The sequence below is a fragment of the Primulina tabacum genome, chromosome 4 (genome assembly GCF_025594145.1).
Source record: "Primulina tabacum isolate GXHZ01 chromosome 4, ASM2559414v2, whole genome shotgun sequence".
Lineage (NCBI taxonomy): Eukaryota > Viridiplantae > Streptophyta > Magnoliopsida > Lamiales > Gesneriaceae > Primulina > Primulina tabacum.
The window spans coordinates 42,275,919-42,348,007 of record NC_134553.1 but is presented as its reverse complement, the minus strand read 5'-3'; the positions used below and the strand labels follow the sequence as shown (position 1 = coordinate 42,348,007).

General features: G+C 35.7%; 2 protein-coding genes across 4 annotated transcripts; one reads left to right on the top strand and one right to left on the bottom strand.

The window, feature by feature from the left end:
• The first annotated feature begins 42,617 nt into the window (after positions 1-42,617).
• LOC142543298 (putative inactive DNA (cytosine-5)-methyltransferase DRM3) lies at positions 42,618-53,959 on the top strand. 3 transcript variants are annotated; one of them, XM_075650477.1, is made up of 11 exons: positions 42,618-42,761; positions 43,237-43,307; positions 43,396-43,524; positions 44,140-44,236; positions 44,452-44,498; positions 45,050-45,148; positions 46,755-46,854; positions 46,948-47,060; positions 50,690-50,792; positions 52,284-52,363; positions 52,458-53,959. In XM_075650477.1, the coding sequence occupies exons 2-11, from the start codon at positions 43,305-43,307 to the stop codon at positions 53,838-53,840; spliced, it is 2,154 nt and encodes a 717-aa protein (XP_075506592.1). In that variant the 5' UTR covers positions 42,618-42,761; positions 43,237-43,304; the 3' UTR covers positions 53,841-53,959. The 3 variants fall into 3 exon arrangements, with proteins under 3 accessions (XP_075506592.1, XP_075506591.1, XP_075506593.1); XM_075650476.1 differs by lacking the exon at positions 42,618-42,761 and adding an exon at positions 42,763-42,908; XM_075650478.1 differs by lacking the exons at positions 42,618-42,761; positions 43,237-43,307; positions 43,396-43,524; positions 44,140-44,236; positions 44,452-44,498 and adding an exon at positions 44,516-44,740.
• An 878-nt stretch (positions 53,960-54,837) lies between these two features.
• On the bottom strand, positions 54,838-56,838 carry LOC142543297 (uncharacterized). The gene has a single exon (XM_075650475.1). It carries the CDS (start codon positions 56,683-56,685, stop codon positions 54,919-54,921), a length of 1,767 nt encoding a protein of 588 aa, XP_075506590.1. The 5' UTR covers positions 56,686-56,838; the 3' UTR covers positions 54,838-54,918.
• Between the last annotated feature and the right edge of the window lie 15,251 nt (positions 56,839-72,089).

Below are 72,089 nucleotides of genomic sequence, written 5' to 3'. Positions count from 1 at the left end.
AATTTCAAAGCAAGCCTTGGAACAATTGCTGAAACAAAACAGAGCTTCCTACTCTCATTTGAAAGTTGACCCGCCAGTGAAGATGTCACAAACCAAAAATTCATTGTCAACTTCTAAATCAAAGTATAGAAAGCAACATTTTATCTGCCACTACTGTCATAAGCCAGGTCACATCAAACCTTTTTGTTTTAAGCTGAGAAATGACTATATGAACTGGCATGCAAATCGGGTGTTGCCCACCATGTTGTCCAACACCAGGCGCAACACAACTGTCAAGAAACCTTCCATAAAGAAAGTTTGGGTACCAAAAGCTGTTATTCATTGCAATGTCATTTATACGTCTTTTAAAACTAACATTGCAGGTATATGGTACTTTGATAGTGGGTGCTCATGCCACATGGCCGGATCAAAAGAACACCTCACGGATTATGCTGAAGTAAAAAGTGGGCATGTAACCTATGGAGGTGGTGCCAAAGGAAGAATTGTAGGCAAATGAACTCTTAATGTTGACGGGCTTCCTGAGCTTCACAACGTTCTACATGTTGAAGGAATTAACTCGAGTTTAACAAGCATAAGTCAACTTTGTGATGATGATTTACATGTTAGGTTCAATAAAAATAATTATGAAGTTTTTAATGTTGACAATGTTTGTGTAATGTCAGGTGCTCGATCTGTTGACAATTGCTATCAATTGGGAGAATGTGATGATAGTCGTAGTGCCAAGGTGAGTAATTTGGACCTATGACATCAAAAATTGGGACATGTAAGCTTCAAGACCTTGAAGAATCTTTGTAAGTTTGATATTGTAAGAGGTATGCCCAATTTAAGTTTAGGTAATACATATGTCTGTGGACCGTGTCAGAAAGGTAAACAAACCCGTGTTGCACATCCGGTGTTGCAACATTGTGGGACAACACGGTGCCTTGAACTCTTGCACATGGATCTAATGGGTCCGATGGATGTTGAGAGCTTGAGTGGTAAGAAATATTCGTTTATTTGTGTTGATGATTTTTCACGTTTTACTTGGGTAAGTTTCCTTAGAGAAAAATCTGATACATTTGATGCTTTTAAGAAATTGCATTCTAGGATAACAAATTTGTATGATATGAGGGTGGTCAAAATAAGAACCGATCATGGTAAGGAGTTTGAAAATTTTCATTTTATTTATTGTGCGATAAGAAAGGTATCACTCATGAATATTCATCTCTGAAGACCTCTCAACAAAACGGCATAGCTGAAAGGAAAAATTGAACCCTCCAAGAAATGGCTCGGGTCATGCTAAGTTCCAAGAATGTGTCAAAACGTTTTTGGGCCGAAGCCTTAAATACAGCATGTCACATTTCCAACCGTGTATATTTAATGAGTGGTTCTACAATGACCTCATATGAGATTATCATGAGAAGAAGACCAAACCTTAAATATGTTCATATTTTTGGATGTGTAGGTGATGTGTTGAATGATAGAGATCTAGCTAAATTTGATTCTAAAAGTGATAAATGTCTGTTTCTTGGATGCTCTACTAATAGTCGTGCTTATCGTGTATTTAATCTAAGAACCAGGACTACAATGGAATCAATTAACGTTGTGTTTGATGATCTTGCAGATCTGGCAGTTAAAACACCAGAGGATGATGTAGAAGAATTGCTGGATATAAGTGAGCCACTAACCAGAAACAGTGTTGAGTCTGGTGTTGAGACCAGTGAGGCAACCAAGCACAACACCGCCTCTGAACCGAACAGAAACTGTGGATAATGATAACGATGATGATGATGATGATGATGATGATGATGTGGTAATCAATGGTGGAAAAAAAATTCTCAGCAAAATTCAGAAGAATCACCCATCATCACAAATCATTGGTAAAGTACATGAAGATGTGCAAACTAGGAAAAAGGAGAAGGTTGACTACCGAAAGATGGTTGGACTAATCTGCATGAGCTCCGAATTCTCCCAGGTAAGTCACTCGTGTTTTGTGTCTCAAATTGAACCCAATAATATTAATGATGCACTAAAAGATGAATTCCGGGTCCATGCAATGCATGAAGAACTTGAACAATTTGTGCACAATGATGTATGATGGATTTTCAAGAATAAAACAGATGAATCTGATAACATAGAACGGAACAAGGCTCAGTTGGTAGCTCAAGGGTATACACAGGTTGAGAGGGTGGATTTTGATGAAACCTTCGCTCCTGTAGCCCAAATTGAGTCAGTCCGACTGTTGCTTGCCATAGCATGTCATATGCGCATCAAATTGTATCAAATGGATGTTAAAAGTGCATTTTTAAATGTAATTTTGAATGAGGAAGCATATGTAAGTCAACCAAAAGGATTTGAAGATCCACATCATATGGACCATATCTACAAGCTGAAGAAGGCTCTATATGGACTGAAACAGGCTCCACGAGCATGGTATGGTAGGTTGGCTGATTACTTGAACGACTTGGGCTTTAAACGAGGTGATGCTGATAAAACCCTCTTTATTCAAAAATTGAAGCATGATATTCTTATTTGTCAAGTTTTTGTAGATGATATTATCTTCGGTTCTTCATCACAAAAACTTGTTGATAACTTTGTTGAGTACATGTCTTTGCAATTTGAGATGAGCATGGTAGGAAAGTTGAATTTCTTTCTTGGATTACAAGTTAAACAATTACATGATGGTATATTTCTGTGTTAATCCAAGTATGCTAAGAATCTGATTAAAAATTTCTCTAATGATAATTCTAAGCATATGAAAACTTCTATGGGGTCAAGTGAAAAACTGTCTAAAGATGATGTTGCCGACGGTGTGAACAACACCATGTACCGCACATCATCGAAAGCCTTTTGTACTTAACTGCTACTCGCCCCGATATCATGTTCAGCGTGTGTTTGTGTGCTAGGTACCAAGAAAATCCAAAAATATCACACCTGAAAGCTGCGAAACATATACTTAGATATATTGCAGGTACACTAGAATTAGGATTGCGGTACACACAAGAGACAAATACAAATTTGGTAGGTTTTTCTGATGCTAACTGGGCCGGAGACCTAGATGATAGGAAGAACACTTCGGGTGGGTATTTCTACCTAGGGAATAACCTTGTGTCTTGGTACAGTAAGAAGCAAAAATGTTTGTCCCCGTCCACAGCTGAGTCTGAGTATGTAGCAGCTGCTAGTTGCTGCTCACAACTTGTTTGGATGGATCAAATGATTGAAGATTATGATTTTTACAGTGACATCATGATGGTATATTGTGACAAGTCCAGTGCTATAAACATTTCTAAGAATCATGTTCAACACTCTCGAACAAAACACAGACATAAGACATCACTTTATTCGAAATTTGGTTGAGAAATGCATAATTCGACTGAAATTTGTTAGGACTGAGAATCAACTGACTGATATATTCACGAAATTTTTGGACTTTGAGAGATTTTCCAATCTTCGGAAGTCTCTCAGCATGTGCGTAAAATAATCACACACACATGTTGTCATTGGTGTTGTCAACACCGGTGACAACACATTCATGCATGTCTATTTTATAGGATGCTAGACATATTGCATATTTACACTCATCCTGTTTTGTGTAAAGTCTGAAAAATGAATGCAATTTCTGAAAGGTACCTCTGAGTGTTCATACTTCCAATCAAAATATTGAAGAGTGAATTATGCTCAATCCAAGCCATCGAGTAGTTGAGGATACTCATGGAAATCGTGATCTTGTCTAATGTGACAAAGTGACTTGGAGAATGTGAGCATAAGGAGAAAAATAGAAAAGAGATAAATAATAAAAAAAAATTGTTTAGAAGAAAATGGAAAAAGCTACCTAGAGAAGTCCATTGAGGATCGTTCTTCTAGTGTGAGATCTACCACTTCTAAGTAAAAACAGTAATGAAAAAAGCTACCTAGGGGAGTCCATTGAAGATTGTTCTTCTAGTGTGGGAGCTACCATTTCTAAATCAAAAGAAAATTTTATGGAAGTTTGACTAAAACTCAGTGGTGTTGTCAGGAGGTGTTGCCAACACCAAGTTCAGACACAACACAATTTATTCATTGCCTGACATTTTGATAACTCATCATATTGGAGACATATTTAAGACATGCATATTGATTTTTGTTTCGTGAATCCATCATGTGCAGTGACATATCAGTGTTGCCCTATGACGGTTGATGAAAACCTTAATTACCCAGATTTTGAATTTATGTGACTACTTGTGTCAGTGGGTTATAATCGACGTGGGTTTTCACTGGATATTCTTTTGAAATCGTCGTAACACGAGTTTGAATCAATTTTACTGTTTTATTTTGTGATAAAACCTGTAACTAGTGTTTTGGGTAAATTTCAAAAATATTACCTTCATCGTACGGATTTTTCAGAGCTGAAGGATTGAATCGGTATATTTTTTTGTTAGAGTAAGAGCATATATGCTTTGTTACAGTTGAATACCTGATAATTACTCTTGCTTGTTCTCATTTACTCTTGCAATCTTTCTTTGCTCTCGTGATTTCTTTGTGGGTTTTTGTGCATAAATCCTGATATACCTATATAATTTTCTCTCATATTCTACAGGTGGCTGAAGATACTGCTGATGTTGAATCTGATGTTGTCAACACCGCTGACGACATTGACTCTTTTGATTATGATGTGAGTCATTCTGTCTCCACCAAGTTCTACACTGAAGTTGCCTTAGTCCTATGGCTTCTCTATGTGAATAGAGAGAATTTATTGAAAAGAAAAACATTGACATGGAGGCGTATGACCAACAAAATTTGATGACTTAAGTTCTTCAAAGATCAAGGACTATTTGCTATGATTGTCAAGTTCTCCTCGAGTGTCATCAATATATTTCACAGAAGACATCAATTATGTCACTGATGTACTTCTTTTTCCTCCATAATCTTTGGGATACTGGAGTTATAGGTGTTTCTCAAAGAAGATGATGAGACTCTTTTTGATGCGAGTGAAACCCTCAAGATCGCTTCGCCTTATTTCAAGGGTAACAGGAAAATGTACCTACCTTGGTCATCTACTGGTGTTGCCACTGGTGTTGGCAACACGGCGTCCTCGTCCACTTCCACTCCCAATGGATTTGTCATGCTCTAGGCTTCTTACTTACAGAACCAAATTGAGTTTGATCTACAGCAGATTCAAAATGCCAAAGAACTCATTGTTTACTAAGAATAACTGGTGGCTGAGTATATGGCGTTTTTGGAAGTTGGCTTACATTCTCGCCAAAAAGGGGGAGTAGGAGGACCAAAAATGCAAAGGAATGATGCTGAAGCATCTGGAGTTGTTGAGACTTTGGGTTGCTCTTATATCTTTTTGCGTGATTATTGAATTTTTCTTTCGTATGTCATCTTATATTTTCAGGTGTTCTAACGATGGTGTTGACAACACTGTCAACAACACCAGTGTTCTAACATGTTTAATTCAGGGGAAGATGAACTTTGACTCAGGGAGAGATACACTCTAACGCAGGGGGAGCTTAAATGAATGTCGAAAGGACCAAGATTATCATTTTTGGATTTTTTGTCCAGAAAGACAAAAAGGGGGAGATTGAAAGGAATATTTTATTCCTTTATTATTTTGATAAACATCAACTTAAGATTTTGTCTTTCTAGATTATGAAATCTTGCTTGATTTATTTCTAGATGATAAGATCTTAGTAGATTGATTTGTAGATATTATAGGATTTGTTTTTAATATGATTTCTATCTCCAAGATATTTTATCCATGTTTAAAATAAATTTATCCCTAATGAAAATCTTATTTCTATATTTTCTAGGTCTCTTTTAGGGAATTATTTTTAGGTCAAGTGTTGGATATAAATATGGAGGGACTCACGGCCGCGGAGAGGGGGTTGCAGAGAGAGAGTTGGAGAGAAGAGAGTCTTTTTCGTGTTGAGCTTTTCGTGTGTGCCTTTTCGTGAGGCCTGAGAGAGGTCGGCTGAAGAGTTCTTACATAGAAGAAAAATATGAAAGCCGAGCCTATTTTGATGAGACGTTTTTTGTGTGATCGGGTGATCGCTTTACAGCGCATGAGAGCTGCTAGATTTTTTCTGAACACACACAGAGTTCAGATATTGAATATTTTCGTGTGAAGACTTTGTGTGATTGAGTCACTGACCTTCCGTGTTGCTGATTGGTGTTGGCAACACTCACGAACAACACTGACGCAGAGTGTTGATAAAAAAGTGTTCTTTTTTTTGTTTTAAGCAACTTCGGTTTATGTATATAGTTTTTATATGGTTTATTTTGATGCATGTTAATTCCTTGGAGTGTCAAGGAATTTAGTTTTGTTATACTCACTAGTATTGTTTTGGTGTAAACGATTTACATAATTTTTCTAGTGAATTTTTGGCCATGAGGCATTGCACAAGTATTCGTACTTGTGCATAATTTAAATCTGGTGTTTATTTGTTAAAGTTTACGTGTGTGTTAAATAAGCGATTTTCCGCTGCATATTGTGTGCTCGTGTTGACAACAGCAGAGCACAACACTAACTTCTGATGCACACAATATATTTATTTCATGTACATTTATGAGAAACATTCCTTTCAGACCTGAAATAACATAACATGTAATATATTAAATTTATGGTATGTAATTGAATAATAAAAAGATTGCCATTCAGATATATAGTTTGTCGCCGAGACATGATTTCCACACAATCGGGAAATCTGTCTGCTCCCGTCCATGGACTTCTGCGTCTTGAGAAGAGAAATAGAATAATGAATTTTAGAGGAAGGCGATGGGAGGTCAATTATAACCCGTCTTTTTCTTGACCCGAGGGTTTCGGGATTTTTTCTTCTCGATTAATCGAGAGAAGGATCGGAATATGATATCCTCCCAACTTTCATAAAGTTTATATAGTCAAGTGGCATTCAATCTAGACTTTTAAAAATCAATAAAAGTCTAGATGTATTTAAATTTTCAATAGACTTTTAATAACTTTATCGAATTCATTAACATACAAATATTAAAGCCTAAGGTATAACTACAAATTGTCAAAAATTATCTTTGGTTCAATCCAAACATTTAGATAGATTGTTAAAACTTCTAACTCATACACAAACTATTTTTTTCACTCTCATCTCACATCACGTCTCTTCTCTTCTCATCTATTTTTATCACTCTTTCTAATTTACAAATGTATATCTATATATATTTTCTTTTTTCTTTTCAGTTTTTTTTTTTATTTTTTGGATGATTGCTTATTAATAATTATTTATTTTAATATTATATGAAATTTTGTATTCTATAATTGATTTTGTGATATTTTTAATTAATTAATTATACACATGAATATAACATTTAATAATAATAATAAAAGATAATCCAAAAAAATAATGTCACTTAATTCTTAATAGTTGAATAGTCTTGATATAATTCATAAAAAAATTATGATATAATTGATAAAATAAATTTTCCTTTATTTTTTAAAAATTATATTTTATTTCTTTATTTTATTACATCTAATTTGGACATTCTAAAACATTTATAAAATTAGAATTATAAATTTTTTAATAAATTATTACATTAGATATAAAAAAAATAATAACATTTTATTGGCTCATAGAATTGAAAGTAATATACATTTTTTAATAAATAAAATTACAAATTTTTAATAACATTTTGAATAAAAATTTAATTTCATGAAATATCATATTTTTATTAAAAAAATATTCACACAATGATAAATAATATTATTTTCATATGAATATATTATCAATTCAAATACAATGTTTTTTTCATCATATTTTTTATCATTAAAATTCTTTGTTGGGCCAAATATATCTTCTTACTCTTTTGGAATCGGATTATCAGGTGGCATAAATATAGAGAAGGTGTAAATTGATTAATTGACAGCCTAATCTGTAACGTTCGAAAAACCAATCTATGTAAACTGCATGCATACAAATTCTGTTAATTGCTTAATTGTTTTATTTAATTGATTTTAAATGCTAGCATGATATTTATTATATGATTAAATGTATGATTGCATGATTAAATGATAATATGATATGATTACATGAAATTAAAGATTTTACCTGAATATTTGACAGGGAAAAAGAGACCAGGGACGACCAAGACAATAATATGTATTTTTATTTAATTAATGGCAAGGCTTCCTAATATGATTAAAAATGATTTAATTTTCCTACAAATGTTAGAGTTCGAATTATTTTACGAGTCGAGCTCGATTTTTTACCGGGAAGCCGGTCTTGGGCAAACAAGGAGTTTTAAAAGATCAAAAATATTGTTTTGTGGAAACTAATTTTTTAAACTTCAATTTATTATTTAATTAATTAGGTGTTATTGGGTCCAATTTAATTAATTTAAGTAGGCCCAATTACCTTTAATGTTGCAAGCCCAAAACCAAAGCTCAATAACATGTTAATTCAATTATAAATAAGTGTCTTAGGTCTTTTATCACCACAATTTCATCACCATCAGCAGCCGTAAAATCCACCTTGCACACTTCAATATTTTCGAAATTTAGGAGGAGAGAAAAGCTTGTGTTCTTCGTCGTCCGGTCGTCCAACGTCGCACTCTCGCCGAAGATTGTATATTCGAGCGTTACAAATGCAAAGACACGTTTTCTAAACCTTTTTAAATATCATATGAATCATAATATGTGTGTTTTAATTGATTATGCATGACAAATATGTGGCTTCGATTATTTTACAGTATGATAGGTATTTTTAACATTTTTACCATTTTACGCTCGTTTTAAAAGAATTGTTATGATCCGATGGACACGCTGCCAATACATGATAAAATATGATTTATTATGATCAAAACATGATAAATTGATAAAAGAAAACAAGCTGGAACCGTGGGTTTTATCGAGAAGGGCCGAGGGGTTTTTTGTTGTTGGGTTGCATAGGTTCAAGGGCTCGATTGTTTGCATGGGGTCATGGGGCTCATGCAGGGGCAGTGGTCGTCTCGGTCTAGGGCTGGGTTGGGTGCTAGGGCGGTTAGGGTTCGAGCTTTGGGCTAGGGAAGAGTCCACGTGAAGAGGGACTCTCCGCCACGCTCGTGTTTGTGCAGCAGCGGCCATGGGGGCTCGCTGCTGGAGCTGGGTGGCTCAAGTAGGTCCTATAGGGTCTAAGGTTGATGGGAAAGGGCTGGGCCAGGGGCTTGAGTTGCTGGGCTGGCTGCTGGCTCGAGAGATCGTGAGAGAACTCAAGGGCGCGCAGGTTTCTAGTGTGGGCTTGAGTTCCAGGGGTTGCGGCTCGGTTTGGGGCTGGGCTAGGTGGTCTATCAGGGTCCTAGGGGGATGGGCAGGGGTCGGACCAGGGGCTGGATCGGCTGGGTTGGTAGGTGGCTCGAGCAGAACGAGAGAAGAGTGAGTGAACTCCAAGCGCGCGGGCTGTTGTCTTCGGATCTGATGGCTCGTGCGTGGCTCATGGGCTGGGGGTGGCTCGGGTCTTGGACTGGTCTAGGGTCAGTAAGGGTCGAGAGGGGTCGATGGTTAACCAGCTGGAAGTGTCCTAGTTGGGTTAGGAGTCCTAGAAGTACATGGAGTCTCACGCACACACACATGCAGAATATGCAGCTTGGTTCCAGGAGAGTTTGAGCGAGCTAGGGTCTGGTTATTTGGGATGGGCTTGGTCAGGAGAGTGCCTAAGTGGGTTGGCTCAGGTTTTGATTGAGGTGGCTCGACCGTGGCTCGATTAATTTAGGAGATGGCTCGGTGTGTCCTTATAGGTGTCAAAAATGAAAATTAAAGAACTAATATTGGAACCATGGGTACACGGGTGTGGTTCATGCCTCACAAGGGTAGCATAAATAATAAAAATTATATGTTTAAAATTTGGGATCAAAATAACGAGTTTTGGATTTATCCGGGATTTAATCGTCGCATGAAATGTTAATTAAAGAATTAATTGAAATGCCTAGATTTTAGCGGAATAAAATTATAAAAAATTATATTTAAGCTTAAATAATTATTTAGAATATTTCCATGTCATTAAAAGTGATTAAAAGATAAATTCAAGAATTTTTGCGTCCAGGGGCAAAACGGTAATTTTACACTTAGGAAAATACGTAAACGCTTGGCAGCTTCCCGAAGGATCATAATGCTTGTTAAATGATATTTTATGATTTAAAATGATGATTTTGATGATAATATGTTTTTTATGATTTATGGTAAAGCTGTGTAATTTATACTGTTTAAAATGCTATCTTTGGAAAGTTATGTTATTTTATAATTTTAAAAGAAAATGAAAAATATTTTGAGGGATGTGAATTGACTGTGACAAAAGATATTATTTATGATATATGATTTTGTGGAGATATCGTGAGGGCCAAGGCCCAGAGGGACCCCGTTTACGGCCCAAGGCCCCAGAGGACCCCGTTTACGGGCCAAGGCCCCAGAGGACCCCGTGTATGAGAAAAGGTCCCAGATGGACCCCGACGATTGTATTTCCACGATGGATCCTAGTGCCCACCCCTATGGGCCATGTGGAGCTGAAGACTGATCATTTGACCGAGGATACAAGCTAGTCACTTTCAAGTATCAAACTTCACCCAAAATGATATACGATTGAAAGCTTATGATTAAAAATGATTTTATGATATATGATTCATTATGATGATTAAAGCTATTTTTAAAATGATTTATTGAAGGACCGAGTGTGCTAGTGCCTTAGAAGGCATTTCGAACACTATATTCTCCAATGAGCTGCAATAGCTCGTGTTCTAAGAATGTTAACACCGATGAATTAAATCGAGTTTGGTTTAAAACCAAGCGGAAGAAACTCGAAGTAATCCTTCATGAAGAAGACTGTTATATTAGAAAACAATTTAACTCGTGTAAACTAAATAACTGAAAAAAGGTAAATTAGTTTTTGCATTCATCAGTTCAGTTATGGTGACAGCTGAACCGACGGATACTCTAACTAATCCAAACAGTTTGAAAACAGCAGTTAATCAGTTAAATACTCAAAATGTGTTTATGGATATTTGGAGACTTCAACTGCTCCTATGTCATCCCTTCTATCTCCACGGGTCGGATCTACTAGAAGACTTTGATCTATACAACACTTTGTACAAACCCACTCAGCTAGGACTTACACTACTGCCTAATCTGAACTCCTAGCTATGACTGAAGGCAGCACCTTCCATCCAACACTTCTTTAACGTCTATGTGTCAAAGACTACATACACAAGTTTAACGTCTTTGTGCAAGACTGCATTTGAGTGATGGTGAGAGTGATTGTGTGTGAGAACTGAACAAGGATGTTCTCACATACTGAGGGAAATAAGCTTCTAATCTAATCTGATATGACTGTGAAGAATTCCCTCTGGGCTAATGAGCGTGCCCTTTTTCTCTCGTATTTTCGTTGAAGCTTCTTTTCTCTCAATATTTATTGAGTCTTCACTGATCTTCTCTTTATATAGGCAGGAAAGCTGGTCGTACAGTGAGACTCGACCATTGCATCTTGAATTCGTTTCTTGGACTTTGTGTCTCAACTTTTCGACTGACTTTCTGAAACGTTTTGTCTTTAATGCTCTGATGCAACGTCTATTTATTGTCCTTTGACTAGACAATTGCTTTTTACCTTTGTGTAAAGCTGGAATCCACTAGAAAGAGCTTGTCTTGATCTACAACTGAAAGATTCTGACTGATGCTTCGAACTAGTCAGCTGAACTGATCTTTAGTTAGGCTGGTGAAATCAGTTGACTCGTCAGTTGAACTAATTTCACTCTCGTTCAGTTGAACTGATCAGTTGAACACTCCTTCAGCTGGCCAGGCTTCTGAGGTTATCCTGTTGAACCACTTATCAACTGGACAATCAGCTGGACTGCTCAATTGATGTAATAGTTAGACTGATTCAGTTTGTGCAATCAGTTGAGTCTTCAGTTTGCGATGTAAACAGCTCGTGACTAATCCTAGCTTCTGCACACTAAGTTAGATTATTAGTAACACAAAATAACAAGTTTTGTTAACATCAAAATCAAGATTGTGAACTTGAAAAGTTCCAACATTTATTTATACCCAAAGATTATTTTAAATGATTTTTAAAGGATTTATTGATGCTTAAAGTTATTTTAAAACGATTTTACGATTTAAGATTTAATTATGATTAAATAATTTTAAATGGTTTATTTATGTTCATGAGATATTTTAAATAAAAGTATGATTTTTAATGCATGTGATTGTATATGTATTATTTGCTATCCATGTTAGAACGTGCTGAGTCTTTAGACTCATTAGGTTTGTATGATGCAGGATTTGATGATTTATGGGAGACGGTGACAATGGAGTGGATCGAGTGCAGCAGTACACACCCGAGGGCTTTTATGTTTCCGCACTAGCTTGATAAATTAATGATTTAAAGATTCTGTTAATGATTTTATTAGAGATATTTTTATACTTTATTTTTATTGTTAGTTGATCTTTTTAAAGGTCGATTTAGGAGTTTTTGTTAGTCGATGGTTTATGATTTATTTTATGCACTTGAGATTTCATATGTTAACTTATTATTGATTGTTAGAAATGCTAAGTTATTTATTTTAGAATTTCGAGTTTATGATTTATGATTAAAAAAAATACGAGGTCGTTTCAGTTGGTATCATAGCCAATATTTTTTAACAAAGGGTTGTGTACTGTCACTTCGAGAAACTCAAGAAGTCACGCCTCAAATATGTGAGTTTTTACTGCTTTATATTGATTAAAATTCTTTGAAATGTTTATATGATGCATGATGTAAATGTTAGTTGCATGCTGCATTCAAATGATTAATGCATGTTGGGTAGTGGAATTTATAAGAACTTAGAGAAGAATAGGATGCATGCAGTACTTGATTTGGATTTAGGAGTCGACTTGGGAAATTTTGGGTTAGAATTGCAATTTTCAAGAATTTGAGGACCAAATTGAAGAGTAATATTTAAGTTAGAGGTTAAGTTTGAGGTAGATAAGGGAATCTAAGCTTTGCAATCATCAAGTCAAGGAAAAATTTCGAGGAAGAAATTATATTTAAGGGGGAGGGGGGAATTGTAACGTCCGAAAAACTAACTAACCTACGTAAACCGTATACATGCAAATTATTTTAATTGCTTAATTGTTTTATTTAATTGATTTTAAATGCTAGCATGATATTTATTAAATGATTAAATGTGTGATTGTATGATTAAATGATAATATGACATGATTACATGAAATTAAGGATTTTACCCGAATATTCGATAATAAGCAGGGAAAAGGAGATCGTGGACGACCAAGACAAGAATATGTATTTTTATTTAATTAATGGCAAGGCTCCTAATATGATTAAAAATGATTTATTTTCCTAAAAATGTTGGAGTTCGAATTATTTTACGAGTCGAGCTTGATTTTTTCTCGGGAAGCCGGTCTTGGGCAAACAAGGAGTTTCAAAAGATCAAAAATATTATTTTATGGAAACTAATTTTATAAACTTTTATTATTTAATTAATTAGGTGTTATTGGGCACAATTTAATTAATTTAAGTAGGCTTAATTAGAGATGTAAACGAACCAAACCGTTTGTGAGCTATTCGAAGCTCGATTCGATAAAAGCTCGTTTGAGCTCGTTTAATGAGGCTCGTTAAGATAAACAAACAAAACTCAAGCTTTACAATATTCGGCTCGTTAGCTTGTGAACATGTTCGTTGGTAAGTTCATCAGTAATCTTTTAGATGAAAAAATAATAGTTTTGATATTTTATTTATTGATTATACATATTATTTATGAAATATATAGAAAAATCTATTAAATTTATTTATTATAATAAATTTACAAATTTTAATAAGAATAATATATTTTTCTTTAAATATATAATTTAATTTTTAATTAATTTAATGAAAATTTAAATGTATAATTCATATTTATTAAGCTTGTTTAGGCTCGATAAAGGCTTGAATAAGCTCGTGAGCCATGCATATATTCGTTAAATAAAGCTCGAGCTTGGCTCGATTATAAACGAATCAAGCTCAAACATTCAAGAGTTCGGTTCGGCTCGACTCGATTACATCCCTAGGCTCAATTATCCTTAAGCTTGCAAGCTCAAAACCAAAGTCCATTAACATGTTAATTCATTTATAAATAAGTGTCCTAGGTCTTTTATCACTACAATTTCATCACCATCAGCCGCCGTAAAATCCACCTTGCACACTTCAATATTTTCGAAATTTAGGAGGAGAGAAAAGCTTGTGTTCTTTGTCGTCCGGTCGTCCAACGTCGCACCCTCGCCGAAGTTCGTATATTCGAGAGTTATAAATGCAAAGGCGCATTTTCTAAACCCTTTTGAACATCATACGAATCATAATATATGTGTTTTAATTGATTATGCATGAAAAATATGTGGGTTCGATGATACGTATTTTAAACGTTTTTACGATTTTACACTCGTTTTAAAAGAATAGTTATGAACCCAACGGACACGCTGCCAATACATGATAAAATATGATTGATTATGATCAAAACATGATAAATTGATAAAAGAAAACAAGCTGGAACCATGGGTTTTATCAAGAAGGGCCGAGGGGTTTTTGTTGATGGGTTGCATAGGTTCAAGAGCTCGATTATTTGCATGGGGTCATGGGGCTCGTGCAGGGGCAGTGGTGGTCTCGGTCTGGGGCAGGGTTGGGTCCTAGGGCGGCTAGGGTTCGAGCTTTGGGCTGGGGAAGAGTCCACGTGAAGAGGGACTCTCCCCCACGCTCGTGTTTGTGCAGCAGCGGCCATGGGGGCTCACTGCTGGGGCTGTGTGGCTCAGGTAGGTCCTATAGGGTCTAAGGTTGATGGGCAAGGGCTGGGCCAGGGACTGGAGTGGCTGGGCTGGCCGCTGGCTCGAGAGATCGTGAGAGAACTCAAGGGCGCGCATGTTTCTGGTCCGGGCTTGAGTTCCAGGGGCTGCAGCTCGGTTTGGGGCTGGTCTAGGTGGTCCATCAGGGTCCTAGGGTGATGGGCAGGGGTTGGTCCAGGGGCTGGAGCGGCTGGGTTGGCAGGTGGCTCGAGCAGAACGAGACAAGCGTGAGTGAACTCCAAGCGCACATGCTGCTGTCTTCGTATCTGATGGCTCATGCGTGGCTCAGGGGCTCGGGCTAGGGGAGGCTCAAGTCTGGGACTGGTCTAGGGTCAGTAACGGTCGAGAGGTGTCGATGGTTAACCAGCTGGAAGTGTCCTAGTTGGGTTAGGAGTCCTAGAAGTACATGGAGTCTCACGCGCACACACATTCAGAATATGTAGCTTGGTTCCAGGAGAGTTTGAGCGAGCTAGGGTCTGGTTCTTTGGGCTGGGCTTGGTCAGGAGGGTGCCTAGGTGGGTTGGCTCGGGTTTGGATTGAGGTGGCTCGACCGTGGCTAGAGTAATTTAGGAGATGGCTCGGTGTGTCCTTACAGGTGTCAAAAACAAAAATTAAAGAACTAAAATTGGAATCATGGGTCCACGAGTGTGGTTCATGGCTCACAAATGTAGAATAAATAATAAAAATGCTATTTTTAAAATTTGGGATCAAAATAACGAGTTTTGGATTGCCGCACGAAATATCAATTAAAGAATTAATTGAAACGCCTAGATTTTAGCGGAATAAAATTATGAAAAATTATATTTAAACTTAAATAATTATTTAGAATATTCCCATGTCATTAAAAGTGAGAAAAAGATAAATTCGAGAATTTTTATGTCCAAGGGCAAAACAGTAATTTTACACATAGGAAAATACTGTAAACGCTTGACAGCGTCTCGAAGGAACATAATGCATTATAAATGATATTTTATGATTTAAATGCTAAATTATTATGATTGTTGATTATGTTAAGTTATTTTATTTAAATAGTATTTTCGAGTTTATGATTTATGATTAGTATAAAAAAAATCGAGGTCGTTTCATAATCAATAGTCTTGTAAAGGGTCTTTTCTTTTTAACATTAGAGTAGCAATGCTACTTGAACTTGGTGGTATTTTGAGCTTTTATGAAACCAAACTTCCAATTTTCCCGTATCAATTTTCTTTTTTTCTTTGTAAGCCTAAACTGCAGTTTGGGTTGTGGTGGTTGGTTTTCCTATTGAGTTGCTTTACATATTATAGATATGGAATTTTTTAGGTTATGATTCTTGACATTTATATTGGAACCAGTTTATTTTTTTGTCATATTAGTGTAGTATTAGTGTCTTTTATGAAATATCGTTAAATTGAGCATGTGACTTTCTTGAATTTCATTGGGTAAGTTAGTACTGATTAATCACGTTTGTAATCTCATTGTTTCTTCATTAAAATGGTGCTCAAGAAAAAGCTTTGGTTCAACAATTGATTTTATTTTATGTTTTCTTTGCTCTTTTTGAAGAAAAAGCACAGATTTTGTGCATTGTTACTAGAAGTATGAATATCTTATAGCTAACCATAAATGAATGAAATACAAATATTCAAAGTGAGTATATATCTTACCTACCATTAAGTAGTAATAGAAACAAATGTAAGAAAAATGGCTCATATCAAAAGAAGAATAAATGTGTAAGAAATGACAAAAACCTTAAGCCTGCATTTTTTGAGAAAATGGTATATACGCCTCATCAATTTTAAAAAATTGAGACATGTGTGTCCTCTTCTTTTGACTCTCGAGCTCATGATCAACTCATTGATGGTATGAGAAATACCTATAAATATCGTTGATTGAGTTTCCTAAGCATACATCTCATAAAAACAAAAATACATCATCTACAGAGAGTTTGAGTGCTTAGAAGACTTCAATCGGAGAAAAACAAATACTTACAAATTATTTGATGGCCGGAGGTAACGTTCGATTCGCTTCTGCATATTGTTTAACATGTTCATAGATGTGTAGAAACACGATTTTATTGAAAAACTCTAACATTTGCTATCAGCGCAATGATATCTCTGTCTTGAAAATATTTGTTTTTTCTGAAAAATCCGATATAAAGAACTTTTCGAAAAATTCATTACTAGAAGTTTGGGTAAGAAATAAGAAACTTGAAGCTCGAAGATCGGATAAAATTATATTAAGAAATTTATCCGAGAATTATTTCTGAGTATAATATGTTGGGGATCGATGTAGAGTTTAGGGGGGGGTGAATAAACTCTTTTCTTTTACGATAGTTTTTGCAAAGTGTGCTAGAATCCTGTTAGAGATTTTAGCTGTTCTTGTTCAAACGTAAATCCAGCAGATCACAAATATAAGTGCGAAAACGATCAGATGGAGTAAGGTGAAAACAGTAATAACAGTAGGCAGTAGACGAGTGGTTGTTTCTGGAAGTTCGAAGATAAAATCTTATACGTCTCCCCTTCTTCTGTTTCCAGAATGTATCACTAAAAGACTTTGGATTTTACAATACACACTTGTACACACCCACTTCAGCAGGACTTATCTTTTACCTACTGAAACTCTTAATAACTCAACACAATATAATTCAATACAGCAAGTTTCTAGAAAAGACTTTTTTCCAGATTACAAACTCTTCTTCGAAAATTAGCGTAAGGTGTTTTGCTTGAAGAGGTGAAGAAACAGCAGTACAAAATGATCTCCAAAGATCAGATGTAAGATATGAAGCGTGTGCTGCTTTTCTGCAAATTGAGCTTGAAGATAGCGATTGGTTTGCGGTTGCTCAAAGTAACGTTTGATAGATAATATGTTTCTTGATGAAATGATCAGCGTTTTTCTCTAAATGGGTTTGATCCATATATATAGATAACTTGAATCCAACGTCTATAATTAGATCGGCTTCTTTGACCTGTGATAGAAACAACTTTAATGCTTAAAAAGGTTCCTGCAAAAATACTACAAAACAATCAGTCTTGTTTCATACCAAAATAGGTAATGCGTATTAAATGACTTTGTTCAGCATTTAATGAAGCATTTAATACTCGTAATTGATAAAGTAACCGTAACATTTAAGATTGAAATAACCGAGTAAAAGCCGTTAAGTACTGTTCTAGTGAAGCCTAGTTCTGCTTATTACTGCTTCTGTTTTTCTAAGCCGTTGAGTACGAACTAAAGTACTGCTTAAAAGCGAATCGATAGCTTCTGCTTTGCATTGACTTCTGGTAATTGCTATTCCTACTGTTTTTTATTCTCATCACCACAACTAAATAAAGTCTATCAATTTCCCCCTTTGTGGTGATGCCAAAACCTAGAGGTTAGTAGCGATGAATAATAAAGCAAATAGCAATTAAAACTAGATGATTCAAAAGTAAATAAACAGTTGAACAATGTTCATAAAGCAGTAAGAAATTCTAGTCATCTGTTCCAATGTCTCGAAACATAGTATCCTCATCCTGAGAAGGATCTAGATTTCTGAAGGATGATTCAGCTTGATGTCCTCCAGTTCTTCCTTCACCTTCTGGTCTGCCTTTGTTTCCCCCTTTTTGGCATCAGTAGCCTGCACTCGAGTGAGTAAGAGATCCACTCGTCCAGTAAGAGTAGCAATGCCATTGTTCAGTTTCTCCAGAAGTGGTGTGTGACTCGAAACTTGTTCATTAAGAGCCTGAATTGATTGAGATTGGGACTCAATCTGAGTGTTGATAGTTTCGAGTCTGGAGTCCATTGATTCAACTTTGGTAGATACGGAGTGAAGAGATTCGTCATGACTAGAGATTCTACGAAGAACATCAGATTGACCAACCACGAGCTCATCGTGGCTTTTCAGGATTTTAGTTCTGAAAAGGTCGGATCCAACCTCAAGTTTTGCCAATGATTCTGCTGTATTGATGACATACTTCGTGATTCGTTCTCTGAAATTTGTGGTGGCATAGACCTCACCAGCATGTTCATGAGATAACTGCTTGACGATCTCTGAGATTCTTTCAACACTCCGTCTGAGTGTGTCAAACTCAAACTCAAACTCAAGTTGAATTGCTCTTCTTCTGGAGAGGGGCTTCTGGCGAGCATTATTTCTTTGATATCCGCAAGATGCGCAATATGAGCAATTTGAGAGGGTGAGTCAATAGGATGAACAACCAGAGTAGTAGAAGGGACAAATTCGGTAGAAGCAGTAGCAATTGCAACGGGCTGTTCAGAAGAGGTTTCTTCAGCAGCAGTAGATGATCCAGGTGCTGCAATTTCTTGTGGTTCGGCAGCTTCCAAGGCTTCCAGTTGTTCAGAATCTGGAATGGATGAAGATGGATCATTCAAAATAACTTCCATTTCCACTCGATGTTTAGTAGAGAAGATCTCTAGATTTTGCAATGATGGAGAACGAGTAACATCTGAATCTGCCAAGGGTTGATTTGTTGTTTGAACTGTTGGGTAGACTGCTGGTGGGACCACATTTGCAGCCTGAACTGCTTCTGGTGTAGCGGAGGCTGAAATAACAATGGATTCAATGACTTCGTCCACCGAAGCCAATTCTCGAACAGAAATAAGAGATGAAGATTGAGTAGGTCGCATAGGTGATGCAGGAGTACTGAAGATCTTAGCTTTTGGTGAAGCTGCAATCCGTTCCTCGACTGGCTTAGTCTGATAAAAAATTGGAACGAAACCTACTGAATACTGTAGAGAGTCTTCAAATGTCTGTTCCTGAGCAAGAAGTTGCTCATTCATTATTTTCAAACGGGCAGTTAGAATGAAGATCACATTCTGATCTTGAGCAACAGTGGGAATCAATGCATCAAAATTCGACTGAAGAGTCTTCAACACAGATTCCAGCTTTTGTCGTTTAAGTTGCTCAAGAATGAAGCTTCGTCGTCTCATTGCTTCCATTACATTTTGAGTCTTGGCAAAATCAAAAACTTTCTCCTCGTATTTCATCAATTTTCCAAAAGTTCCTTTTGTCCTGAAATAGGAGAGAGGATGAAAAACATGAACCTTATGCCATTCATCGAAGAATGTCATGCCTTCATTGGCAGCTCTCTCAATTTCCTAGATGTGAAGATCAACACCGGTTAAAACAGAAGATTTGGGGTCATGAGATTGTGGTTCTTCAACAAGTTTTCCTTTGCCTTTATCAGAGGATGGCATAGGCATCAGTGGTCTAAAAGCAGAAGACCCAGCGGAGGATTCCCGAATGACAACTCCAGAATTTGGTCTGAAAACTGGGTCAGTAGATGAGGTGGTTGTAGTAGAAGTAGCTGCTGGTCTAGAAGCAGGGATTGATTCTGGCATAGAAGAGGTGGCTTCTGGAAACACTTGTGTCAAGGTAACAATGTCTAAATCATTGATTGCAACTGTTTTCTTGATGCGAACAACAGTGCGAGCTTTTTTCTTGCTATGGGTTGCTGGTAGAGATATTTTGGTAGGAGCAGCAGACTTCCCAGACACCAATTTGTCATAATCAGTAGAGAGAACCACTCTTTTTCTCTTTATCTTCTTCTGAGGTCCTTGAGCCTCAGTTTGTGCATCTCCCACTTCCTTCTTCAAGGCAATAAACTCAGTAACGGATGGCTTTGGCCTTAAGGAGAGCACATTGTCAGCATCAGCCATAGTGACGTAAGAAGCGTCCTGCTCAGTAGTAAAGGCAAAACCAGCGTCCTTGAGCATTGTGCTGATCTGTACAGCAAAACCAGAACTCTTCCGAACAATCATATCCGTCATTATTTTGAAAAGAAATCGACTCCAGTCCACCTTATACCCCGAAGTGATGGCAATCATCACCTGAACCTTTTCTTTGGTCAGCCGATCAAATGTTCTGGCTTTTACCAACAGTGCTTTTGCGACAATGTCAGCAAGCACTTGAAATTCCATCTTCAAAAGTTTCTTGAAACAGGATGGAGAGAGTTCCTCTCCAGAAGCTGAGAAATTAAGAAGGGTAGTAGACATTTTCTCCTTAAAAATACAAGAAAGTTCAGAGAAACCAAAACAAGGCAGAAAGAAAGTAGATCCAAATAATGCACCGTCGATGGAAATAGATGCGTTCCCTTGAGAATAGATGATTTTTCCTTCTTGTACAGTTGCCTTGGCATAGAAATCAAAAGAGCAGTTTTGTACATAACGGCAGGTGCCTCCAAGAATTTTCTGAGACCGGATTTCTCAATAGCTTGAAACATCTTGACAAGATGTTCATCCTTGATAGTTAGGACGGAAGCAAAGTTAACTTGATAATCGTTCAAAGTGTAAGCTCCGGCCATTTCTATAAACAAGATAAATTTGAAGTAAGATCTGTAAGAGAAGTGAGCAAGAGAAATCAGTAGCTGGTAGGCAAAAGTCAGGAGTCGTAAAAAGTGAAAAGAAATGAGAGAGGCGGTTAATATTAAAAAATGTACAGCCGTCAGTGAAACATAAGGACACGTGTCAATGTGTAGTATTTGAAAAGTTAAACAGATGGTGTCAGAGTGACTAATGATTTTAAAACTTTGAAAATAGATGAAAAGAGCGGGCTGTCCAATTGGTTTCTGAAAATAGCCAGAAGGAGATCTGTCGTTTTATGATAATATCTACTGGAAGTTACAAAGTGCTGAAATATTTCCAGCACTTTAATGAAAATCAGTAGACACATTGTTTTATCGAAAAGACAAATATCCTATCTGCTTCTGACAAAGCAAGAAAATAGCAGTCTGAAAACGATACTGTTCCCCCTTAATTAATGCAACTTAATAAATGCGAAGATACGAAATCCGAGGGAAAGACAGATGATTCTTGGTATTCGTGTAGCCAGATAGCCGTCTCTTTAGTTTTCCAAAACTCTATATAAGTGCCTGCAAGTTCACAAACTAAGTCACTTATACTTTTATCAAATCAAATAAAATCAAATGGGTCGAACAAGTAAACTCCCAGAGTCTTCTCCAGAGTCTGAATCAGCAGAGGAGTTCCTGAGGCAATTTCCAGTGTCTCGTAAGAAGATGTTTGAAGACATCCTTTTCACTATATGAAGACCTGGAAGAAAATCCTCAGTTTATAATATGAGCAATCAGTAAGATTGTTCAAAATTATTAGGACTAGACTGTGGAATCACCTCTCCCACAACCACAATCATTCAAGGAGAGGGGTTCCCAGCAGTTCTTAGATAGGTTCCTGCTGAAGTACTTTTGTAATGCCCGAGATTTTGATTATTGTAATATGAAATGATTTGTTGATAATTGATGTGATTATAGACGGAATGGATCATACCGGGAAAGACGAAAAGAAGACTGTAATTATGTGCGTGGAATGGGCCTCGCGCATATGCGCGGCCAAGCCGGGCGCTTATGCGTGGAGTAGGCAGAGAACCTCGCGCATATGCGCGACATGACCCGCGCATATGCGCGAGTATGGCAGAGAACCTCGCGCATATGCGCCGGGAGAGGGCACGCATATGCACGAGTTGCCAAGAAGACACGCGCCGAGACAGTAGGTCTCGCGCATATGCTCCGAGGAGGGTCTCGCATATGCGCAAGACGTACAGTGCAAAGAATCATGCCACGTTCTTCTTCCCATGCATTGATATATATATATTCCTTCATTCAATATTCAAGCTAAGGAAAAACGAAAAGAATGCTTCAGAGAATTTTGAATTTTGAAATTTGCGCAAAATCCAACCGTCTGATTTTTAATCTGAGTTTATTTCCGTGATCCTCTCGTTACAGGCTTCGACAAGACGTAAGTTTTATTGATTTCTATTATGATTTGAAAATATGATATTGAAGGAATCAGATATGATTGATATATGGTGTTCTTGTGATATTAGACATCGTATAATCGAAACCGGATTGAAGAACAGATACCGTATGAAATTTTTATGATTTTTGAATAGATTTGATTGAGATTTGATATCAGATTTGTATTGTTATCGATTATGAGTTGTGGGAATTGATATCTGTTGATTTGTATTGCGAGGTATATTGAGATTGTGCAGTTATGCCGTTGTAACAGAATTAGATTGAGTTCTGATTATATCCATTATTGATTTGAGTGGTGTATTGATATTGTACTCCTCGATATTGTCATTGCCAGATTGAGTAATTGACATATTCGAATTCAAGACTTCGACAGAGCCAGAAACCGACAAAAGAAAGGTATAAATCAATGTTGAACCGGGAAGATGCGACTCGAGTTTGATTTGACTTGAGTTTTCCCAAAACCACATACTTTACTTTATTGCATTGATCTTTGCAATTCATGAGATTGATATGCTTAGTCTATTGATTTATAGTAGAGCATATATTGAGTCATGGGCTGATGTGCCTAGTCATTGGCTGAGGTGCCAAGTCTCTGGCTGATGTGCCAAGACACTGGATGTTGGTTATATCGATGTTTGCTTAGAAGCGGATCAGCTTCTATCGCTGAGATTCGGTATATTGTGCCAATGTTCAGGAACCGGGATCCCTAGATTAGAGATGAGTCGAGTTTGAGATGACGAGTACAGAGTTTATTTACAGCTTTATATCAATTCATGTCTTTCAGATTTGGTACATGCTATTGATATCTGTTTTATGCTTTTATATCTGTTTATATAATTGCATGTATATATTGTTTATACTGGGATGTATTCTCACCGGAGTTATCCGGCTGTTTTTGTGTTTGTATGTGTGCATAACAACAGGTGGGACATGATCAGGGTCACGAAGAGGATGAGAGATTCAAGATTAGCGTTGAGATCTGGAGTTAGAATAGATTGATTTTCAGTACTTGATGTAGTGGCTGAACTTTAGTTTGAGATAAACATGTGTTGTACAAGACTTGTACTTTATTGTCGATTTGTATATCAGATGAATTTCATTATGTTCCGCATTTATGTATTTTTTTTAAAAAAATTTAGGCCCATATTAATTAAATGATCTTAATAATGATTAAGAAGATGAATTAGGTTCGGGTCCCCACAACTTTGCACTGAAGTACTTCAAGCTGCTGATATCAACAAATGTAGTAGATAAACATTATGTAATGTTTCTGGTTTTATGAATGAAAAATCTCATTTTGTCATGTCTTTGTTTATCTACTGCTTTTATTGATTGCGTAAATAAATAAGGGATAAGAAAAACTCAGTCTGAATAAATCAGAAGACGTTTCGGTTGACTTGAGACTCTTTAACTTCTCCAGCATTAAATGTAACCTGTCTATAAATAAGATAACAACAAATGTTAAAGAAGCAACAATTTGATATGTCGGACTCAAGTGATTCGGATGCCTGTACCAGTACTCATTTCTTGGTAACACAAGAAACACTTCCTCATCTGTAAGCTTTGAAGAAGACCATTGAGGAATATATCTGGATAAAGGTCATGTCTTCATGGTTCAAAGTGCAAGATCTTCAGAATATTCAACGAAATGGTTTGACTTCTTCTACTGCTCAAAGAGCACCAGCAAGGAAGTACAAACGGGAGTTTTAAGTTGATCATGTTTCTAAGCTTGCTACTGATAGAGTTCTGCTTCATGTGATGCTCTGGAACGAATGGCATCAGCTAGAAAAGATTTCTAGTGCAAAGTTCTTTAAGAGGATTAGGAGTCATGAATTGAATAACTGGATTTCTGAGTGGCAAGATTCTGTAGGAGATGAATTAGATCGTGTAACTTGGTTTCGATTACATTCTAAATGAAATATCAATAGTTGTCACAAGTCGTCTCTTTACTCTTCTGCAAGTAAATCAATGTTAGTCGAATATCATATAACTGATAATATTTACCAAAATAATCAAGTTAAATCAATTAAACCAAGTATATTACGAAAATAAGAAAACTTATTCTCAGACAGAGGTTTTGTAAAGATGTCTGCTGCATGTAAATCAGTAGAAACGTATTCCAGACGAATGTCTTTTTTCTGCACATGATCTCTAATAAAATGATGACTGATGTCAATGTGCTTCTTTCAGGAATGAAGTACTGGATTTTGCATAATTGCAATGGCACTGGTATTGTCACAGAAGATAGGTGATTCAGAGGCTTGAACTCCATAGTCTTTAAGTTGTTGTTGCGTCCATAATATTTGAGAGCAGCAGCTTCCAGCAGCAAGGTATTCTGCTTCTTCAATAGACGTAGCTATGGAAGTCTGCTTCTTACTAAACTAGGAGATCAGCCTATCACCAAGGAATTGATAAAAACCACTTGTGCTTTTTCTGTCTAGTTTGCAACCTGCATAATCAACATCTGAATATCCAATAAGATTGAAAGATGAATCATTGGGATACCATAAGCCGACATTTTGAGTTCCTTTTAAGTACTTCAGAATACGTTTAGCAGCAATATAATGTGATTGCTTAGGGTTAGATTGAAATCTTGCACAAATGTAAACAGCAAATATAATATCAGGTTTACTGGCAGTAAAATATAACAGAGAACCAATAAGACCACGATACTGAGTTATCTATACTAGAATTCCACTATCATCATTATCAAGTTTAGTAGATGAGCTCATTGGAGTGGAAGCAGCAGAGCATGCTTCCATGCCAAACTTTTTTCAGTAGCTCCTTGGTATACTTAGCTTGATTTATGAAAATTACAGTATCAAGTTGCTTGATCTGCAGTCCTAGGAAGAATGTTAATTCTCCCATCATGCTCATTTCAAACTGATCCTGCATCAATTTAGCAAACTTTGCACACAGTTTGGGGTTAGTTGACCCAAAAATAATGTCATCAACATAAATCTGTACTAACAGAATGTGCTTATTCTTAACTAAGGTAAATAGAGTCTTATCTACTGTGCCAATAGTAAAATCATGATTGACAAGGAATTGGGAGAGGGTGTCATACCATGCTCTGTGTGTAATTTAAATACATGATGAGGTAAGAAATGGTCGATAAAACCTTGAGGTTGTTCAACGTAGACTTCTTCTTGCAGTAGACCATTTAGGAATGCGCTTTTCATGTCCATCTGATAAACTTTGATATTCTTAAAAGCAGCAAAGGCCAAAAATATTCTGATGGCTTCAAGCCTTGCTACTGGTGTATAGGTTTCATCGTAGTCTATTCCTTCTTCTTGTCTAAAACCTTGAGCTACCAATCTTGCTTTATTTCTGATCACAGTGCCTTCTTCATTTAGTTTGTTTCTAAATACCCACCGAGTTCCAATAACGGTTTGATGAGATGGTCTGGGTACAAGAAACCAAACTTCATTTCTTTAAAATTGATTCTGCTCCTCTTTCATAGCTTCGATCCAACTGGGATCCAGAAGAGCTTCTTCAATTTTCTTTGGTTCATCCTGGGAGATAAAGGCAGCATGCATATATTCATTAATCATTTGCCTTCTAGTTCTTAATGGAGCTGCAGGATGACCAATAACCAAGGATGGAGGATGGGATTTCCTCCAAACAAAAGGATTTAAAGAGATTTCTTCCTGGTTTGATGTATTCGAAATAGGCTCAGCTGGAGCAGTAGCCGGTTATGGAATGTTCACTTCTAGTTCTAGTAAATCTTGTGTCTGAACAATTGGTTCTACCAGAGGAATCTCTGGTTCTGGATTTTGAGCATCTTTAACACTAGGTTCTGCATCATCTTCACTATCCAGTTCTAGATGAATTCTGTCTAATCTGTTACTTAGATTTGACACGTTAGAAATTCTAGGAGCACTGCTATCATCATCAAAGACAACATGAATAGATTCTTCAACATAAAGAGTACTATTGTTGAAAATTCTAAAAGCTTTGCTTACTGCAGAATAACCAAGAAAAAATCCACCATCTGATTTTGAATCAAATGCAATCAAATAGTTTTTACCATTGTTGTGCACAAAGCATCTACAACCAAATACATGAAAGTAAGATACATTAGGCTTACTCCTTTTCCATATTTTGTATGGAGTCTGATTGTGTCTTTTGTTGATCATGGTTTTGTTTTGTGTGTAGCATGCTGTGTTGATTGCTTCTGCCCAGAAGCGCTGAGAGATGTCTGCATCTGCTAGCATTGTTCTAGCAGCTTCCTTAAGAGTGTTGTTTCTCCTCTCAGCCACTCCATTCTGTTGAGGTGTTCTGGCAGCTGAATATTCATGATGAATGCCCTGTTCATCTAAGTACAACTCAAGAATCTTGTTAGTAAACTCAGTACCCCGATCACTTCTGATTTTAATGACAGAAACTGATTTTTCATTTTGAATCTTTTTCAGAAGCTTGATCAGGAGGCTATTGGTTTGATCTTTTCCAGTATGAAATATTACCAATTAAAATCTAGAAAAGTCATCAACAACAACAAGTGTATACTTCATTTTCCCTAAGCTCATGATAGGGATTGGACCAAATAAGTCCATATGCAATAATTTCAAACACCTTGAAGTTGATTTACTACCTTTGTTCTTGAAGCTAGATCTCACCTGCTTGGCAAGTTGACATGCAGAACAAACATGATTCTTAACAAAGTTAATATCAGGCAAACCATCAACTAAATTCTGCTTCTTGAGATTGTTGATTGACTTGAAATTCAGGTGATTCAATCTCTTGTGCCAGAGCCAATGCTTACCAGTAAGAGAGGCAATTAAACATGTATGATCTAAGTTCCATGAAACTTTGTAGGTGTTGCCTTCTCTCTTTCCAGTTAATACAGTAGACTCAGCAGAATCTTTAACTGTGCATGTGTGCTTTTGAAAAGCTACAGAATAACCATTATCACACAATTGACTAATGATAATCAAATTATAACAGAGATTCTCAACCAGTAGTACATCATTAATAGTTATGTTACCATGGATAATCTTACTCTTACCCACGGTTTTACCTTTTGAGTTGTTCCCAAAAGTTATCTTTGGTCCAGTACAATTCATTACTTCTGATAGCAGATTTTTCTGTCCAGTCATGTGTCTGGAGCATCCACTATCCAGATACCATGTGGAGCTGCTAATTTTGATTTCCTTCTGTTGTTCCTTCAATCACAAATTTTAGTATCTATTACCCAAATCTATTTGGGTCCAAGCCTTATTAGTCTTTTAGGGACCCACATTTGTACAATTCTTGATGATCTTGTACTTCGGGTATCCAAAGCGGTATGTGCAACAGAAGGTCTGTTATTTCTAACAGTATGTGTAATGCCCGAGATTTGCATTTTATTAATCTGAGATTATTGATTTTGAATTAATATGATTATAGACGGGATATTCCGAGACCAGATTGGGCAAGTTATATATATATATATATATATATATATATATATATATATATATATATATATATATATATATATAGATATATATATATATATCATTCCTTCAGAATTGGGCAGAAAAGGAAACCGAGAAGAGCTACTGGAAAGTTAAGAAAAATCCTTACACCTTTATATTTCGATCCGTCCGTTAGATTTTCAATCCGACTTCAGTACCGTATTTCTATTGACGAGAGCTTCAACTGGACGTAAGTTTTGTTATGTTTTGTTATCATTTGAAATTATGATACTGCCAGAATCGGATATGATTCATATATATATATATATATATATCATTCCTTCAGAATTGGGCAGAAAAGGAAACCGAGAAGAGCTACTGGAAAGTTAAGAAAAATCCTTACACCTTTATATTTCGATCTGTCCGTTAGATTTTCAATTCGACTTCAGTACCGTATTTCTATTGACGAGAGCTTCAACTGGACGTAAGTTTTGTTATGTTTTGTTATCATTTGAAATTATGATACTGCCAGAATCGGATATGATTCATATATGGTGTTTCTGATATGTTAGGCATCATATAATCGAAACCGGATTGAAGAACGGATACCGTATAGAATTGTTATGATTTTCTGAATTGAATTGATTGAGATTGATATCAGATTGGTGTTGTTATTGATTATGAGTTGGGGTAATTGATATCTGTTGATATTGTATTGACGGGGATATTCAGATTGTTCCGTTATGCTGTTGATTTTGAATTAAATCCAGATTGATCAGATTGGTATTGATTTGAGTAGTATATGGTACTATTGATATTGTCATTGCCAGATTGAGTGTTGAGAGACTTTGAATTCCAGACGGGAACGTCGTCGGAACTGCAATAAAAAAAATGTATAAGTCAATGTGGTACCGGGAGAACGACTCGAGTATGATATACTTGAGTTTCTCTAAATCACATACTTACTGTTATTGTATGCCTTGATTTGAATTGATATGCTTGTTCTATTGAGTTATAGAAAGCAGGTATTAGACGAGTAATCTTGTGACATAGGTGCCGGATAGTGATGGAATCGTCACTGGCACATTGCACATTGTCACAGGATAGTGATTTGGCGAAAGTGCCAAAGTCTGTGATGGATAGGTCAAGACACCGGATGTTTGGTTATATCGAAATGGATAGAATTGGAGTTTTTTCTATTACTGATATTCGATATGGAATACCAACGTCTGGAAACCGGGATCCCTAGACTAGGATTGAGTCTAGTCTGAGACATGGAGTCATGAGTTGATTTACGATTTTATATTGAATTATGTTTCAAGATTTTGATACATGATACTGATATCTGTTACATGCTTGTACATTGTTTATATGATTGCATGTTTCGTTGATTTATACTGGAATATATTTCTCACCGGAGTTATCCGGCTGTTGTCGTGTTTGTATGTGTGCATGGCAACAGGTGGGACAGGATCGGGGTCGAGGAGATGAAAGGAGATCGAAATTAGAGTGGAGACTACGGACCTTGATTAGAAATATGGTTAGGACACTTGATATTAGTTATTAAACCATAGTTGAATGATTGTATATCGTACAAGACTTGTACTTTAATACTGACATGTATATTAAAATATATTCCATTACGTTCCGCATTTAATACTATATTTTAAAGAAAAAAATTTGACCATGTTTATTATAATTAATTAAATTTTCCCAATGATGATTTAGAATATGATTAGCATCCGGGTTCCCAGAGTATGCATTTTGGAATGTTGTTCTTCCCTTCTGTTTGTGTTGTCTGGCCTGTATCTCTTCTGAACAGGTCTAGAATTATAGTACTGATAGTTTTTAACCTTCATAGAGGGTTGTCCTCCTGAGTTGAATCCTCTACTGGATCCAGCACTCTGGTGAACTCTCCCCTTAGGTTCAACATAACCCAGAGCATAATGATTTCTTCTGTTCATCTGATTTACATTCTTTTCAACTCGAACAGTTGGTACTTCAGGTTCATATACCACGCTGGATTTGACAAAAATTTCCCTTTATCTTTATCCAGTTCTGGCTTGGTACTAGTTTCAGAAGTGCTTTCATTATTGCTGAATCCGAGACCACTTCTGTCTCCGGATTGCTTCTGCAATTCTTGCATCTTTTCCAATGAAACAGACGACTTATTCCATGCATTAGACATCTTCTGATTTTCAAATCTCATTTTCTGGTAATCTGCATTTACTCTTTCATTCTCAGTTCTCAACTTACTCATCTCAATCTTTAAATCATTGCAGCTGTTCTCTTGTAAACAAGTGAACTTACTGACTTGATCCTTTAAGTTTAGATTTTCAATCTTAACTTACTCGAATGATTGAGAAAGTCTCGAGTACTCTCCCACCATGTCATGCAATGCTTTAATTAAATCAGTTCGTGTAAATTCATCAAAGTCAAAGTCTAGTACCTCTCCAGATGTCGAGGTTGGTTCGATATCCGCCATAAGACATTTGATCTCTTCTGCATCACTTTCGCTGGAATGAGTTTCTGAGTCAGAAGACTCAGAGCTAGAGTCCGCACATTTAGACTTGCTTTCCTCAGCAATCATCGCTTTGCGGTCTCTTCTGAATTTCTTGTCATTCCTCTTGTATTCCTTTTTCTTCTGGTCATCCTTCTTGGGCTTTGGACAATCAGCAATAAAGTGACCGATCTTTCCACAGTTAAAGCACGCAATGTCACCAGGTGGTGAACCCTTCTTGAAGTTACGATTACGGCTTTGGTAAGCTCGGTGATTTTTTTTTATGAACCTGGAGAACATTTTCACAAAGAGAGACATAGCATCATTGCTGATCTTTTCAGCAGTCTTTTCAGAAGTGCTCTCAATGATGGTAGCAGGTACTGCTTGTGGAACAACCACAGCAGCAGCAGCAGTAGAAGTAGTAGTTGCAGTAGCAGCAAGAGCCTTGGTTGGTAGATTTGTTGAGGGCTCTTCTCCGCTTCTTACTTCCAGTACGAACTCATAGGCCTTTAAGTCAGCGAACAAGTCATGTAGCTCCAACTTGTTTAGATCTTTAAAGACTCTCATAGCCATCGTTTTGACGTCTCATTCCCTGGGTAAAGCTCTCATCGCCTTGAGTGTTATTTCCCTGTTGCCATGCTCTTTATCAAGAGCTGCTGAACCGTTCATCAAACTCATTTAGAGTTTCTACAGCTTTCATTTTCAGATTTCAAACATCTGCATTGCTACAGACAGTTTATTTTCCTTTCCATATTTCGTATGGAGTCTGATTGTGCCTTTTGTTGATCATGGTTTTGTTTTGTGTGTAGCATGCTGTGTTGATTGCTTCTGCCCAGAAGCGCTGAGAGATGTCTGCATCTGCTAGCATTGTTCTAGCAGCTTCCTTAAGAGTGTTGTTTCTCCTCTCAGCCACTCCATTCTGTTGAGGTGTTCTGGCAGCTGAATATTCATGATGAATGCCCTGTTCATCTAAGTACAACTCAAGAATCTTGTTAGTAAACTCAGTACCCCGATCACTTCTGATTTTAATGACAGAAACTGATTTTTCATTTTGAATCTTTTTTAGAAGCTTGATCAGGAGGCTATTGGTTTGATCATTTCCAGTAAGAAATATTACTCATTAAAATCTAGAAAAGTCATCAACAACAACAAGTGTATATTTCATTCTCCCTAAGCTTATGATAGGGATTGGACCAAATAAGTCCATATGCAATAATTTCAAACACCTTGAAGTTGATTTACTACCTTTGTTCTTGAAGCTAGATCTCACCTGCTTGGCAAGTTGACATGCAGAACAAACATGATTCTTAACAAAGTTAATATCAGGCAAACCATCAACTAAATTCTGCTTCTTGAGATTGTTGATTGACTTGAAATTCAGGTGATTCAATCTCTTGTGCCAGAGCCAATGCTTATCAGTAAGAGAGGCAACTAAACATGTAGGAACAACAACATGATCTAAGTTCCATGAAACTTTGTAGGTGTTGCCTTCTCTCTTTCCAGTTAATACAGTAGACTCAGCAGAATCTTTAACTATGCATGTGTGCTTTTGAAAAGCTACAGAATAACCATTATCACACAATTGACTAATGCTAATCAAATTATAACAGAGATTCTCAACCAGTAGTACATCATTAATAGTTATGTTACCATGGATAATCTTACCCTTACCCACGGTTTTACCTTTTGAGTTGTCTCCAAAAGTTATATTTGGTCCAGTACAACTCATTACTTCTGATAGCAGATTTTTCTGCCCAGTCATGTGTCTGGAGCATCCACTATCCAGATACCATGTGGAGCTGCTGATTTTGATTTTCTTCTGTTGTTCCTGCAATCACAAATTTTAGTATCTATTACTCAAATCTATTTGGGTCCAAGCCTTATCAATCTTTTAGGGACCCACATTTGTACAATTCTTGGTGATCTTGTACTTCGGGTATCTAAAGCGGTGTGTACAACAGAAGGTCTGTTATATCTAAAAGTATGCATTTTGGAATGTTGTTTTTCCCTTTTGTTTGTGTTGTCTGGCCTGTATCTCTTCTGAACTGGTCTAGAATTATAGTACTGGTAGTTTTTAACCCTCATAGAGGGTTGTCCTCCTGAGTTGAATCCTCTACTGGATCCACCACTATGGTGAACTCTCCCCTTAGATTCTACATAACCTAGACCATAATACTTTCTTATGTTCATCTGATTTACATTCCTTTCAACTCGAACAGTTGGTACTTCAGGTTCATATACCACGCTGGATTTGACAAATTGAATGAATTTCCCTTTGTCTTTATCCAGTTCTGGCTTGGTATTAGTTTCAGAAGTGCTTTCATTATTGCTGAATCTGAGACCATTTCTGTCTCCGGATTGCTTCTGCAATTCTTGCATCTTTTCTAATGAAACAGACGACTTATTCCATGCATTTACCAGAACAGACATCTTCTGATTTTCAGATCTCATTGTCTGGTAATCTGCATTTACTCTTTCATTCTCAGTTCTCAACTTACTCATCACAATCTTTAAATCATTGCAGCTGTTCTCTTGTAAACAAGTGAACTTACTGACTTGATCTTTTAAGTTTAGATTTTCAATCTTAACTTCCTCGAATGATTGAGAAAGTCTCGAGTACTCTCCCACCATGTCATGCAATGCTTTAATTAAATCAGTTCGTGTAAATTCATCAGAGTCAAAGTCTTGTACCTCTCCAGATCTCGAGGTTTGTTCGCTATCCGCCATAAGACATTTGATCTCTTCTGCATCACTTTCGTGGGAATGACTTTCTGAGTCAGAAGACTCAGAGCTAGAGTCCGCCCATTTAGACTTGCTTTCCTCAGCAATCATCGCTTTGCGGTCTCTTCTGAATTTCTTGTCATTCCTCTTGTATTCTTTTTTCTTCTGGTCATCCTTCTTGGGCTTTGGACAATCAGCAATGAAGTGACCGATCTTTCCACAGTTAAAGCACGCCATATCACCAGGTGGTGAATCCTTCTTGAAGTTACGATTACGGCTTTGGTAAGCTCGGTGATTTTTTTTTCATGAACCTGGAGAACTTTTTCACAAAGAGAGACATAGCATCATTGCTGATCTTTTCAGCAGTCTTTTCAGAAGTGCTCTCAATGATGGTAGCAGGTACTGCTTGTGGAACAACCACAGCAGCAGCAGCAGTAGAAGTAGTAGCAGCAGTAGCAGCAAGAGCCTTGGTTGGTAGATTTGTTGAGGGCTCTTCTCCGCTTCTTACTTCCAGTACGAACTCATAGGCCTTTAAGTCAGCGAACAAGTCATGTAGCTCCAACTTGTTTAGATCTTTAGAGACTCTCATAGCCATCGTTTTGACATCTCATTCCCTGGGTAAAGCTCTCATCACCTTGAGTGCTATTTCCCTGTTGCCATGCTCTTTATCAAGAGCTGCTAGTTCATTAACCAGGCTGCTGAACCGTTCATCAAACTCATTTAGAGTTTCTCCAGCTTTCATTTTCAGATTTTCAAACTTCTGTATTGCTACAGACAGTTTATTTTCCTTCGTCTGCTCATTTCCTTCACATATTTGAATGAGCTTTTCCCAAATTTCTTTCGTAGTAGAGCACATCTTGATTTTGCTGAATGTGTTCTTATCAAGAGTTTTATAAAGAATGTCCTTCGCGACGTTGTCGATATTTGCTTTCTTTTTATCTTCACCAGTCCATTCGTTTCTTGAATTTTCAACCATTTGCGGCGCACCATCAGTAACAGTTAGGCTTTAAAATCTTTAATGGACCATCTATGATGACATACCACATGTCATCATCTTGAGTTGCAAGGTGGGCTTGCATCCGGATCTTCCAGTCATCAAAGTCTTCTTTTGAGAACATGGGAACCTTGCTAAAATGTGCCATAACTGTTGTAAATTTTTCAGAACAAGAGAAATATGCTCTGATACCACTTGTTGGGGATCGATGTAGAGTTTAGAGGGGGGTGAATAAACTCTTTCCTTTGACGATAGTTTTTGCAAAGTGTGCTAGAATCCTGTTAGAGATTTTAGCTGTTCTTGTTCAAGCGTAAATCCAGCAGATCACAAATATAAGTGCGGAAACGATCCGATGGAGTAAGGTGAAAAACAGTAATAACAGTAGGCAGTAGACGAGTAGTTGTTTCTGGAAGTTCGAAGATAAAATCTTCTACGTCTCCCCTTCTTCTGTTTCCAGAAGGTATCACTAAAAGACTTTGGATTTTACAATACACACTTGTACATACCCACTTCAGCAGGACTTATCTTTTGCCTACTGAAACTCTTAGTTACTCAATACAATATAATTCAATACAGCAAGTTTCTAGAAAAGACTCTTTTTCAGATTACAAATTGTTCTTCGAAAATTAGCGTAAGGTGTTTTGCTTGAAGAGGTGAAGAAACAGCAGTACAAAATGATCTCCAAAGATCAGATGTAAGATATGAAGCGTGTACTGCTTTTCTGCAAATTGAGCTTGAAGATAACGATTGGTTCGCGGTTGCTCAAAGTAACGTTGGATAGATAATATGTTTTTTGATAAAATGATCAGCGTTTTTCTCTAAATGGGTTTGATCCATATATATAGATAACTTGAATCCAACGTCTATAATTAGATCGGCTTTCTTTGACCTGTGATAGAAACAACTTTAATGCTTAAAAAGGTTCCTGCAAAAATACTACAAAACAATCAGTCTTGTTTCATACCAAAATAGGTAATGCGTATTAAATGACTTTGTTCAGCATTTAATGAAGCATTTAATACTCGTAATTGATAAAGTAACCGTAACATTTAAGATTGAAATAACCGAATAAAAGCCGTTAAGTACTGTTCTAGTGAAGCCTAGTTCTGCTTATTACTGCTTCTGTTTTTCTAAGCCGTTGAGTACTAACTAAAGTATTGCTTAAAAGCGAATCGATAGCTTCTGCTTTGTATTGACTTATGGTAATTGCTATTCCTACTGTTTTTTATTCTTATCACCACAACTAAATAAAGTCTATCATAATAGGTTGCTATTTGAAGTTCTCGTTTGAAATCTTGAAAATTGTAGATTTGTTTATGAAAATTTTTTATAGGAGATGAGCAAACAATTTTGAAAGTATGATAAGTGTAATAAATGAGACGTTGCTCAAGGTTGAAGATGAAGTTTTAATTGCTATAAATAATGCATTCTGAATTGAGTTCTCATTTAATGATTATTTCTGTTAAGCCGTTTGAAGTGTGGTATAAAATATAATGAACATGGCCCACTTGAAAGAAGACCAAAGAAATTTTTGGATCATTTGGTTAAAGTTCTCAAACTTTATTATTTTTTATTATAAAGTTTTTAAATTGAAAATAATAATAATAATAATATTGAAAAAAAATTCATTTGGAAATAGATTTTAATATTTCAAATTCAGTGCAACTTCTAATACATATTTATAAATTAACTTTGCATGCTAGATATTATGTCAAATATTTTGGGTATTTATTTGATCTGAACATTGAAATTTAATATTATGTTTGCATTTATTCTTGAAGTTTTTGAATGCAAATTATATTGAAAAATATTTTGGTAACTCAAGATTCACATTATGTTCATATTAAATTTTATTAAATTGTTTATAATTTGAAATGAACATATCAAGTAAAAATATAAAATAAAATGAAAATTTTGGCTTATAAAGATTAACATAAATGTGGATAATTAAGTTGAATAATAATTATAAGGTAACATAAGAAAACATAATCTGAGGGAGTTGTTCATACATCGATTTAAACTACTTTGACTGGTCATTGATCTCCCTGAGGAACTTGCTATGTTTAGGAGTTATGTATTTAAAGGACATTCACCCTACTTATATTTCCTTATAGTACTTTTTGAAAGTGTTGATTATATCACTAAATAAATATTATATAAAAAATTATGTAAAACAAAATTTTGTTCAATGAACTGTATAATTTTAAATAATCGAGAAATAGTCACATCATCCTTAATTGTGAAAAATTATGCATTAAGTGGATTCGGATCACATAATGGACATCAATTGTAATTAATTATATAATATAATAAATTTTGCCCCAAAGGGATTTTGTTATATTTATATAACTAATTAGGTGTTTACATTCTTAGAACACGAGCTATTGCAGCTCATTGAGAATATTGTATTTGAAACACCTTCAAAGGTGCCCTCACACGATCCATCAGATCTTAACACAGTCATCCATGAGTAATGCTTTTAAAGCTCGCATTTTTAGCTTAAAAAAAGCTTGAAGATAAGTTTGTCACATTTGTTGTTAAAGTCTTAAAGATGAGATGGTGTGCAGGGTAGTCAAAGGGGCAGTGTTTGTAGAGATGATGAAAGAAGCTCAATCTTGATTCCAGATTCCCAATAGAAAGAAAAATGCATCTCTTGTATATGATTTATACGTAGTGGAGTTGGTTAAGATAAAGATTCTCGTTGGTGACAAAAGGTAAGTACCATGACTGATACTTGGACATCGATTCAGAATATCGACTATATGATAATCACTGCTCATTTCTTGGACCATGATTGGAAGTTGCTTAAGAAAATAATAAATTTTACCAAAATCACCTATCACAAAGAAGATGACATTGGCAACATGTTTGAGTGACTGAGGTATAGATAAAGTTTTCACTATAACGGTTGATAACGCTAGTACAAACGATAAAAATAGTGGAATGGATGGGGAAAATGCCAAAGGAAATGGGCACTCTATTATTTTATGGTAAGAACTTGCATTTGAGATATTATTATCATATTATACATTTAATTGTCCAGAGTGGGATGAAGTTTCATAATGAGTCAGTTCAGAAAATTAGAAATTGTGTGAATTATATTCACTCTTTTAGGGAACGGTTGGATCAATTTAGGGAGTGGGTTATCTATCATATTGAAGATGAATAAAATATCAACCATTCCAATGGATGTGCCTACGACGTGGAATTTCATCTATACAATGTTTTTTTTTGTTACATACAAGTTTTAAAATATTTTGTAGGATTGCAGGGAATACACAATTTGTTGAATACTTTGAAGAGGTAGATGGTTCGAAGAAGAAAAGGTGAGTGGGGCCTTCTACGGAAAAAGATTGGGAGAAGGCACAAATCTTTGTGAATTTTTTCAAGAAGTTTCATGATACTACATTGCAACTTAGTGCTAGCAAAAAAACTACGTCAACCTTGATTTGGTAAGAAATAGTTGCAATCGAGGACAATCATTGAGGAGACAATACTCGACACTACATATCCTTCATTGTAAGAAGTTGCCAAGTGAAAGTTCAAGAAGTATTGTGAAACGACCTCGACTTTTTTTTAAAACTAATAAACTCGAAAATACTAATTAAAATAAACTTAACATTTTCATAAATAATGATTTAACATTTAAAATCTCAAATGCATAACATAAAATCTCTAAATCGTCAACTAACCAAAAATCCTACATCGACATTTATAAGATCAACAAACATAAAATTAAAGCATAAAAATATCTCTAATAAAATCATTCATAATAATCTTTAAATCTTATATCTAACAAGCTAGTGTGGAAACATAAAGGTACCTCGGGAGTGTACTGCTGCACCCGATCTACTCAATCGTCAGCGCCTCTCATATATCATCAAATCCTGCATCACACAAACCTAATAATTCTAATGACTCAGCACGTTCTAAACATGAATAACAAATAATACATATACAATCACATGCATTTAAAAATTATATTTTATTTAAAATAGCTTTTGAACATAGATAAACCATTTAAAATCATTTAAACATAAATAAATAATTTTAAAAGCTTTAAGCATAAATCATATATCATAAAATCATGTTAATCATAAGCTTTCAATCATATATCATTTTGGGTGAAATTTGATCCTTGAAAGTGACTAGCATTTATCCTTTGATCGACTGCAGTCTTAGCTCCACATGGTCCATGGGTTTGGGCACTAGGCCCCACCATGAAAATATGATCGTCGGGTTCTTCTAGGGCTTTTTTCCATAGACAGGGTCTCTGTGGGGCCTTGGCCCATAAACGGGGTCTTTCTGTGGCCTTGGCCCGAATATGAGCTTCCTTTGGGGCCTTGGCCCGAATATGAGCTTCCTTTGGGGCCTTGGCCCTCACGTCATATCCACAAAATCATATATCATTTGTCAAAGTCAATTCACATCCCTCAAAATATTTTTTATTTTCTTTTAAAACCATAAATCATCTTAACTTTTCAAAAATAACATTTTAAACAGTGAAAATTGCACAGCTTTTACCATAAATCATAAAATATACATAAATCATAAAATATCATATTTTCATAAAAATCATCATTTTAAATAATAAAATATCATTTAGCATGCATTATGATCATTCGGGACGCTGTGAAGATTTTACGTATTTTCCAAGTGTAAAATTACCGTTTCGCCCCTAGACGTAAAAATTCTCAATTTTATCTTTTTCTCACTTTAAATGACATGAAAATATTCCAAATAATTATTTAAGCTTAAATATAATTTTTCATTATTTTACTCCGCTTAAATCTAGACGTTTCAATTAATTATTAATTAACGTTTCGTGAGGCGATTAAATCCCGAATACATTTAAAACTCATTATTTTCTTCCAAAATTTTAAACATAACATTTTTATTACATATTCTCTACCCTTGTGAGGCATGAACCACACCCGTGGACCCATAGTTCCAATTTTAGTTCATAAAATCCTGTTTTTGACCATTATTAGAACATACCGAGCCATATCCTAAAATACTCTAGCCATGATCAAGCCACCTCGAGCCAAACCCTACTGACTAAGTCCAGCCCAAAGAACCAGCCCCTAAGTTGCTCGTAACACTCTTGGACAGAGCTGCAAAATTCTGTGTGTGACTCTTCCCTAGCCCAAGACCCCTAGTTAGCTTAGGACTCCTCCGGCCCTCTAACCACTGATCACCCACGACCCTTATTGACCCTAGAACAGTCCAAGACCTAGCCTGGACAACCACCGAGCCCCTGACCTGCGCAGCAAGCCACGCGAACAGCCCCAACCCCCAGCAGCAACCCGCGCGCCTCCAAGCTCTCTCACGCCTCTCTCGATTGCTCGAGCCAGCAGCAAGCCCAGCCGTTCTAGCCCCTGTCCCGACCCCTGCCCATCACCCTAGGACCCTGATGGACCCATTGTGAGCCTCCCTGCACTAGCCGCAATCCCCCTTGGCTGCTGTCAACCTCACCAGTTTGCGCGAGGAGTCCATCCTCCACGGGACTCCTCCAAAGTTGCGAGCAAGGAGTCCTAGCCATGCCAAGACCCTTCCTGACCCTGACCCACGTCCATCCCAGGCCCCAACCCAAGACCTGGCCAAGCCGTGAGTCCCCATGCAAAGAAACGAGCCACATGACTTAAGTGCGACCATAAAACCCCATGGCTCCCAACCCCTTGTGTTCTTCGGTTATCTAGCTTGTTCCCCTTAGAAATTTATCATTTTTTGACTATATTTCATTCATATTTTATCATGTATTGGCAGCGTGTCCGATGGGTTCATAACGTTCTTCATATAAACGTTAAATCGTCGTGTTTTTTGAAAATATACGATCTACCGTAAAATAATCGAACACCCACCTTTTTTTCATGCACAATCAATTTAAGCACACATATTATGTTTTGTATGATGTTTAAAATGGTTTAGGAAACGTGTCTTTGCGTTTATAAGGCTGGAATATTCAATCGTCAGTGAAGGTGCGAAGTTGGACGACCGGACGACGAAGAACTCTAGCTTTTTCCTTCCTTGATATTTTCGAAATTCTTGTATGTGTGTGCTACGAGATTTCGGCTGCCACAAGGTTTAATTGTGGTGTTTTGAAAGCCTAAGAGTCCTATTTATAAATTAATTAACATGTTAATGGGCTTTGATTTTGGGCTTACAAGCTTAAGGGTAATTGAGCCTACTTTAAATAATTAAATTGGGCCCAATAACACTTAGTTAATTAAAACATAAAAGTTTATAAATTTAGTTTCCCAAAATAATATTTTTTATCTTTTAAACTTTTTGTTTGCCCAAAACCGACTTCCCGGGAAAAATCGTGCTCGACTCGTAAAATAATTCGAAATCTAACATTTTTAGAAAAATTAAATCATTTTTTAATCATATTAGAAAGCCTTGCAATTATTTAATGAAAAATAATTATTCTTGTCTTGGTCGTCCCCAGTCTCCTTTCCCATGCCTATTATCGAATATTCTGGAAAAATGCTTCAATTTCATGAAATCATGTCATACTATCATTTAATCATATAATAAATATAATGCACACATTTAAAATTAATTAAATAAAGCACTTAAGCAATTAAAATAATTTGCATACATGTGGTTTGCGTTGGTTGGTTTTTCGGACGTTACATATTGGGATTATCTTGAGAAGGTGAACATGCTTGTTTTCCTAATTCACTTCTAGATTCTAATTAAAAACTTCAAATGATTGTCATCCATTTGGGAAATATAAAATCAGATGCTATTAAAATACAATCCTTTGTTGACGAGTTAAAGTTTGTCTAATATATTTGTATCATGCATGTAAAGTGAATTCACCTCTGGATCATATTAACGAGATTGATGATGGTGATGTACACAAAGATTTGATGTGAATGTATAAGAATGACCCCGTTAAACTGAATCACTATATGAAAATAACTCAAGTATGAAAAACACAAAATCAGACAGAAATAACCAATAAAGTGGACAATTAATCTCAAGATTTGATATTTTGAAGTGGGAGAAAGGGATGCTATGGCATTTCCAGTCTTTTACAAGATTGTCAAGGATATTTTTTTAATTCCTTCATCTATTGTAGTTAGTGATAATGTTTTTAGTCTTGGGACGAGGGTTGTAGATCCATTTAGCGCATCATTGCATCCCAAAATGGTGGAGGCACTAATGTGTACTAGTCATTGGCTTAGAGGTGAAGAAATTAACTTATACAAGGATGCGACTAAAGAGGAATTCAACTTTTATAAGTATTGTCAATAATTTGTTACAAGCAAGTCAGTATTTAACTTGTTAGTATTTTTATCAGTATTTTGGCTTTTTGTCTATATTTCTTTTATGAATCAAAATATAAATTAATTTTTACAAAATGAAGATTTACTTTAACATAAGTGCATCTATTTATTTTAGTAATTGATGTTCATGGAGAAGAACGTGCCTCAATAAATTGGAGTTGGGTACGTTGGTGCTTGATATATATCTATAGTTTATGTAATTGTGCATTTCTAGCTACTCCATACTTGGCTAAATCTTACTTTAGTTTTTCATTTGCAAAATTTAATCCTGTTATATATTATACTTATATGATATTTGTTATTTGTAGGTACCTTCATGCAGACGGCAAAATAATGTATATTTCTCAAGTGTAAGCTGCAAAGACCTCATGGTTGAATAATAGCTCGTTGATGTGGTAGTTTAATGAGACATTAAGTTTGATATGTTAATTTTTGTTTCGAATTTGCTTCGACTAACCAAGAAGCTGTATCAATTTATTTACAATTCAGCATGAAGGTGTTTTAAATATCATGACTCATTGAATCACGGACTTATTGGTTTTTATATTGAAAAATTAACATGTTTTGTCCAAATTCAATATGTGCTTGGAGAGCCTAAGCCTACATGAGTACTACAAAATATTTTCGAGATATTATCTCCCTACCCAATGAGATCCCGAACATTCGATTCCCAACATTTGTCGAGTACGAGATCGGTAAAAAACATATTCATAATTTTGATCGGAACATAGATTGGATGAGAGTGTTACGAAACGTGTCCTAGAGCTCTCAATTCGGGTTGGCCCCACTCTCAACCCAACCACTCTCAACCCATTTAAAGGCGGGCCTCCACATATGAGCCAAACCCGCGGGTTGAGATTTTTTACACACATATATACATACGTATTTTGTGGTGAAAGCTATTAATTTTACTTATCATTCTAAAATATGAAATCAAGGATTAATAATGTTATTGAGATTTTTCTTTAAATTTATAATCAAATTCAATTAATTATATATATATATATTATTTATTGTCTAACCTACCACTCGTCCTTAATTACACTGGAGTGGATTTCTTAACCTGCCAATTTGTGGGTCGGTCCGTAAGCCGATTCCTTTGATGGTCAACTCGACTCGACACAAGCGACAGCTCTAACTGATCCTAGCGGATCTCACCCTTGAATCCTATTGCCTTAAATCTTCCCCCAAATCTCATTACCACACACACGGTACTATTTCGCTCTCGAAACCTACAGGTTATCCCTGGTCGTACGTTTGAGATCTGCGGGCAATATTAATTATTTTATTAATTATAAATATTCGAATATTTTGGTACAAAAGGTGGACTAAAACAGTGAGGCTGGTTCAGAGAGGTCAGTTGAATAGCAGGGACCTTTTATTTTCCGCAACTAAAATAAATTTTTTGCGCAAACCAAGTTGTGCAGATCTTCTTCCGAGCGCGTAGTTAAGGCAAATCCAGCGAAGTCCAGGTGTAATGCATCATCAGTCAGATGCTATAGGTCTTGCTCTGGAATTTGAAATTGCATGGCCTCTTATGGCATTTGTGGTTTGGCTTCCAGTTTGTTTCCTAGAACTAGGTTACAAGTGAAATGGAAGATTTTTCCCGCATCTACTCACATTTTTTTTGATAATTGTCAAACTATAGCTGTTCTGATTTCAGGCTGTGATTTTCACGCCTTTCTTTGTTGTTTTTGTTTGCTATTGCTAAAAAAGTTGTTAAATTCACCTTTTTCCCCCCCGTTCTCATCCTCCGCGCGTTATAGATTAGCTTTTGGTGATCATTGTTTTATTTAGCTAGTTATTTGTTTATTGGTTTTCGTTAACTAGCATAATTTCTGAGAGGAGCAAGCTTCATATTACTTTTTAGGGGGGAATCACGAGGAAGGAATGCTAAAATGGTAGGCATTCACTGAAGTCAAATTGATGCAAAAAAACACTGCTTATTCTTGTTAGTTTATGTCATATTTGAATTGTCTCAATTTTCAGTGCGAGGTAGTGGAAATATCAGACGAGGAGGGCCCTTTGGTGCCTGATAATGATGTTGGAATCAAAACAAAGGACGAGGTTTTGGACTACGATTTACCTCTGCCAAAAATCTGCCCACAGCATGGGGTGGTATGGTTAATCTTTGTTATTGTGGAGAAATTATTTTAATTAGTAAAGCTACAATTTGTGGAATTAACATGGTTATAATTTGATTGCTCTATAAACTCATGAAATATCATTTGATGGCTGAAATGAATAATTTTAATTGTTAGGAATAAAGTACCAGTTTTGTTTACTGAAAGCGATAAAATCGGTGAAAAATAACACATAAGAACACAAAAGATTTATAGTGATCTCGATGAGAGAGCTACGTTCACTTGCCACCGCTGGAAATTGTCATTATGGTGAAACCAAGACAAATGGAATTACAAGAACCCGTCCTCTCATAAATATTTTTCTTCTCTCTCTGTACTCTCTAATTGTGTATGTCTTATAACACAATGACTGCCACCCACAATTATAAATACTATCAAGGCTGCAATAATGTGCAAAAAAACCTAAAATACCCTCACACAAACTATTAGGCTCCACATAATATTAGCATTAATTATAACATGCAGCCCGCAGGCCACTTTTCCCTTATCGCATATGAACTCGTAATGTAATTACAGATGCTTGTGTTGCAATTTGCACTTGTTTATGAGCAGATTTATTTATTGCATTTTGGAATTGTTTTATTTATAGGACAATGAAGCTAGCTCATCGCAAAACAATTTAAGAACAGCCTTTGTAGGCATGGGTTTTACGCCATCTCTCGTCGATAAGGCAATCAAGGAAAATGGTTTGTTTAGCTTATACTTATGAATGAACTAAGTACTTCATCAAAAGTGAGCTTTTGTAATGTTTACCAAGAGAAAAAAATTCACGAGTTTTGTTCTTCAGGATTTAATAAATAGAAAATCTTTTAAAGTGATTTTTTTTTCGGAACGCTTCATGGAAATTATCATTGTTTTTCAGTAATGATAACCAGCAAGTGATATTTCCCTTCTGTCTTAGGTGAAGGAAATACTGATTTATTACTAGAGACTCTCTTTGCATATTCCGTAAGTGCCTCTCCCCCTACCATAGAACGTAAGAAATCTTATTTTCCATGTCTGAGTCAGAATGAACTAAAATTATATAACCAATGAATCTGTACACAGTAATGACATGGGATTGAATCAAAATCTCCATTAGCTGCTAAAATTATCCTGTTATTTTGCTATGATGCTGAATTCTTCCAGCTTATCATGGTGGAACTTTGTGGAACTGTCTATGAATTAGCAGCATATTCCACAACCATCTGGTGATTTTTTATTCAGTTGCAAGAATGATGGTCTAACTGCAAATATTTACCCGCAACTGTCTATGAATTAGCAGCATATTCCACAGCCATCTGGTGATTTTTTATTCAGTTGCAAGAATTATGGTCTAACTGCAAATATTTACCCGCAAATGTACGATTGAATTGAGACGCCAATTTTAAAAGCCTGTTATTGAGTCCAGGTCTTTGTGTTCTCATGAGAACATATTGTTGAAATGGACCTATCTTCTTACTTCTGTCATCTACTTGAAGTTGCAATTGGACTTTCTTGACTTCTTATGAATATACCAGGCTCTTCATAAACCAGAATCACCTGATTCTCTTGATAGCTTTTTTGATGAGGATACAAATAACAATGCCTGTTCGGATAGGGCTTTTCCATTAAAAGAGGTATCCTTTGAGTTTTGTTTGACAAGTCTTTCATTCTGGCATGGGAAATAAATTGTACAGTAAAAGTCTGTGAAATTAAATGAACAGGTAGATCATGGCTTGGTTCAGCAGTTTGTATATTTTTTTGTTTGATTTAAATTCAGTACTAATCTTACATGAATGCTAGCGCCTAGCAGTGTAATGAATGTGTTCACTAGTAGCGTCATGCACCTTGAAGCTCTCAAACATTGGATTTGACTGCCTATAACCTTTGAAATTTTCCTCCCAACACTAACTGTCGAATTGTAAGAATGAATTCCTTTTTTCACTCTATACTCGGGTTAAAAGACTAATTTCTGGGACCAAATATTGCAAAAGTTGAGGCTGAAATGAATGAAACTCTGTCTTTTCTAAAATCAGTTTTCCGATAAATTTCCATCTTGAGACCCATGGAACAGTGTGTTCAAGCCCATGGCTCTTTGATGGATGCGATGTATGGGGTCACAAATACCCTCAAGTCAGAGCACATCACACGAGTTTGTGCTTGTTGTTTCTTTACTTAAGTTGTGCTGGTGCGGTTTCTTGCATGAACTTTGACACAAGTCTGTGCTATTTTTTTTGTTGGCCCTCATGTGTACCACTCCATGCTATCACTTTGTGGTCTGTTGCATTATGTCAAATAGAGATGCAAACCCATAGAGCTGTGGACTAACCTTGGCACGGGTTGGTGCTTATTCTGCATATACGGCTCCTATGAATGTGGCTTTCTCATATTTATGGGCACTTCATGGCATAGGCCTGTGAACCAGTTTTGGAGAGTTGTCCACAGTCCACCCACATGGGTGTCCATGGGTCTCTGCTGATGCATCAATGAATTTGTTACGTTTTGGGCATTTCATGGTTTTGGCCTTGGATCAAGGGACAGATATGTGGTTCCTGTGGTCAACCTTTTCTGCACTTGTTTTTTTTTCCGGCTCTTTCAGCTCTTCCTTTGGTTTGAATCTTTGTGGCATGAATTTTGTTTTGTATATCTCGTCAGTTTTGGCCTTTGAGTCAACGTAGTACACAGAATTAAAACTTAGTTTACCCACATAATCATTGGAAACAAAAAGTACCAAGTGAGTACTAATATGACAACGATGTACATGTAAAATGTGATATAAATCAGACATGTTAGTTTTTTTTTGCATTTTTCAGAAACAGTATGCAGCATGTTTCAATTTGAAGAATCTCGAATTTGGTGCTAGTTTAAATGTGACATGACTGTTAGTTAAATATACACGGTCCATCTTTGTCTGCTTATTAATATGGAGCTCAAGTTCCACTTTAAAAAATGCATAGATCACGAAGTATGCTTGGGACTCATCCAGTCGCTTATCATGTTGATGCTCGTTAACTGTTTAAACGAAATACTTCTTTGCTAGTCAATTTGCGGCTGACATTCAACTATAAGCTTATGAGTCTTTTTTTCCCCGTCAAGTCTCTAACATATGGGTCTATAATAACCTGTCATAAGGCATGGTGATTGTTAGAGAGATATGATTTTATCTTTTCTGAATAACTCAACATTTTTTTCAGTTGATGCTCTGCTGCACTTATTTTTTTACAATGATTTTGGCTCCTACAGGAACCTGATGTTTGCAGTGGATATGCTGACGAGAAAATCGTGTCCTTGTTAAAAATGAATTTCTTAATTGAGGAAGTTCGGTTTGCGATGGATAAACTTGGTTCGTGATGGAGTCTCAATTTTACTTTCTAACAAAGCATGCTTCAACTGTAAATGTACATATTATTACACTTAATCCCATTTTGCATCACAGGTGAGGATGCATCTATTGGTCAACTAATGGACTTCATCTTTGCTGCAAGGATGGCCAAAAAGTATGAAAAGCTTGCAAGAGTTTCAGTGAGTGGGGATGAAGATAGCAACGAGGTTTTGATGATTTCTTTCTGTTATTTCTGAACATTTGTGTTTATGAGTATGACAAAAGGAAAGCTTTGTTTAAAGTTAGTTTCTCATTTGAACATTCCTGTGGAAAATTAACATTTCTAACTAGCAAAAATCTCTGAATTATTACTCCGATCATTTATACAAGCGCTGCAAGCTCTTATTACTTCCTGTTCTGCATTATCACTTTACTTGCTAAGGAAGGTTGAAAACCACATAAAAAGGAAATAAGATCTTTTTATGAGACATGTTGAATAGGGAACGAGAGAACATGGGTAAGAAAATATCATTTCTCATTATTCATCGGTTAAATATGTGTACAACAAAATGCCAAAAAAGAGTAGTTCATGGAACAATTCTGGCCTAAATGGTGATGACAAATTCTAATTTATGATAAATTGCTACTTTACAAAAATATGAAAATCCCTAACCCCCTCAAGTTGATGCAAAATATCAATCATGCCCAACTTGCTGACTTGATCCTCGAATGATCGTTTCATCAAATTTTTGTTGAATATATCTTCGAGCTATTTCAAGTTACGAACAAAAGGAATACAAATTATTCATTCTTGAAGTTTCTCGTTGATGACATGCCTATCAATTTCAACAAATTTCGTTATGTTGTGTAAAAATGGATTATGAGCAATGTTTATAGCATATTTGTTATCACATTATAATGTTATGGGAAGATTAATTGTTTGTCTAAGATCTTCGAGAACCCTTTTTTAGCACAGTCCTCCACACACTCTTTGGGCAATCGACTGAGATTCAGCTTCCGCACTACTTCTAGAAACAACACTTTGTTTTTTGCTTCTCCAAGTAACTAAATTGTCCCATAGAAGCGTACAATATCCCGTGGTAGATCTTTTATCGGTGATTGACCCAGCGCAGTCAGCATCAGTATAGACTTCAACTTTGTTTCCCCGTTTTTCTTAAAGAACAAACCTTTTCGTGGAATTTCCTTACGATATCGAAGAAGGCGAAATACAGCTTCAAGATGTTCTTTGTATGGAGAATGCATGAAATGGCTTACCAAACTCACATCGAAAGCTATGTCTGATCGAGTGAGACAAATAAGTTAACTTCCCAACTAATCTTTGATATCTGCCCGTATCAACAGGAACTCGTCCTTTCACCTCCCGAATCTTGCATCCACTCATGCTTGTCTCCTCCAACATGTCCAAAATGTACTTCCTTTGTGAAATCACTATTGCTTTCCTCGATCGAGCAATCTCCATTCCCAGAAAGTATCTTAATTGTCCCAAATCTTTAATTTTAAATTCTTTGGCTAAATTGTGCTTTAGTTTGCTCATTTCCTCAATGTCATCTCCAGTGAAAATGATATCATCAACATAGACAATCAAGACCGAGATCTTATTGATCGATATCTTTGTAAACAAGGTGTGATCAGCTTCATGTCCAACTGATTCAAAGGCCAATCAAGATTTGGCGCAATTGACAAGAGAACACAAACAATATTGAATTTTGCTACAGGAGAAAAAGTTTAGAGAAATCTACCCCATATGTCTGTGTATAGCCTTTTGCTACCAAACAAGGTTTATATATTTTTAAGAATCCATCAAAATTGTAGTTCACAATAAACACCCACTTACAGTCCATTGTATCCTTCTCTTTGGGCAATCCAGTCACTTCCCAGGTAGCATTCTTTTCCAGAGCTCTCATATCCATCACCAATGCTTCCCTACACTCAGGTACATTTAAAGATTCATGTATGTTTTCTGGAATGACCACACTTGAGATTTGAGATGAAAGCTAGAAAAGGGAATTGACATATTATCATAAGAGATAAAATTGGACAAAGAATGTTTAGTGCAGGACCTAACACATTTTCTGAGAGCAATATGAATATCACTTTGATTGGATTTAGGATTACCTAAAGCATGAACTTCATGATTCATCCTCTGGTCAGATTCTCGGTCGTGTTGGAAGAGTGTGTTCTCTTTTCTCATGTTTTTAAGGTATTCCTTTGAGTAGACAAAGCCTTTGAACTGTTCCCCATAGGTCTCTGATGTTTCATCAGTTCAATTTTGTTATGGCGTCAACGGGGAATATCCCAAATTAGTGTCATTTTCTTTAAATTCAATGGCTAACATTCATTTAAAAATATAGCATCTTGACCATCATCTTCACTAGATCCCTTCTCACCTGAAAAATCAACCTAATTGATTTTGTACCCTTCGTTCAATGGTCAGATTCTAGAGGATCAAACCTATGAGACTTAAGAATGATATAAAAAGAGAGAGGAAAAGAAATTCATATTAAAGAAAAATGAAGTCGAGAACCCAGATTCCAAATGAACAAATTCAAGCTTGAATAGTATCTTTCTGATTCGCAAAGAATGAGGGACAATTAGATTGATAGAGAAAGAGCTCTTGTTCTTATTATAGGATCATGATTGGATTCGCATACAATAAATGGGCCAAAAAAGAGTAGTTCATGGAACAATTCTAGCCTAAATATAAGACAGATTCTAATTTATGGTAAATTGCTACTTTACAAAAAGATAAAAATCCCAAATTTATCGACAAGACATTATCTTTGCTTGGGACTTTTTCATTGTTTATCCCAACACATGGATTGTGTCACTATTCTTCATTTTTAACTAGACTAAGAATAAAACTACTAACTTGTTTTTCTGGTTCAGTATGTCGGTTTCCCGATGATCCGAACACATTGATCGTATCATGATTGTTCCTTTTTAACTGGAGCTAAAAACATCAATATAAGGGGCAAAAAAGATCTAAGTTAGTGAAACCAAACTTTTGTTAGACTGAATTGTGAAATAGGAAAATAAGTTTTACATGCAAATTGCAAAGGAAAATGCCCAAATAATACCAGTCATTGAAGGTTCTATTGTCAATTTCCAAGCGAATAGAAAGTCAGTGATAAGCTTAAGTAATCTTGATATCCCACAATACTTAGGAATATGGTAATTTCGGTTGTTTTTAAGCTAGAAAGCTGTAATCTGTGATGATATTGTATATACGGATTCATCTGTCATGTGTGAAGTTATGTCCTTTAAATAATGGGATGGAGATTGTATTGGCCAAAACTTAGAAAACCAGCAAACAGGTTGATGCATAAGAAAGGTTAAAAATCTGTACATTTTGGAAAACTGGATGAATGCTTCTTTAAGAAAACAGACAGAGAGACTGCATCCGTTTTAGTCTGTTTCCTGGATAAGTTTAATGAGATGGGTTGGCAAAATCTTATATACTTGTGTTTTTGTTGTGACTATATTCCATGTGGCAGCAGCTACGTGATTTTATTAATCATCTCTCTGAGCTGAAGAAGAATTTTAATCGTTAAATATGCAATCTTAATAAGTTGAAAATATTCCTCTTCTTGAAGTCACATCTGCTCTGTAACTTGAAGCCAGGAGGTCTTGATCTCCGAAATTGATCTGTTAGACAGATCTATTCAGCATTGAGTAGTATATGATCGATACTGGAGTATTTCTTTTCTGTCTATCTCCTAATGTTTCACTTGTCGAACACGCTCTATAGAAAATCATTATACACATGTTCATATTCAGGGTAGCATATTTGACAACATTTTGTGCCTTCATGCTAATCCAAAATCCATATTTTCAGGAATGCAGCAATGAGGCCTTGTTTGGTATTATGGAGAAGACACTGAGATTGCTTGAAATCGGCTTTTCTGAACAAGAGATTTCGATAGCTTTTGAGAAATGTGGTGAGTTGATTATGAAATTGGAAACTTTTAATTGACTAAGTTGACTGAGAAAGAAAACCATATGTTGGGAAGGAAGCTAAACGTTATATGAGAAATGTGGTGAGCTCATTTTCTATTTTTTTAAAGAGTGGTGAACTCATTCATACCAATATATACACGTATAGGGACAAGTTACATTAAGTAATGAGTTTTGCATAACAAAAGGAGCTCACCTGGTAAGCACCACAGTTGTTATCACGAAAGCTTATTCATTTCAACATGATGCAAGTTCCTTGCCAAACTACCCTATTAAGTTATTAGGGGGTGGCATCATATTAATTTGTTTGACCTTAAATTTTGTCTCGTCATTTTCTTTTGTGAAAACCCCTGCACTTAAACTAGTAAGCCAATTTTATACCCTAGTGTTTTTTAAACTATGCCTACTGGATATAGACATATAGTAGTATAATCACGCGCAACCCAAGTTTTCTTCTTTCCTCTGCTGTTATTTTGTTTTTGAGGCTACTGTTGGTGATTTCAATATCGTGCAAAAGGACCGTATCCAGCTAATCGTTCACTCTTGGTATTGGACATTTGTTCCTATGATTTTACTTGTATGCCATTTAATTTTATATCTAGAATCTCAGGATGTCTGACGAAGTCATCATTTTAGTTGCCATCTGATTCCCGGACGCATCTGCCGGGAAATAGTTTGAGAAATTTTAACCGATGAGCTGGTGTATACCAAATGCAACTTTTCGTTTTCCACACTAAAAAGGGGCTTAAAGCGCACAGAAGGAAAATATATGGTATTTATTATTGGAACAATATAAATAGCAGGATAAATGAAAAATGCTACAGATCTGTTCAGACTTGAGGTGACTGCAATAACAAAGAATTTTATTGGCTGTATCTTCCGTTTGGTTGTGTATTGATTCTATATCGAGTTTCTAGTAGTTATCTCCTTACGTTTTCTCAGTTATCTCCTTATGTTTTTTCATGGAAATGCTTCTAATGCACTGAAAACCTGTCATTAGGATTCTATTGTTCGCCTCATAAATTCGCATATTTGAGAACTAGGCTCTGTTTGGACTAGTACTCGTTAAACATTTTTTTAATAATGTTTTTTACAAAATCTTTATAAAAGGTTTTAAAATTGTTTAAAAAATAAATATGTAGTTGACCAACTATTTTACAAAAACTTTTTTACAGTTAAAAAGGTTTTAAGAATTCTAAAAACATAAAGAAAACACTAAATTAGTTATTAAAAATTATACTTGGAGAACATATTTTTTAAAAATATTTTCATAATTTTTTTATAAAAATCTTCTTCAAGCACATATTTTAAGTTTCTTTCCCTTATAAAAAACTAAATAAATATTTGTCTAAACTGAACCCTATCTTTGGTAATGACACTAAAATAGGGAGTTGTGTGCCGTGGATGTTAATTTTCTCTGAGCAGTAATTGCACATTTTCTCTTCCATTTGTCTTTGTTATTTTTCGGTTTTCAGGTTCTAAAGCATCTCTGCAAGAGCTTACTGATTCAATTTTTGGAGTTCAACTTTCTGGCAGTTGCCCAAATTCGGACAAGGTTTGTGTCATTTTTATGGAGCATTTTCCTGCTTTTATTACTAGTGGATGGTATTATCAGTTAACAGATTTAAACTGGTTTTTGTGATTCACAGTATTCCTCGACTTCTTTGAGCACTTCAACAACCCAAATAAATCCTAAAACTTTACACAGTGGGTTGGGAGGTTACTTATGTAATAAATCTTTTGATTCAATTACTGTAAAAACTGAGGAATGCGGTCCAGATGCCGCTGCTCGAGTTGGGATCTCTGATTTGCTTGAAAAATTGAAAGGCAAGAGGCCAAAAGAAGAAGAAACTGAAAACTCAAACAACTGGAAGAAGCTGAAGGAAGAGTTTACCGAAGAGTCTAACGATTCTGTTGGCCGAATGTTGGTGGAAGCAAGAAGAAGAAACCCCAATTTCACCAGTAATCGAGTACCAGTCTTGCAGAGACGATTTAACAGTATGGGGAGTCTGGAAGAAGATATAAAGCCACCAATGCTTATTCCCAGGCCTTGCAAGACTCTTACTAGCGTGGTGGCAAAATCCCCTTACTTTCTTTATGGAAACGTGACTAATTTATCCCAGGATTCTTGGGCCAAACTCTCACAATTTTTGTATTCAGTTCAGCCTGAGTTTGTGAATACTGAAATGCGCTCAGCATTGAGCAGGAAGGAAGGCTACATACATAACCTCCCTACTGAAGATAGGTTTTACAGTTTCCCAAAGTCACCAATGACTATTCAAGAAGCTATACCACATAGTAGAAAATGGTGGCCCTTGTGGGATACAAGGAAACAGTTGAGCAATATTAGTTGTGAAACGAGTGGAATATCTCAGCTCTGTGACAGGTTTGGAAGAATGTTGACTGAGTCTAAAGGGCTTCTCACAGATGCACAACGGAGAGACCTTCTCCAGCAATGCCAGGCACTGAATCTTGTATGGCTTGGCAATTACAAGTTGGCCCCAATTGAACCTGAACATCTAGAGCACATCATGGGCTATCCAACACACCACACTCGAGCAGTTGGATTTAGCTTGTCGGATAGACTTAAATCACTTAAACTCGCTTTTCAGACAGATACACTGGCTTACCATCTCTCGGTACTGAAGCCCTTGTTTCCTGGAGGAATGACAGTGTTGTCATTCTTTAATGGAATAGGTGGTGCTTTAGTTGCGTTACACAGACTTGGCATTCGTTTGAAAGGTGCTGTTTCTGTGGAGCCCTGTGAAAATAAGCGCAGAATCGTCACACAGTGGTGGGAGAACACTGGACAGAGTGGAGAGCTGATTCAAGTTGAAGACAGTCAGAAATTATCAAGTAACAAGCTTGAAGATTTGATTAAAAAGTTCCGAGGATTCGATGTAGTAATATGTCAGAATCCTTATGCTTCTGGAGATAGTACTACTGATCTTGCAGCTTTAGATTTCTCCTTGTTTGTAGAATTCGTTCGGGTTTTGCAACGTGTTAGGACCACAATGGAGAGAAACAGGTGATGTGTTTTCGCCCCGTTTTCCGATACTCCGAAACTTTTATCATCCTGTCAGTATTTTAAATTAACTCGTATCATCTCCCATTGTGTATTAGTAAACGGATTCTTAAAAGTTTCCATTTTTTTCTTATTCGTGATTCTCGTGTTTTCCTTCGATTTTTGTATCTACCTCTATTCCAAGTGAATGATTTATCTATAACGACTGAACTAGAATTTACCCATCCTTGTGGCAACCACTACTTAATGGCCAATAATGAACAGATGCTTATGATAAATTCACTTACTCGCGTCGTATCATGCCATATGTTTCCTGGATATTTGATATGGGTTGATTCCATCCTACATGTATGGGAATTATCCCATGATAGAATCAAGGGCTCAAATTTAACCACACATATATGGAGTCCACTAATTTTTTTAAAATCACATATGTGTGAATCTTGTCTATCCAAACCATGTGGGGGCGAAGCTACCTTTGATATGATTAATAAATTCTGTAATTGAGATGACTGATAATATTATTTCCGGGAAAGTCAATACGACATCGGCCCGGTGTACCATGTCTGGGCCCCATGCCCAACGGGTCCAGATCCACCGGGTGATTCTCCATATTTCCGGTACTTTAAATGGTGGATTGTTGGTCTCTGTTATACCAGTTATCTCAAGTGATATTCAAGAAAAATTTAAGGTCCGATTCCAGTAAGTGTCATTAGTCCAGACGAATGTTTCAAAATTGTCTCCAGCCTGAAATAACGAATAAGACCGTTAGAAGGGGGGAGGAGGGTGTTCTGGCGTAGCCCCTCCGACACTCAAGTTAGAGACCAAGGATATAAATGGAGAGCAGGTGAGGATGCTCTTGAAAAATAATTTTCTTGTTAATAGTTTTCTTTCCTTTCTTTTCATCATTTCGGATTGTAGTTTATAGTTTCTCGTTAATTTTTACTTGTGCGCTGGTACCCTAGGTTTTTATTAATGAGGAAATTATGGCAAAGGAAACCAGGTAACTGAAATCAGGTACTATCTTAGTTGAAGTATATGGAAAAAGTGACTAAAGGCCATATATTACGACTGTATAACACAACCTACAATTTGACCACCACATGTTCTGCACAACTTTTCTTCACAACTCCTCTAGAGCACAGCTCATTCAACAAGTCCAGAGCTACTTTTGTGAAACCTTCATAAGCAAGACCTTCAATTAAAATAGTGTATGTAGACTCATTAGGCTTGCATCCTTTTGTTACCATATGCGCCAGGAAATCAATTGCGCGATCTGTTTGACGTGCCTTACAAAGTCCTAACATGATAGAGTTGTAAGTGAGAGCATTTGGGCTTACACCCGAATTTTCCAAGTCTTGAAAGAACTTGATGGCCTCCTCAACCTTTCCTTCTCTACTAAGTCCTCCCACAAGTGAAGAATAGGTAATAATATCAGGTTGAAGGCCTCTTTCACGCATCTCAAACAACAGTTTCATAGCATGTTCTGTCTTTCCCATCTTTGATAGACCATCGATCACGGTGTTATAGGTGATCAAAACAGGAGAACATCCTTTACTAGTCAGCTGATTAAGAATCTCAACAGCACTATCAACCTTCCTATCTTTGCATAAAGCTGTTAGCAGCGTATTATAAGTCACAATATCTGGATAACACCCTCGGGATACCATTATCTCTAGATACTCAATAGCTCTATGCATCTTCTTTTCTTTGCAGAAGCCATGAAGCAGTGGATTATAACTTAAGGAGTTTGGAGTACACCCATATTTAGGCATCTTCTCCAGAATATCAATGGCTCGTCCCAGTAGTCCCTTCCTACACAAGAAATTAATCAAAATGTTAAAGGTTACAACACTCGGCGAACAGCCTTTTCTAAGCATATCAGCCAGAAGTTTCTCAGCGTCCATCCACCTCCCAGTACTGCACATACTGCGTAAGATAATGTTGTGTGTGATTACATTTGCCTGGATACCATAAGAAGGCATATCATTCAATAATTTGATGGCCTCATCCAATCTCCCTTCCTTGCAAATGCCATTGACAAGGACATTATATGTAACTACATCAGGTTTACAACCTTTACTTCGCATCTCGTCCAAGAGCTTCATAGCCTGTTCCACCCCATTTTCCTTACAAGTGGCTTCAATCAATATCGTGTACGTTATCACATCTGGATAGCATTCCTTTTGCAGTTGACTATCAAGAACTTCCATGGCTTGTTTCAACTTCCCACTATCGCACAAACTTCTTAGGATTGTATTGTATGTAACCACATCTGGGGCAACACTCATCCGGTCCAACATATTCAAGGCCTTATATATCTCCCCCGACTTACAATACCCACTAATCAACACATTATAAGTTATAACATCAGGAACAGCCCCCGATTCCTCAAGAATCTCCATAATCCTGGTAGCTTTACTAGTTTTCCCAATTCTACAGAACCCACGAATCAAACTCGTACAAGGGATAATATCAGGAATGGCACCGCCGTAAACCATGGTTTCAAGATGATTGAAACCTTCATCCAACTCCCCATTCCTAACCAGCCGGCGCAGATGGTTATTACTCTCAAACTCCTCAAAGCTATGAGATGGGTTCCCCGGTCCATGTGTGCTTCCCTCCACATCCGACAGCCGAAACACACCATTATTTGCATTAAAAGTTTCAATCTTTGAAACGGTCCAAACCTGAGTGCGAGCACTCCTTATATTTCTTGAACAATGTTTCTTCCACACAACCGCGCCAAACTTGGAATATAGAATGTTAACATCTTTGCTCTGCCTGGAGGTTTTGTGACGAAATAAGCAGAAATCTTGGTGGGTCTGCTTTGTGTGAATCATTAATTCCATGAATGACGATTTTGAGAGGTTTATCTGGGGAATAGTAGTGTATAAAAAACTGAGAAACGAAAGAAAGCTCACTTGTTCGCTTGGCTTCGATTTACCAAAGGAAAATGAGAGGGTTTTGGCTTGTCGTTGCAGATTGTTTGTTGCTTCTTATCTTAATCTCTTGAATAACAAGTAGTTCGGGTTGGACTGATGGTAATCAATTTTGGGTTGCGTTAAAGCCCATTTCAGAGCTTTCCCCTTTTTCTAAAAAAAATATTTTTCAAACTTTAAATATTTTTAAAAGAGAATAAGATATTACAAATTTATTAATACATATTCACTCCCAAAAAAGAAATGTCAATATTTACAAAGCCTTTTATGTAAAAGACCAAGATGGCAAAGGACACGAACATTACACACAAAAACTCCTACACGCCATCACCACAAGAGAAAGTCGTAAATACCTTTTTTTTTTTTTTTTTTTTTTTGTAACAGACGAAACTCTCACGAGATCGTTCGAGACGAAACTCGGACCCGTTCCTATCAAGCAACCTGACCTCGACATAAAATAAACCAATCTCTTAGCCCAATTTGAGACAATATATTTTCTATTGATCGATAGTCCCAACCGTGTGTTTGGAATCATGGAATTCAAATGGATTTGGCGAGATTTGGAAATGAAAATATCATTTTAATGTTTGGAAAGATGAAATTTAAAAATGATATTTGGTGAAATTTGATGGGATTTTATTTAATAACGTGAAATCTTTACAAAATAAGTAAGATTTTTTGAGATTTCATGGAAATTGGGTTATAAAAAAAATAAAAGTATTTTTACTAATAAATATTTATAAATTGCTCATAAATTTTAATTGTTATTCTCAAATTTTATAAAGTACCCTTTATCCAAAAATACATATTATTAATTCACAAACATTTATATCATATATATTTTTGATAAAATTATTATTTCAAAATCAAATTTAAAATTTTTTATATTAAAAAATTCAATAAATAAGACATTTTTAGTAGACTGGACAAAATAATACCGCCTTAAATAAAAAATCTCAAAAAATCTTTTCTGATGCGGAAGATCAGTCTAGGCTGCAACCACAGAACATACTCGGAATTTTAAGAAATTTTAAACCAAGGCTCTGATACCACTTGTTGGTCCCACGTGCAGAATTTGAGATAATAAATCCCGAAAATAAAGAATAAACTGGACACCGAGATTTACGTGGAAAACCCCTAAAAATTATTAGGGTAAAAACCACGGACAAGATGAAAATAATTCCACTATAATATTTTGTGGTGTACAACTCACTCACTGTGTTTCCAAAGAGAACACACACTCTCTTAATACAGGAGAACAAACAACTCACAAATATTATAGAACTAAGCACTCAAATGCTTATAAGATGAGAGAAAACTCGAAGAAGGGATGATTTCAGAATGAAGGGGAGAGCTCTATTTATAGAGCCCGTTGTCCGTGTGAAGACGCGTCTTCTGAAATTTCTGTGAAATTTCCTTCAACTACTTTTGTTGACCACACGTTTCTTTGCTGCATTGGCCTACAAATTCTTGTATGGGGGCAGCATAATATGGAGGGATATTGCTGTATTTTGGCATTAAGCTTACACTTCTATGTGATTATTTTGACCCTATTGGTCTGCTTTGTTCTTTTGACACACATTTAATGTTTTTTATTTTATTAATCATCATAAAATCCAAAAGTTAAGTATTTCAAACTTTTCCATGATTTGCCTTGCTCTAATTGTGTGAATCTACAAGTATGTGTTTATCTTTGTTAAATAATCTATATCTTTCTATCTATTAGTGTAAATATATGACGTTGAATTGTCCATTTACAAGTATATTATTATTTTCATTAAATAATAATAATAAGTACATGTATTTTTATTTGTTTTTTTTCCAAGAATTAAAGAATTCTAAAATAAATTGAAGAACTCTAAAATTTAGTGACAATTTTTTGGAATAAGATTTAAGCTCTATTTTTTAAAAAAATATATTTTAATGAATCTTAAAATAAATAGAGGAATAATGAAATTTAGATTCCATTTTTAAGAAATGGACTATATCCTTATTTTAAAAATAATTAATTTGGTTTGATTTCTCTCCTTGTTTCTTTTGTTTGATTATTAACTCTACCCTTTTTTTTGTCGTTCTTTGTTTGATTTATTACTGAATTTTTAAATAAATAGAAGGAAAATTAAGTTTACACTCTTTGTCAGTATCAAAAATAAATTTAAAGCAGATGAATAAATTTATCTAAAAATAATTTTCGGCCGGGTTAGTAACCCTAAAAATTTATTCTTGTCAGTTGGTTTTTCACTAAATCAATCAGAATGAACCGTCCAGATTTGATCCTCTCTATTACAAAGATTTCATAGATAAATTTTAAGTGTAAATTTGATCCTCAAAACGATCAGATAATAGTTTATTAGCTTGTGCTAATTATATCTGTTTGGCTCATAGAAAGCTTATTCTGATCTTCAGAAAGCTTATTCAGAGAAGTTCAACTGGTTTTCAATAACTCAGAGATATGAGGTGTAAATGTGTAAGGTTTAGAGTTTGTTCAATTGATCTATTTATAACTTAATCTGAAATGATAATCTTTTCAAAAATAATATTTTTGTTTCCAAATACAGATGTCGTTGTTGTCTTGTCATCGTCATTTCTGATATATCATGGTAGATTGATTGTTGGTTCCGAAAGCTTTATCCGCTATTTCAGCTGGGTTCTGCTTCTTAATTACTAATTATAATGATTTTTCAGAGACTGTATGGATTTGGATTTACCGATCAATTTATATAGATTTTCAGTTGGACTTTATTAGTCAACCTTGAATTGGTTTGGCTATCAATATCATTTTTATGCATTATCAGTCTGACTTTGTAATCAATTAGGCATATTAGAAAACTTTTTCTTATGAAAATTCAGTTTTTCTCCTTGAATTCAGCTCGGTTAAGCTCTGTAAGTATCTGAGGATCAACAATCATGTTCACTCACCAAAACATAAAATGTTCCAACACTTTTGTTCAAAATTTTATAGTTATCCAATTTATTAGTTGGTATTCTGTGAAACGATCTTATGGATATATATTTCTGAGACGTGTCGACGTTTTTCATTAATTAATTGATTGTAAAATAAATCGAAAGAAAAATTAAGTTTACACTCTTATTCATATTTTTATAGTTATCCAATATTTGAGTAGGTCTTTCGTGAGACAGCATCATGGACATATATTCATGAGACAAGTTGACCTCACCCGGACCGTTTCTGGAGTTAAAAGCAATGTTTTTTTTATGATTCAGGTCAAATAGGAGATCTGCTTTACAAAATTGACCCGTAAAACAGCTTCATAGGAGCTTTTGTGCCAATTTTTTAATTTTTAAGTTGAGTAAATTAACATATGTGAATAATGTAAATAAACACGAATAAATTTGAAAGTTCTAATAAAATTGTGCAAATTTGCATGTATGTTCTTATCTTCGTTAAATAATATAAATAAATGCATGCTTTTTTTTTTCCAAGTAATAATAAATTCTAAAATAAATTGAAAAAAAGTGAAATTTAGTCTTCATTAAATTTTTGGAATGAAAATTACACTCAATATATATTTTTTTAAAAAAAACTATATCTTTAATACAATTTAAAATAAATAGAAGAATATATAAAATTACTCAAAATTTAAACCAAATAGAAGAATAAATAAATTTACAATTAATTTTTTTCAAAATGAAATATATTGTTAATTTAAATTTAATTACCTTTGTTTGATTTTTCTTTTTTCTTTTTCCTTTTGTTTGATTTATGAGCCCTATCTTTATTTTTTTGAATGTCCTTTTGTTTGATTTCACTTTTTTCATTAATTAATTGATTTAAAAATAAATTGAAGGAAAATTAAGTTTACTTTTTTTTCAAAATTTTACAATTCTTCAATTTTGAGTAGGTCTTCTGTGAGAGCGTCCCATGAATTTATATCCCTGAGACGAAGTGAAAAATAGTGTTTTTCATGGATCGGGTTGGATAAGAAACTCGTTTCACAAAATTGACCCATGAAACAGTCTCATAGAAGCTTTTGTGCCAATTTTTAACTCTACTTTTAGCTCATAGGAGTTTTTGTGTCAATTTTTTAGCCGAGTAAATTAATGTCCATGAATAACGTAAATTTTACGCGAATTATAAATTTGAAAACTCTAACATAATTGAAAATTATATTTTTTAATTGTTTCTACGAGATCTAATAGAATTATAACATAGATTAGACAATGATTTCAATTATATTTTTTTATATTATTTGAACGAGATCTAATAAAACTGTAACATATGTTAAACAATGATTATTAATTATTTGAATCATAAAATAAAATACAAAAAATATATTATATAATAGTGATCATAACATATATTATTACTAAAACGCACAAAATTGAAGAAACATGTTTTTTGTATACTCAGTCATTATAATTTTAGTTAACTATGTCGAATTTTATCGAATAATCTTTGTTATAATGAGTGTTAAAAATTTATTATTACCTTAAAGTTTTGGTGATTGATTAAATCAAAATATTACCTAACTGTTTCAGAAAACAGCTACAATCTTCTTTGTATAACATGAACCATTTCAACCGTTTAGATCTCAACCGCTTGGTCTTCGACCGCTTGAACTTTCAACCGAGTGTTCGCCTACAGCTTGAAGAAGTTTCAACTATTAGAATACTTTCAACCGGCTGATCAAAGTATTCAAGACACTTCGTTAAAGAGCTATTTATTGCTCACTTAATGAAAGATATTCTCTGACCGGCTCAGGACATTCAGTGTTTTTACACCGCTACAAGTCAACTATGTCCTGCACTAGTCCCGATATTGATCTGCATTAATATCACTATCCCAGAATAGAAAGATTGCTTATACATCCTACAAGTTTTCTTATACATTCTACAAGTTCTGATGTTAATAACAGTTGTCGTAATAGGATGCTCAGCAGCAACTTTTCAAGGAACGTGATTTAAAGCTGCGCAAGCAAAGAGAACATTAAATGCTTTGCTGAAGAACATTTAATGAAGTTGCAGCTGATAGTGACACATCAATCCAACGCTACAGGTTTACGTTATGTATCTTTGCCGACCGTTGGGATGATAGCTCATAAAAGAAGAGCTGAAGTATGCAGATATAAGTTCGATTAATTTATGCTTTTAAACCACGCGATTGACACACTACTGAAGCTTGCATACTCAAAGATCTGAGCTTTATATTTCTAACCGTTCAAGAAAAACTTTCAACCGCCTAAAAACGTTTGAAATCCATTTTCAAAAAGCAAATAATTTTAAAGAGTTTATTCACCTCTTCTACACTCTTTTCCGATCCTAATAAGTGATATAAGAGTGAGGTTTTCTTGAACATTGATCTCTACAATCGATATGGCATCTTTTAACAAGATTCCTATGTTTTCTAAAGAAGATTATGATGACCAAAAAATACGTATGCATGCATATTTAGCAACCCAAGACGATGACATGTAGTATGTCATCAGTGAAAGGCCAATGAAGATCTTAAATTCAATTCAGTGGTGGCTGTAACTGAAGGTGATCCTCAAATGATGGAAAAACATCGATTTGAATGGACAGTTGAGGATAAGAAAAAGGCAAATTTTGACAACGTCACCAAAGATATTCTTTATAAGACTCTGGATAAGAATATGTTTGCCAAGATTAAAAGTTGCTCCACAACAAAGGAAATATGGGAAAAGCTTACACAATTGTGTGAAGGCAATGACCAGACAAAAGAAAATAATCTGACAGTTGCAATCCAGAAGTTTGACAATGCAAAAATGAAGCTAGGAGAAACTTTCTCCGAATTTGATGAACGGTTTAGTGGGATTATTATTGAACTTATTTTTCAATGTAAAAAATACTCTAACCGTGAAATTTCCTTGAAGGTAATGGAAGCTCTTCCCAGAGAATACAACGTGAAGACAATAGCGATGTGGGAATCAAAAGATCTGAACAAATTAGAGCTTCATGATCTCATGGCCAATCTTAAAACGTACAAGTTCGAGCTCAGGATTTGACTTGAAGAAGAACCATCCACTTCTCAATAAACCAAGGCCCTGGTAGTTACCATAGTGACTCTTCAAAGAGTCTACAAGTAAGAAATCAGCTGAGCAATGAAACTATGTCCCAATTTGTCAATAAGTTTGGTAAATTTATGCGTAAAAATCAATCTCAATCTGCTAAACCATATTGCAAGAAATACCATATAGATGATTGTCAAGCTTGTTTTATCTGTGGGAAAAAGGGACAATTTATTGCAGAGTGTAATAAGTACAAGAAGGATGAGAAGAGAACGGTTGATGGGAGACGGTCCAAAGATGATAAAAAGTTCACCAAAAAGAAAGAACGAGAGTTAATTGCAGAAGAAGGAAAATCAAATGGGCCGATTCAAATTCAGAAAGATCCATCTCTGAGGAATCTTTGAGTGAAAGCGACGATGAGGCGGTAAAATGTCTCATGGCTGATGAAGCATCTGAATCCACCGAATAAATGGTATTTGACTTTGATTATCTGGAATTTACACAGAAGACCTTGTCACGACACTGCATGACATGGTGGATGAGTTTAATAGACTATCGTAGCAATTCAATGATGCTAAGGCAGAAAAACAAGACTTAAAAAATAAGTCAATCTTCTCCAGCTCCTTGCAGCAAAAGGAGGTTGACGGTTTGAAGTAAAGTTAAGTTTGATAGCGGCTGAGAATGCTGACTTGCGAAAATTATTCCATGTCACTTTAAAAGAAAATAAAAGGTTGATGAACATAGTCAACTCATGGAATAAGTCCTCCGCCACTCTTGAAAGGATGCATGAGATGGAGAAACCGGCCAGAGACAGAACTGAGCTAGGTTACAGCATCAATGAATGTAGGACCTCTGAAGCAAAAACTCAACCGCTACTAGAGAAATATAGTTTAAAATCAATTAAATTTGTCAGATCTAGTATGATACATGAACACAACGAGCCTGAAGTCCAAATAAAAAAGAATGTAAATCTTGAGAACTATGGAAGGCGAATTAAGATATTTCGAATTTGAGAGAGAAAAGTCCAACCGATCATGGCTCAGATGTAAGCCAAATCCAACCGCTCACAAAGATTCAAATTGGCCCCCAGAAAGCCAAGTTCAACCGGATATCACTCGAAATTAAGACCTAACCGACACTACATCGGCCGACCGGTTCAAAAGAGGTACAGATTGAGTGATAATGATAGACGGCCAAGACAACAAGCTGTAAAAGAAATACCAGTGCACATGCCACCAGATTACGCACATAACCACAACCATCTTGGGACACGTAACGGAAAATCTATCAGGATAATCCACGTGTGGGTCTCTAAGAGTCTAATCAGTTCAGGACCCAAAATAGAAAAGGGTACCAAATTATCATTTCAATGATTTCAGGTACTAAAGAAAAAGAACTTGGAAGAATCCATCTGGTTTTTGGAAAACGCTTGTTCAAGACATATGACAGGAAATAAAAATCTCATATCAGAATTCGTAGACAACAAAGGACCAAGAATCACCTTCAGTGATAACTCTAAAGTTAAATGTAACGTCCCGAAAATTTGAAAGTCCACGTGAATCATATTCATGCAAGTTATCAAATTTCTTATGTATTTTAATTACATTGTTTTAATTGCATCTAGTAAATATGGTAGGCATGTTTAAAATATGATTTTCAACTAGAATGCAAAACTGTGTTTTAAAGGTTATTCGAAATGCGATCGAGGAACAAAGAACGGGGGCCATATTAGGGAAAATATTTTATTAAATAATTATTTTTAATTGTTTAATGTGTAGTGTATTTTAAATGAAATTTTCGAATATGAGGTGCTTAGAGGTAATTGTATACGCCGAGTCGTATTTTTAAACAATATTTGATTTTCGATGAAAATATGAACTTTTCGATAACTCGGCTATTATTTTCACAAATTTTCTGAAAAAAAAATCTTTTAAATATTTATTAAAGGGCTTAATGAGTCTAATATATCTTGATTAATGGGCCTAGGCTTGCATTTGAGTTTTAATTAAAATAAAAAGCCAAGACCCTCCCCAAAACCCGTCATAATCACATGCCCCTCATCCCCTAAACAATTAGGACTCTCCATTAGTAGCCAAAGCATGCACACACGAGATTTTGGAGGGGGAAACACACGAATTTTGGGAAGAAAATTCAGCAAAGGCATCCACTCCGCAATCGTTCCTCGAATCGCCAAAACGTTTTCGTGCGTAATATGCGCAAAAGCGCGCCTTAACTTTCTTTCAAACATCTTCCACACCATACTATGTATAATTGTTTAACTTTGCATGAAAAATATGTTGCACAAGATTTATTCCTGTTTTTATGGGCATATATGCATATAACTCATGTTTTATGATTCATTAGCTCATGTTAAGGATACCTAAAGGGGCTGTCATGGTTGGGAAACCAAAATGGATGAATTTCAGAGGGTTTAGGAGCCACTTAGGAGTCGGAACAAGGGCTGGACGTGAGGGCTTCATGGATGAACGAAAATAGAGTCCTTGGGGGGCTTGGACTCTTCGGATAGGGTTTTCTAGAGCATGGCACTGTTACAACTGTTGTAATTGACAGTGTTGTTGAAAGTGTGTACTACGACAACGGTTTTTAACCGTTGTATTATCTCAAATTAGCGACGGTTTTTGAAATTAGCGACGCTAAAAACCGTCGCTAATTATGTCTAAACCGTCGCTAATTAGCGACGGTTTAATTTATACCGTCGCTAAAATTAACGACAGTTTACGATATACCGTCGCTAAAATTAACGACGGTTTAGAGTAAACCTTCGCTAATTAGTGTCGGTTAAAATTAAACCGTCGCTAATTAGCGACAGTTTTACAAGTAGCGATGGTTTAGACATAATCCGTCGCCAATTTTTAACTCTACTTTTAGCTGAGTAAATTAATGTCCATGAATAACGTAAATTTTAAGCGAATAATAAATTTGAAAACTCTAACATAATTGAAAATTATATTTTTTAATTGTTTCTACGAGGTCTAATAAAACTATAACATAGATTAGACAATGATTTCAATTATATTTTTTATTATTTGTACGAGATCTAATAAAACTGTAACATATGCTAAACAATGATTATTAATTATTTGAATCATAAAATAAAATACAAAAAATATATTATATAATAGTGATCATAACATATATTATTACTAAAACACACAAAATTGAGGAAACATGTTTTTTGTAAACTCAGTCATTATAATTTTAGTTAACTATGTCGAATTTTATCGAATAATCTTTGTTATAATGAGTGTTAAAAAATTATTATTACCCTAAAGTTCTGGTGATTGATAAAATCAAAACATTACCTAACTGTTTCAGAAAACAACTACAATCTTCTTTGTATAACATGAACTATTTCAACCGTCTAGATCTCAGCCGCTTGGTCTTCGACCGCTTGAACTTTCAACCGGGTGTTCGCCTACAGCTTGAAGAAGTTTCAACTATTAGAAGACTTTAAACCGGCTGATCAAAGTATTCAAGACGCTTCGTTAAAGAGCTATTTATTGCTCACTTAATGAGAGATATTTTCTGACGGGCTCAGGATATTCAATGGTTTTACACCACTACAAGTCAACTATGTCCTCCACTAGTCCCGATATTGATCTGCATTAATGTCACTATTCCAGAATAGAAAGATTGCTTATACATCCTATAAGTTTTCTTATACGTTTTACAAGTTCTGATGTTAATAACAGTTGTCATAAAAGGATGCTCAGCAGCAACTGTTCAAGGAACGTGATTTAAAGTTGCGCAAGCAAAGAGAACATTAAATGCTTTGCTGAAGTACATTTAATGAAGTTGCAGCTGATAGTGAGACATCATTCCAACGCTACAGGTTTACGTTATGTATCTTTGCCGATCGTTGGGATGATAGCTCATAAAAGAAGAGCTGAAGTATGCAGATATAAGTTCGATTAATTTATGCTTTTAAACCACGCGATTGACACACTACTGAAGCTTGCATACTCAAAGATCTGAGCACTCTTAAAGTTCATATACTTCATCGTTCATCAAGCACGCACTCAGCAGAAATATATCTGATCATTCAAGGATCAATTTCATGCTATTCAAAATATACAGTGTTCTTTTATCAGTAATCTTTTTGTTATTTGATTGATTGTGTTATCTAATGAACCGAGGATTCTTAAAATCCAGAAGTATAAAGTGATCACTAAAAGTTTCAAAACAGATAGTGTCATAAGTCCTGATTGGAGTGAGCTGTTGCAAAAAATTTGAAAAACCAAAGTTTTTTTTATTGGAATCCTTCCTAAAGCGGAAGAAAGGGTAACATAGGAGTTTTTATCTCCAAACATCCATAAAAATTATGCGTCTTTACTTTTCACGTGCACTTACTTTTCGAACCGTTTCCTTTTAACAAGCCACACAACCAGTTGAAGCTATCATTAGAAATTGTGAACCATTTTCCGCACTTCTCAAGTGGTTTATATTTCTAACCGTTCAAGAAAAACTTTCAACCGCCTAAAAACGTTTGAAATTCATTTTCAAAAAGCAAATATTTTTAAAGAGTTTATTCACCCTTCTAAACTCTTTTCCGATTCTAATAAGTGGTATCAGAGCGAGGTTTTCTTGAAGATGGATATCTACAATCGATATGGCATCTTTTAACAAGATTCCTATGTTTTCTAAAGAAGATTATGATGATCGGAAAATACGTATGCGTGCATATTTAGCAGCCCAAGACGATGACATGTAGTATGTCATTACTGAAAGGCCTATGAAGATCTTAAATTCAATCCAGTTGTGGCTATAACTGAAGGTGATCCTCAAATAATGTAAAAGCATCGATTCGAATGGACAGCTGAGGATAAGAAAAAGGCAAATTTTGACGACGTCGCCAAAGATATTCTTTATAAGACTCTGGATAAGAATATGTTTGCCAAGATAAAAACATGCTCCACAACAAAGGAGATATGGGAAAAACTTACACAATTGTGTGAAGGCAACGACCAGAAAAAAGAAAATAATCTGACAGTTGCAATCAAGAAATTTGACAATGCAAAAATGAAGCCAAGAGAAACTCTCTCCGAATTTGTTGAACGGTTTTAATTGTGTCCTAATTTGTCAAGAAGTTTGGTAAATTTATGCGTAAAAATCAATCTCAAGTTTTAACTGTGGAAAAAAGGGAAACTTTATTGCAGAGTGTAACAAGTACAAGAAGGATGAGAAGAGAACGGTTGATGGGAGACGGTCCAAAGATGATAAAAAGTTCACCAAAAAGAAAGAACGAGTTTTAATTGCAGAAGAAGTAAAATTAAATGGGCCGATTCAAATTCAGAAAGATCCATCTATGAGGAATCTTTGAGTGAAAGCGATGATGAGGCAGTAAAATGTCTCATGGCTGATGAAGCATCTGAATCCACCGAAGAAATGTTATTTGACTTTGACTATCTGGAATTTACACGGAAGACCTTGTCACGGCACTGCATGACATGGTGGATGAGTTTAATAGACTATCGCAGCAATTCGATGATGCTAAGGCAGAAAAACAAGACTTAAAAAACATGTCAATCCTCTCCAGCTGCTCGCAGCAAAAGGAGGTTGACGTTTTGAAAGTAAAGTTAAGTTTTATAGCGGCTGAGAATGATGACTTGCGAAGATTATTCCATGCAACTTTAAAAGAAAATAAAATGTTGATGAACATAGTCAACTCATGGAATAAGTCCTCCGCCTCTCTTGAAAGGATGCATGAGATGGAGAAATCGGCCAGAGACAGAACTGAGCTAGGTTACAGCATCAGTGAATGTAACACATCTGAAGCAAAAACTTAACCGCTAATAGAGAAATATAGTTTAAAATCAATTAAATTTGTCAGATCTAGTATGGTACATGAACACAACGAGCATGAAGTCCAAATCAAAAAGAATTTAAATCTTGAGAACTATGGAAGGCGATTTAAGATATGTCAAATTTGAGAGAGAAAAGTCCAACCGATCATGGCTCAGACGTATGCCAAATCCAACCGCTCACAACGATTCAAATTGGCCCCGTAGAAAGCCAAGTTCAACCGGATATCACTGGAAATTAAGACCTAACCGACACTGCATCGGCCAACCGGTTCAAAAGAGGTACAGATTGAGTGATAATGATAGACGGCCAAGACAACATGCTGTAAAAGAAACACCATTGCACACACCACCAGAGTACGCAGATAACCGCATCCATCTTGGGACATGTAACGGAAAATCTATCAGGATAATCCACTTGTGGGTCCCTAAGAGTCTAATCAGTTCAGGACCTAAAATAGAAAAGGGTACCAAATTATCATTTCAATGATTTCAGGTACTAAAGAAAAAAGAACTTGGAAGAATCCATCTGGTTTTTGGAAAACACTTGTTCAAGACATATGACTGGAAATAAAAATCTCATATCAGAAGTTGTAGACAACAAAGGACCAAGAATCACCTTCGGTGATAACTCTAAAGGTAAATGTAACGTCCCGAAAATTTGAAAGTCCACGTAAATCACATGCATGCAAGTTATCAAATTTCTTATGTATTTTAATTACATTGTTTTAATTGCATCTAGTAAATATGGTAGGCATGTTTAAAATATGATTTTCAACTAGAATGCAAAACTGTGTTTTAAAGGTTATTCGAGATGCGATCGAGGAAATAAGACCGGAGGCCATATTAGGGAAAATATTTTATTAAATAATTATTTTTAATTGTTTAATGTGTAGTGTATTTTAAATGAAATTTTCGAATATGAGGTGTTTAGAGGTGATTTTATACGCCGAGTCATATTTTTAAACAGTATTCAATTTTCGACGAAAATATGAACTTTTCGATAATTCGGCTATTATTTTCACAAATTTTCTGAAAAAAAATCTTTTAAATATTTATTAAAGGACTTAATGAGCCTAATATATATGGATTAATGGGCATAGGCTTGCATTTGAGTTTTAATTAAACTAAAAAGCCAAGACCCTCCCCAAAACCCGTCATAATCACATGCCCCTCATCCCCTAAACAATTAGGACTCTCCATTAGTAGCCAAAGCATGCACACACGAGATTTTGGAGGGGGAAACACACGAATTTTGGGAAGAAAATTCAGCAAAGGCATCCACTCCGCAATCGTTCCTCGAATCGCCAAAACGTTTTCGTGCGTAATATGCGCAAAAGCGCGCCTTAACTTTCTTTCAAACATCTTTCATACCATACTATGTATAATTGTTTAACTTTGCATGAAAAATATGTTGCACAAGATTTATTCCCGTTTTTATGGGTATATATGCATATAACTCATGTTTTATGATTCATTAGCTCATGTTTAGGATACCTAAAGGGGCTACCATGGTTGGGAAACCAAAAATGGATGAATTTTAGAGGGTTTAGGAGCCACTTAGGAGTCGGCACAAGGGCTGGACGTGAGGGCTTCATGGATGAACGAAAATAGAGTCCTTGTGGGGCTTGGACTCTTCGGCTAGGGTTTCCTAGGGCATGCGGCTGCTAGCGGCTATTAGGCACTACAAGAAAAACGTCAAACGAAAACAGATAAAATCCGCTGTCGTAGGCACTGTTATAATTGTTGTAATTGACAGTGTTGTTGAAAGTGTGTTCTACAACAACGGTTTTTAACCGTTGTAGTATCTCAAATTAGCGACGGTTTTTGAAATTAGCGACGGTAAAAACCGTCACTAATTATGTCTTAACCGTTGCTAATTTTAGCGACGGTTTTTGAATAAAACGTCGCTAATTAGCGACGGTTTAATTTATACCGCCGCTAAAATTAGCGACAGTTTACGATATACTAGCGACGGTTTTGAGTAAATCGTCGCTAATTAGTGTCGGTTAAAATTCAACCGTCTCTAATTTGCGACAATTTTACAAGAACACCGTCGTTACTTAGCGACTGTTTAGACATAATCCGTCGCTAATGTTTTAAGTAAAATATTTTTTTTTAGTTTAATAAATCTAACCAATAAAAAAAACTTGATATCTTTTTAAGCTAATAAAATTCATAATCATAACTAACACTTATAAATTTAACAAGAATTGAGGCGAAAAAACTTACATAAATCGAAACTGAAATCGTACAAGAGAGGAAAATGTATGGTAGACGGGGAAGGTGTGGAGAAAGTGGAACGAAAATGAGATTATTTATAGAAAAATTGGCGACGGTTTTTGGTAAAACCATCACTAACAGGGACGGTTATGTACTAAACCGTCGCCAATAGCGAAGGTTTAATCAGAAATCATCGTTGTTAGTGACGGTTAATAAACGACCTTGGCTATTGGCGACGATGTTAGTTTATACCGTCGCTATTTTTAAATTTACGACGGTTTTCGCAAATTTTAAAATAGCGACGGTTGAAAAACTGTCGCTAAGTCGATGGTTTTTGTTAAACCGTCGTAAATTTAAAAATTGCGACGGTTTTGCAATTTTTATTAGCGACGATTCAAAAACCGTCGCTAATAGCGACGATTTGTGTTTAATACGTCGCTATTTTAACAACGGTTCACTAAAACCGTTACGATTTGTGTTTAATACGTCGCTATTTTAACAACGGTTCACTAAAATCGTTGTTGTTTCTCCAAAAAAACACGCTAATCCACAATAGTTCACGAAAACCGTTGTTGTTTGTCCAAAAAAAACACGCTAATCCACAACAGTTCAAGAAAACAGTTGTCGTTTGTCTAAAAAAACACGCTTATCCACAACGATTTTAGAAACCCGTTGTCTTTTGTCCAAAAAAACACGTTAATAGACAACTTTCATAAAACCGTTGTCATTGACCCCCAAAAACATGCTAAAAGACAACGGTTAACGGGTTTTAGAAAACCGTTGTCGTTTGCTGCTTTTTAACAATGGTTTTCACTAAAACCGTTGTTAAAAAGCAAAAGACAACGGTTTTTCAAAAAAATCTTTGTCTTTTGAGTGTGGTTGAATGCATATTTTGTTGTAATGAGGTCACGTCCAAGGGCCTTGAGAGGTTCAAGCCAGGGTCTTAGACAGGTTACACGAAGGCTGGAACGAGGGCTAGGCAGGAGACGCACTTAGGAGGGTCGCGGAAGGTTACCTAGTGCACATGTGAAGGGGCTGTTAGGTTCGATCCAGCAGGTTCCTTAGGTGTTGGTCATGGTCCTAGGAGGGTCAACTAAGGTCTGGACAGTGGTTAAGGGGCTGTAGTCGAGGTTATCTTAGGATCGAACCAAGTAGGGGCTAGGGTTTCAAAGGAATAAGAATAGAATTTCAGTAGGTATCCTAGGCTGTTCATGTGTTCTAATTGGCTTAATTTGGGTTGAATATGGTTTAGTTATATGTTATTAAGCTTTGGTTCAAGTTT

What these genes read in the sequence shown, in the direction of transcription:
- LOC142543298 (XM_075650477.1), top strand. An exon ending in GTTTGCGATGGATAAACTTG is followed by an intron (nt 46,855 to 46,947) that starts GTTCGTGATGGA and finishes TTTGCATCACAG; the next exon opens with GTGAGGATGCATCTATTGGT. An exon ending in GATAGCTTTTGAGAAATGTG is followed by an intron (nt 50,793 to 52,283) that starts GTGAGTTGATTA and finishes TTCGGTTTTCAG; the next exon opens with GTTCTAAAGCATCTCTGCAA.
- LOC142543297 (XM_075650475.1), bottom strand. Translation starts at nt 56,685, where the DNA reads ATGGAATTAATGATTCACACAAAGCAGACCCACCAAGATTTCTGCTTA.